Source organism: Elephantulus edwardii, unplaced genomic scaffold, assembly GCF_000299155.1.
Source record: "Elephantulus edwardii isolate Elephantulus edwardi_28Jun2011 unplaced genomic scaffold, EleEdw1.0 scaffold00328, whole genome shotgun sequence".
Lineage (NCBI taxonomy): Eukaryota > Metazoa > Chordata > Mammalia > Macroscelidea > Macroscelididae > Elephantulus > Elephantulus edwardii.
This window is the reverse complement of record NW_006400078.1, coordinates 1,269,278-1,338,511: the sequence shown is the minus strand read 5'-3', so window position 1 is coordinate 1,338,511 and position 69,234 is coordinate 1,269,278. Positions and strand designations below refer to the sequence as shown.

Genomic DNA, 69,234 nt, shown 5'->3' with positions numbered 1-69,234 from the left:
CAGTCACTGAATCAATCCATCTCATCAAGGATCTTCCCCTCCTGTGCTGTCGCCCCAGCCTCCCAAGCATGACATCCTTCTCCAAGGGCTTGTCTCGCCTTGCAACATGTCCAAAGTATGTCAAAGAAAGTTTCAGAATCCTTGCCTCCAAGGAGCAGCCTGGTCTCACCCTCTCTAGGATGAACCTGTTTGTTCTCCTAGCAGTCCATGGTATATTCAATGCTCTTCTCCAGCACCACAGCTCAAAGGCATCAATTCTCCTTCTATCATCCTTAGTCATTGTCCAGCTTTCTGATACATAGCAAGTAATTGCAAAGACTATGGCTTGGATCAGGCATGCCTTAGTCTCCATACTGACATCTTTGCTCGTTAGTACTTTGGAGAGGTCTCTGACAGCAGACTTTCCCAATGCAATTTGCCTTTTAATTTCCTGGCTGCTGGTCCCAAGAGTGTTGACTGTGGAACAAAGCAAACGAAAGCTGTTTCTTCACCATCTATCATGATGCTACAGTGGTGAGAATCTGTTTTCTTGGTATTGAGCTTCAATCCATATTTGGGTGACTGGAATGTAAAAGTTGGGAACAGAGAAGAAGGATCAGTAGTTGGAGAACATGGACCTGGTGACAGAAATGAAACTGGAGATAGAAGATGGAATTGTGCACAATCTTCTGGTGGTCCATGGTATATCCAATATTCTTTGCCAGCATTATGGTACAAAGTTATCGGTTCTTCTTTACTCTTCCTCATTCATTGTCATAGTGACCAGACCATGATAGCTTGGGTCAGGTGCACCTTGGCTGAAAAGGTCAAGGCAAATGGTTCTATAGAAATGAACAGATTGTATGGCCAACAAGCACATGAAGAAATGTTCAAAATCCCTAAGTCTAAGAGAGATGCCAATCAAAACAACTATGAGATATCATCTTGCTCCACTCAGAATAGCAAAATTTAACAGAACAGCAAGCAACAAATGCTGGTGAGGTTGTGGAGAAACTGGAACCCTTATTCACTGTTGGCGGAAGTGTAAAATGGTGCAACCACTGTGGAATGCGGTATGGTGCTTTCTCCAAAAGTGGCAAATAGAAATACTGTTTGACCCAACAATTCCACTACTGGGAATAAACCCCAAAGAGACAATAACTGACATCCAAGCAGATATATGCACACTTATGTTTATCATGGCTTTGTTCACAATAGCAAGGAGTTGGAAACAACCTAAGTGCCCATCAACAAATGAATGGATAGAGAAGCTGTGGTATATTCACACAATGGAATACTATGCTGCATTGAAAAACAAGGAACTCATGCAATATTATTCAAAATGGGTGACCCTGGAGGACATTATGCTAAGTGAAATATCTCAGTCACAAAAGGACAAATACTACATGGTTTCACTGTTGTAAAACAGGACTGACATGGGGTTGGGAGGAGACTGAGAAAGATGGGATAAATAATATATACTGCATTGAAACAAATAAGGGAGAAAACTGTTTAAAAGGGATATGTGATAAAAAAAAATGAACATATTGTAAAATGCTGCAGAGCCAGGGAGGTGTGGAACCATGTGTGTTTGTGTAGGCATGTGTACGTGTGTGTGCGTGAACCCACGCATGTGTGTGTGTGAGTCAGTGGTTCTCTGTAGGATGACACAGCAAATGGTAACAACGGCTGTCTCCGGGCAGGGGCTGGAGATGGGAGCGAAGCCTGGAGAGGCTTGATATTGTTTTTCCTACACTCTTAATGACCAAGGAAAATGGCCCACTGCCCACTCTATTCTCTAATAAACACCCCTCTGCCCCCAGGGAGCCCCAAAAGTCCCAGGGCTCAGAGGCAGTGGTTGGGGCCCCTCCCAGCTTCCTCAGGTCTGAGAAACCCGTGCAGCCAGGCTTGTCTGCAGGACGGATGTGAGAGCAATACTGACACGGTGCCTGCCTTGGGGGAGGAGGGTGACTCAGCTGTTGGGCAAGGCAGGGGCCCTTGGCCTTGGCCGTGAGGGCTTGCTCCTCAGGTTGGCCGTTGCCCCGGCCCACTTCCTGGGCTGGAATCCTTGGGGGCTACAAATTGGGAGTAGGAGTCGCTGTGGGTGAATGCTTGGAGGGCCCTTGATGGTGTTAATGCTGATGTTAATCACCCCACTGGGGATGGGTTAATGAGCGCGTCCAGGTGCCCGCTCTCGGGCTCCTTGCTGAGGTTCTCTCGGGAGCCTCCCATTTCCAGAGGAGCCCCCAAACCAAAACTGAACCCTGGCTGTCAAGTCAGTTCTCAGGGTCCACAGGATGGAGGGCGGCCCTATTGGGCTTCCACGGCTGAACTCTCTGTGGAAACAGGCTGCCTCATCTTTGTTCTACAAAGTGACTGGTGGGTTTGAACTGTCAACCTTTTGGTTCACTGCAATTCCAGGCCTCCTCAGATGAGTCTCAGGAGGGTTAATAACCAGGTGTGCTTCTCTGCTGCCAGTCCCTCCCAACCCTCCTTAGCTGGTCTGGTCCAGCTCACCTTGACCTGACCGATACGCCCTCCAGCCTGTCCACTTGACCTTCCTTCAGTGGCCTCTACCACTTCATAGTTGTGTGACTGTGCAAATGATTTAACCTCTCTGGACCAGGTTTCCTCTCTGTAAACGGAGATAATCTGTAATCTTTGCATCATTTTTGGTTGCTGTTAAGTGCCATCGAATCAACTATGACTTCATAGCGACCCTATGAACAACTGATCTGAACCCTGCCCCACGCTGTCCCATCGCATCTCTCCTGTTCTCAGAGCCCGTTGTTACAATCACCCTGTTGAGGGCTTTCCTCTCTTTCCCTGGCCTTTCAAAGCATGCTCTCTTCTTCCAAGGGCTGGTCCCTCCTGACAACATGTGAGAGGCAGTTTCACCATCCTTGCCTGTAAGGAACATCCGGGTTGCATTTTCCCTAAGACACGTGTTTGTCCTTTTGGCGGTCCATGGGATAGTCAGCACGCGTCTCCAACACCACGGCTCAAAGGCATGGACACTTCTGCCATCCTTGGTCTCTGTCCAGTTTTCAGAGGCGGCTGAGACCTAATATCATAGCTGCTTTTACGAGACGCTGTCAGAGCTGCCTCTCACTCCTGCCGACCTGACGTGCAACAGACCCAGGTGCTGCCTGTTTGTTCTTCATCTTTGATGCGTCAGGACCCACTGCTGGGGCTCCTGTGTCAACCCATCCCACAGAGGGTTCCCCTTGTTTACGGTGGCCTCAACTTGACCCAACACGACGATATTTTCTAATGACTGATCTTGGACTAGTCCAGAGTAAACAAGTTCATAATTACAAAGTACTTACAGCCACGCCTGGGTCAGGGCAAGCCTGTATTTGCTATGATTGTTATGATTTTTATTACCGTGTGTCACTGAATTGTGTGCCCTCCAGAATACTTGTATTTTGTGGTGCAAATCTAAGCGTTAAGTCACACCAAGCTCTTTCCAGAGGCAAAGCTCTTTCCAGCTCAGAGGTCTGGGGCCGTGTCTGTGGGGAGTTGCACTGCGGACCCAAAGGCAGCGCCTCTGGGGGTTTGAAAGCACCAGTTGCTTCTCTGGAGAAAGCTGGGCAGTCTCCTCTTGTGCAGTTTACAGCCTCAGAAACCCCCCAGGAGGGTGAGCTGAGTGGTTCCACTGAAACAGGAATGAGGATGAGAAAGTTTGAATGTCTGCCACCATTCCCCCTAATCTGATAACCCAAACAGCTGGAGGATTAAGGGTGGAACACACACACCTTATTCCCAACCCAGGCCTAATTAGACATAAAGGGAGTTTTCCTAGGGTGTGGCCTGTGATGCCTTTCATTTCATTAGTGATGAAAGTGGAGAGAAGTGACCTCATTCCCCACAAGAACTAGTGTCCAGGAATGCAGTGTGTCTTTTGGGACCTGGGCCCCTGTGAGGAGGAAGCTCCCTGACACTGGGAAGACCAAGAGGCACGAGTATCTCCAAAGAGCTGATGCCCTGGGTTTGGGCCTCTAGTCTCTTAAATTGTAAGAGAAGAAATTTCCATTTGCTAAAGCCACTTACTTGTGGTGTCTTGGTTACAGCAGCACTAGGTAATGAAGCCATATTTCATAAAACCTCAGATGTCATAAATTGGCAAACTGCCTTGAAGAGAAAAAGACAGACTGCCTGGTCGCCATGCCTCATGGCTCCTTCACTGATTGTTATCATGGTGTTTTCAGGTGTCCTTGAGTCCAGTATGAATCAAAGTGACCCTGACAAACAGGAGACTTGACCCCTGTCCTATCCGGGTCCATAACTGCAGCCACTGTGTCTCTCCACCTGGTTGAAGGGCTTCCTCTCTTTCCCTGACCCTCCGCCCTTCCCAGCATCATGTCCCTTTCCCAGGAATAGCCTCTCCTAATGACAGAGAGCTATGCTACCAAGCCCAAGGTGGGTGATTTTAATCTGTGGTCCGCAAACCGGATTCAAACTGTTTTTTTGGTCAAGCATTCTTCTACATGGTATAGCCCTGGTCTGTGCATTGCTGTGCAGAGGTGACTCGTGGTTGCTGTGATGCTGAACACTGTGACACTGACGTGTCAAATGTGAGAATGGTCACCCATGGCGGACAGTGTTTGGTGGAGCTCCCTGATTAAAACAAGCTTGGAAGCAGAAGTGGCATCCACTTCCGAAATAGCTTGACTCTATGAACAGTGCTCAGGTCTTTCATTCATAGGGTTGCTATGAGTCGTCTACAACTAGATGGCAGTTAACAACAACAACAACATGCACGGAGTATGTGAGATGAAGCTTCACCATCCTTGCCTCCAAGGAGCACTCTGGCTGCACTTTCTTCAGGATGGGTATGTTGGTTCTTTGGCAGTCTGCGGGACACTCAGCATTCTCTGCTGCCAGAAGGAGCTATATTTGGTGCAGACATTAAGTGTTCATCATCTGTAGTTCCAATGTTGTCAGATGCTGTCAACTCACAGCATCTCCACAGACCGCAGAACAAAGCTCCAGCTTGTCTGGTGCCTTTGTCACAGTCACTGTTAGGTGTGAGCCCATTGCGGCTGTCCCCGCATCCTGGAGGATGTGTGTCAGGCCGTCTCACTGGCTCTTCTTCCTTTTTGCTCATCCTCTTCTTCACCAAGTGTGACGGCCTTCTCTAGTGGCTGCTGTGTCCCGACCACATGTCCAAAACCATATAGATGTCGCCTCTCCATCTTTGCTTTGAAGGGGCACAATGGATGTGGTTCATCTGAGACAGATTTGTTCGTGCTGCCAGTCCCTGTTATGTTCGATATTCTTCAACAACATCATAATTCAGTTCGCTGACATCAATTCTTCTTTGTTCTTCCTTATTCATCTTATCAATGAATAATTCTGATACAGGCATAAAAAGGACATTATAAGCGAAATGAATGAGTCCAAAGACGCCTTCGCATTTAACAGGCCAGCACCCATGAATGCCACTTCATTCCTGGGAGCTGCGCTGCGAAGCCTGTGTGTCCCTGTCCCCTCCTCTGGAGACACCCACGGCCCTTGTGAGTGACAGGGCAGCCCCAGGAACACCGGCGGAGCCTCAGGCAGCTCTGTGTTTGCTCAGGGCCAGCCAGGTTTTGACTTTTACTTTGACAGCATTTCTAAGGGGTCTGCCTGGTGTGCTCTGTGGGGCCTTCTGCCTTTGGGGGACCCAGGCTTAAAGGAAGCTGCACTCTCACCTCTGGGATTGTGTTCCTGACCACTGGCATCCTTTCTATAGGGTTTGAGGCCGGGACTTGGAAGTGTGCGACTATGCAGAACACGACAACTATCTTAGGATCACAGACTGGCAGCAGGAGAGTGATGGGAGCTGATCTGGGAGGGGCTGACGTGGAGAAGAGAGTGTCTTGGAATCAATGAAGCATCAACAATTCCTGACTTTGTACCTGCCATGCAGCCACCTGCTGCTTAGCACATTCTGTTCCCACTGCCTAGAAGGTCCCCTCCTGCCCTGTCCCTTTGCGCCATTCCCTAGTCATGTCCATCTCAATTCTATGTGCACGCCTCCTCTGAGGTGTCTTCCCTGACCCACCGATGAAGGTCAGCTCCCTCCACTTTAGTTTCTTCTTGTTGTTGTTAGATGCCACTGTCTGACCCATAGTAACCCTGTGAACAACAGATCTGACCCCTGCCCTCTCCTGTGACCCCTCTCCTGTGACATCCTCATCGTCTCTGACACACGTGGGTCCACTGCTGCAGTCACTGTCAATCTACCTGGTTGAGGATCTTTCTCTCTTTTCACTGACCCTCCACCTTCCCAGCCAAGATGTCCCTCTCCAAGGAATAGCCTCTCCTAGCAACATGCCGCAAGTATATGAGACGAAGCTTTGTCATCTTTGCCTCCACCGATCACTGCAGCCGCACTTTCTGTGAGACGTATCCATCTGTTCTTTTGACAGTTCATGAGTGATTCAGTACTCTTCTCCAACACCACAACTCAAAGGCATCAATTCTTCTGTCATCCTTAGTTTCTTGGGAACCCTAGTAGTATAAGGTTTCAGCATTCAGCTGTTAATTAGAAGGTTGGCTGTTCAAACCCACCAGGGCTCCATTGGAGAAAGAGAATACAGTTAGCTTTCAGAACAATTTATAGCTGTAGAAATTTGGGAGGGGGGGCAGTTCTACTCTGAGCTGCTACATTCTGAAAGGCGATGCATCTGAGTTGGTCTTGTGGACATTTTAGTGCCTAGTGGCAAGACTTATGTTATGCAGATGACACAACCCTGCTTGCTGAAACTGAGGAGGACATGAAGCGCTTGCTGCAGAAGGTCAAGGACTGCAACCTTCAATACAAGAAGCTCAACATCAAGAAAACAAAGATTCTCACCACTGGGCCAATTGGCAGCCTCAGTTTGAATGGTGAAGAGACTGAGATAACAGTTTTTGTTTACTTGGCTCCACAGTCAACACTCTTGGAAACAGCAGCCAGGAAATCAAGAGACGAATTTCATTGGGAAAGTCAGCTGTGAGGGACCTCTCAAGAGTACTGAAGAGCAAAGATGTCAAACTGGAGACTAAGGTGCGCCTGATCCGGGCTACAATCTTCTCAATTGCATGCTATGCATTGGAGAGCTGGATAGTGACTAGGAATGAGAGAAGGAGAATTGATGCCTTTGAGCTGTGGTGCTGGAGAAGAGTGTTCAATATACCATGGACTGCTAGGAGAACAAACAGGTTTGTCCTGGAGAGGGTGAAGCCAGAATGCTCCTTGGAGTCAAGGATTCTGAAGCTTTGTCTGAAATACTTTGGGCATGTTGCAAGGAGGGACCAGTCCTTGGAAAGGAACATCACATTTGGGAGAGGGGAGGGACAGCACAGGAGAGGAAGACCCTCAATGAGATGGACTGCTGTGATTGGGGTAATGGAGGTAGGTGTGTCAGAGACAATAAGATTAGCACAGGATAGAGCAGGGTTTAAGGCTGTTGTACATAGGGTCCCTCATCACAGGCAACTCAAAGGCACATAACAATAACAACAACAACATTGGCAAGAAGCTGTGCTGCAATCCCGAAGGCCCGTGGTTTGAGGCCACCAGCTGCTCCGCAGAAGAATGGGCAGTCTCCCCCCATGTGATGAACTGACTCTGAAAACCTACCAGAGGGTCAGCTATGGGTTAGTTCCAACTCAAAGGTACACAGCAAGGACAGCAGCTGCTATAACAGAAATACCCCAAGTGGGTGGCTTTAATGAGTCCAGTGTGATTTTCTCACAGTTGAGGCTAGAAGTCTGTGCTCAGGGTGTGGTTGGGGCAGGCTGTCTGTGGACTCTGAGGATAACCCTTGTCTGGGCCTCTCTAGCCCCGGGCTCCTTGTCAATCTCCTCGTCTCTTTTCTTCTTGCACTAGCTTGTGTGTGTGTGTGTGTGTGTGTGTGTGCAAGCTGTTCTTTTTATATCTCAGCTGTGATTAGCTTCTGATATACCCTCACCCATAAGGCTCATTAACATGACAAAGAAAGCACTGGTCCCAAATGAGATGACATCTCAAGTCTAACTCATTTTGGAAGATGCTGTTCAATGCATAAATTATCATAGTACTTGGCGTGGCCACGAGGGCCTGCCCTGGGTGGGGGGGGTCCTGGTAGCTGTCTCCCCAGGGGTACTGTGAATAGAGACAGGGGGGTGTGAGTCTTCATCTTATCCCAGACCCGGCATAGTGTATAAGGGAGTGTCCCCCACCTTCCTGAGGCTTGGCAGGGAGCAGTGGGGGATCTGGGGGTCCTCCAGCCTCTATCTTCCAGCCTCATGCTGCCGCTGTACCATGATGGAGTCCATCTGCTTGTCCTGTCGAGGGAAGTCAAGGTCCACTCAGTGTGTTTACACCCTGGAGGTGTTCTCACTTTGGGTTCGGATTCAAAGGAATCTTGTTGGGGAGGTGGCATCTAAATAGGGGTGGCCTTCTGAGTGAAGGGGGGAGTTAGACAAGTTTAACCCCGAGGGAAAGGAGAGCCTGGTGTACCCAAGGATGCTGGGTGTTCCTTCCTGGCTGCCACACTCATCATGCAAAGGTCCCTTTAGGGGCTCTGGAGTACTGGGACAAGTTTACCTCAACTTTGAGCAGGAGAGCAGGAGACTGAAGAACTCACCCTCCTTGTGCACAGAGTTGGGGAGCTGTAGGCCTTGCTCTTGGCCCTACCCCGTCTTCTATGACTCTGCCTGGCCCCATGGAGATGGAGGGTGCAGTGCTGGACCGGGCTTTCCTACGGGGAGAGCAGAGACAATCCGGGGTGATCAGGGCAGGCCTTGCCTGACTCGGGTAAGGATGTGGGGGCCGAGAAAGGACTCCAGGGTGCAGAGGCCCGCCTGCCCCGGAAGGAGGAAGCTGCACAGGGTGTCTGTGGCCTGGCTGGGATCCCCCATCCGGGGACTTCCTCTTCCTCTCAGGGCAGGTGTAGCTGCCACAGCTGCCGACACCCTGAGTCTGGCATGGAGGGGGGCTCGGGGTCCAGACTTACTGATTTCCTGAGTGGAAGCCTGGCCACCTGGGTGAGGGGCAGGTGTGAGCCGAGCTGGAAGGGAAGTGAGCCTTGGCCGGGGCTGGTGGGCTGGGCTGGGGGGAGTCAGGGGGGAGTGGTGGGCTATGTAGGAGTGGAGAGGGGGCCTGGAGGGCTATAGTGAATAGAAAGATGCCCAGAGTAGGGTGGGGGAAAGCACTAGGAACTGGTGGGGACTTAAGGGGCTCATCGAAGCAGGTTAGAGTGGTAGGGACTTACTTGCTGCTGGGGGGTTCCCCACCTGGTTCAGCTGAATCCACTCTGCTCCCCACAGGCCTTGGGGCTAGCTGGACTGGTGGGGGAGTCTGAGGGACCACAGAACCAAGAGGATGAGGAGGAAGAAGAGGAGGAGGGGTTCTCTACCCCAGAGAAGAGGTTCCTGCATCTCAGCGATGGGGCCCTGCTTCTCCGTGTGCTGGGAATCATGTACGGGGGGGTCAGGGGCACGTGAGGGATGGTGGGGCATAGGTGGACGGTGGGCAGGGCTTGGTGGACAGGGACAGGTCTTGACCAACCTTTCCCTGTGCCAACAGTGCCCCCAGTTCTAGAGGGGGACCTTGGACGGTTGGGGGCCCTAAGGGTCTTGCAGCCAGGCGAGTCCGGAACTTGAGCCAACTGTGGGGTCGACTCAGGGACTTTTACCAGGTGAGCCGGCGGGGGAAGGCTATGAAGGGGCACCTGCAGTGGACAGACGGGACCCCTCATATCTGCCTTTCCACCACCAGGAGGAGCTCCAGCTGCTGGTCCTGTCACCACCCCCAGACCTCCAGACGCTGGGGTTTGACCCTCTCTCAGGTATTCTCCCTAGTACCCCTACTCCCCATACCTGGCCCCCCCCCTTTAACCTTGTGGCTTATATCTGCAGAGGAGGCAGTGGAGGAGCTGGAGGGGGTCCTGAAACTGATGCTGGGGGCATCTGTGCAGGTAAGCAGGGGGAGGGCAGGGGTCCGGCTGGGTGGGCCTCAGGAGATGGGACACTCCTGAACCATGTTCTCTGGTCTCCTGCAGTGTGAGCACAGGGAACTCTTCATCCGACACATCCAGGGCTTCAGCCTTGAGGTCCAGAGCGAGCTGGCCGCCACTATCCAGGAGGTACTGGGTGTGAGGAAAGCCTGGGACGGGACACCCAGGCTCCACCTTCTCCTGCTGAGCTACATTCTCCCCCTCACGCCAGGTGACCCAGCCCGGGGCAGGTGTGGTGCTGGCCCTAGCCAGGCCTGAATCTGGGGAGCTGACGCCCCCTGAACTGGAGCTGCTGTCCTGGAGTCTGATGGGGATGTTGTCGAGGCTGGCCCGGGAGCGGGACTTGGGTGCACAGGTAGAGGGTGGCAGACTTGTGAAGGAACAGGAAGAGGACTGGAGACCCAGATTTGAAGCCCAGACGTGGGGAGGTCTGGCATCTTGGGGTGTGTTAGCTATGTTCATCCCATGGAGGCTGGGAAAGGTATGGGGGTTTCTCTCCTGACTTTGACCATTCATTGTACAGCGGCTGGCTGAAGTGCTGCTGGAAAGGGAGCCAGCCCCTGCCCTGCAGGTAACTCCCACCCAGGCTCTCACGGAGGGGCCCTCGCACCACCTGGCCCTCCAGCTGGCCAATGCTAAGGCCCAGCTGCGGAGGCTGCGGCAGGAGCTGTGAGTGTTACCCATTTAAGCCAGGATGGGGACCTGCGTCAGGGGCCAATTAGTCCAGATGGGGGTCGAGCCTGGGTGGCTGCCGGCAGGGTTAGGCCTAGGAAGGTGGACAAGGGTGGGCTGCCGCCTCTACACTCCTCCAGCTCCCCTTTCCTCCAGGGAGGAGAAGGCTGAGTTGCTGCTGGACTCCCAGGCCGAGGTGCAGGGCCTCGAGACTGAGATTAGAAGGCTCCGTCAGGAGGTGCCCTCTCTGCTCCCTCCCTGCCATTGTCCCTTTCCTCCCCATGCCCGCCCGCCCCATAGCCGTCCTTGTGCTCTGCTCATGGCCGGCAGTTCCCAGCCCCGCACTGTCTGTCCAGACCCAGGCGCTGTCCGGGCAGGCCAAGCGGGCCGAGTTGTACCGCGAGGAGGCTGAGGTGATGCGGGAGCGGGCTGGCCGCCTACCCCGCCTGCAGGAGGAGCTGCGGCGCTGCCGGGAGCGTCTGCAGGCGGCGGAGACCTGCAAAGGCCAGCTGGAGGTGAGGGGCGGGGCACGGCAGGGGTGTGGCCGGGGCGGAGCCAGAGGGAGGGGGCGGGTCCTGAGAAGGGAGCTTGCGGGCAGAGGAGAGGGTCTCATCAGGCCTTATGGAACAGGTGGGCCTGGTGGAGTAATGGTGAGGGCGAAGTGGGAGGTGGGAATCTAGGGAAGGGTCTTGGGGGGGTAATTAGGAGAGGTGGGGGTGGAGGAGGGCAGGGGTGGGATAGGAAAGCATATGGGGTCGTGTGCCCTGGGAGGGGCCTTGAAAAGTGGTCCTGGTGTACAGAGGAATAAAGGGGAGAGCATGTAGAGAAAAAGGATGGGCCTTTAGAGGAAAAGGGCAGGGCCTGTGTAGGAAGAGGGTGGGGCATATGTAGGAAGAAGGCGGGGCATATGGGGAAGAGGGAGGCGCTTGTTTAGGTAAAGGGCGGGGCCTGTGTGGGAAGGGGCGGGGCTTGTGAAGAAAAAGGCGGGGCATGTGGGAAGAGGGAGGGGTCTATGGGGAAGAGGGAGAGGTCTATGGGAAGAGGGAGGAGCTTGTGGGGAAAGGGCAGGGTCTGTGCAGGAAGAGGGTGGTGTATGTGGGGAAGAGGGTGGAGCTTGTGTAAGAAAAGGGTGGGGCCTGCATAGGAAGAGGGCGGGGCATGTGGAGGAAGAAGGCAGTGCATGTGTGGGATAGAGGGAGGGGTCTGTGGGGAGAGGGAGGAGCTTGTATAGGAAAGGGGCGGGGCCTGTGGAGTAAGAGGGCGGGACTAGTGATTGGAAAGTGGGGTTGATGGATAAAGGAGGAAGCAGAGAGAATGAAAGGAGATGTACCAAAGGAGTTAGAGGGATCTGAGTCAAATGGAGGAGTGGAGCCCCAGGGAATTGATATGGGACCCTGGACTTAGGAACCGTGGGGCCTCCTTGCACCTGACCCGTCAGCTCTCCCCGCAGGAGGAGCGGGCACTCTCGGGGACCCTAGAAGCCTCCAAGGCGCTGCTAGAGGGGCAGCTGGAGGCCGCCCGCGAGCGCTGTGCTCGGCTGCATGAGAGCCAGCGTGAGAACCTGCTGCTGCGGACCCGGCTGGGCGAGGCCCATGCGGTGAGGTGGTTTTGGTGACCCACGATCGTGGGGCACCACCCCCCAGCTCTGGGTCCACACACTTGCCTGGCCAGGAGGGGAGGACAGGCTGATATTGAACCCCTGCCCCCAGGAGCTGGAGTCCCTTCGGCAGCAGGTGGACCAGCTGTCAGAGGAGAACGTGGAGCTAGAGTTGGAGCTTCGTCGCAGCCTGGAGCCAGCCCCCTGCTCTCCTGAGGAGGGTGAGGGCCCCCAGGGCGCAGGCTGGGTGCTGTGTTCTCCTGTGACAGATGGAGGGCTCTGACTTCACCCCCTTCCTACTTCTTGGGATGGGAATATGTGAGAGAGAGGTTAAGGAGTGACCTAATTTTCATACCCTGGCCCCCAGCACCCCTGCCAGGAGCAGCCCCTTCCCTGCACGAGGAGGTAAGGGAGGCCGAGGTTGGGCGGCTCCAGACACTGGAGCTGGAGAATCGGGAGCTTCGCAGCCTGCTTCAGGTGCTGCAGGGGCCCTCAGGGCAACAGGTGAGCTCCCAACCTACTGTCTGCTGAGGTCCCGCCCCCTCTCACTCGCCCTCAAGCCTGACTGTCTTTTGTGTGTCCCCAGCCCCCCCTACTGGAGGACCGCAGTGAGGACTTCTTAGTTCCTGGGCTCAGGGAGCCTCCACAGTCATCCCAGTCATCCGTAACAGAAGACCAGGTCTCCCAAACCTGGGAACACCAGGCAAGGGGTGAAGACCCCCAGGATTTGGGCCTCACCACTTGTACACCAGACTCAGCGCTGCAGAGCTCAGATGAGCAGCCCCAAGCCTCTGAGATGGGCCCCCCGGCCATGGAGAGGCCCCTCTGCACAGCAGCCACAGCCCTTGGGACCTCAGACTCCACCTCTCAGGATTCAGGCCCTTTGGTGGAGATACACGGGCCCCTGGAAAAGGCTGGCCATGACACCTCTCTCCAGACCCCTGCCCCTGTGGGGGCCCCACCCCAGAGTCCAGAGATCAAAATCCAGGTCCCTGTGTTGCTGGAAGGGGAGACTGAGGAAAGGGTGGCCTCTCTGGGGCAGTGGACGCCTGAGCCCCAGCGGCTGACACAGGAGGACCCTGGTCTCAAGCCAGAACTTTTGAATGTCAGCCCGAGTGTAGATTTGGGGGAGCAGGAGACCCCAGGCCAGAAGCTGGACCTGCTCAGAAAGACAGTGGCCAGAGACCTCAGGCAGAGAGTGGAGGAGGCAGTCGGGGAACCAGCCCAACCCAAACCACTGCAAAGGCTGGAAGGGGCTCCTGACCCTCAAGCCCAGGAGGGGCCCATCCCAGAGGGGAGCCTGGCGAGTGGTGACCAAGAGCAGGTGATCCTGAGGGATGAGGTGGCCCGGCTGAAGAGAGAGGCTGAGATGCTCAGAGCTGAGCTGGAGGCCCAGGCCCGGAGGCTGGAGGCCCGGGTCATGGAGGTTGCTCGCCTGGCCGAGGAGCTGGCCGAGGTGCGCCAGGCGGAGGCCGAGGCCCATCGGGAGGTCGAGGCCCAGGCCCAGGAGCAGGCCCGGCTGCGGGAAGCCGTGCAGGTGGCCAACCGGGAGCTGGAGGCTGCGGCACGGGAGCGAGAGGCGCTGACCGAGGCTCTGGGGGCAGCTGGCCGGGAGCGGAGACAGTGGGAGCGCGAGGGACCCCGGCTGCGGGCACGGGCCGAGGCGGCAGAGGAGCGGCTCCAGGCAATGGAGAGCGAGGGCCGGGGACACCTGGAGCTGGCCGAGAGGGAGCAGCGGGAGAAGCTGGCCCTCAAGGAGGTACGGTGGGTGTCCAGGGCGGAGCCAGGAGGTTCCACCTCATAGTGTCCTTGTGTGGAGACTAGAACTGCCCCGTGAGGTTTCCAAGACATCAAGTCTTTACAGAAGCAAACTGCCTCATCTTACTCCCACAGGGTGACTGTCAATCTGCTCACCTTTCGGTTAGCAACAAAATGATTTTAACCGTGACACCCCGAGGGCTCCTTTGAAGTCCACCAGCGATCACTAAATGCCAGAGCTGTGTTGGGACTGGGGGTACAAACCCACCTCTGCCCTCTAAGTGTGTGTCTGGCCTGGGTCACAGAGTGCATGGTCCCTGTGTCTGATTTCACATGTGGCTTGGAGGGGTTGAGAACTGGGGCTCTGAGCCAGGCCACCAGGCTGTGACTGAGGGCAGTTACCCTCACCTCACTTCCTCTTCCGATCAGGCAGGGGTGACTCTCTGTTGCTTCCTTGGTGGGTTTGGGAAGGCCAGGGTTGTAGTGGCATCGAGTGCCAGCAGAGGCGGGCTGGTAGTGCTCAGGAAGTGTCAGGTCTTGGGCTGTTACCTAATGAGCCGGTGGTGAAAACCATGTGAAATGTGTACAAGAGATCAGTCGATAAGCACAAATAAGCCCGAGTTTTCCCCGCTTACTGAGGGCTCTGCCCCTGTTGGGGATGGTAGCTTCAGAAAGAAGTCTAGGGTGGGGATGGGACAGTGCAGAGAGCCCAGGAGGCTTGCCAGAGAAGGCTTCCTGGAGGAGGTGGCTTTTTCCCCCCAGGGAGAGGCCTGAGTGAATCTTGTGATGAGTCAGGTGGGGTATGAGAAAGGGGAGGCTGAGAATTGAGTTGGGTCTCTGTCAGCTTCCTTCCAAACTAAGGAGACATTTGAGACATTTCTATGAGGAGGCCGAGAGCAGACACTGAAGGTCTAAAAGTCGACCAGGCCTGGCTGTGTGTGGAGAGGGGAGGTGGAGGAGACTCAGGCTTCACTCCATTTCACTGTTGGGTTGACCCAGGGTTTGAATCTGTCTGCAGAGCAAGCCTGGGGTTTAGGGAAGGGGAACGTGAGAACTTGAAGGTGCTGCTGGGAGGACAAGGTCAAGAACTTGACTCTGGGGTCCACCCTGTAGGGCATGACCAGAGATGCTGTCAGGGTGAGCTGAGTTACTAGAACCCTTGTGTGACTGGGGGCAAGTTAGTTAACCTCTCTGAGTCTCAGATTCCTCACCTGTAAAACTGGTCTAAAAATAGTCCATGCTTCACAGGATCCCATAAGATGATAAATGGTGGGAGCTTGGGACACCCCTGGGACCCTCTCAGCACAGGCTGACTTCCTCTGGGAGAAGGGAGAGGACTGGCCGGGGTAGGGAGGCAGCGCCAGCAGGTGGCGGTGCTGGGTCCTGGGTAGGGCTGGCTGTTGGCTCTGAGCACCTGGAGGGTGGGAGAGGTTGGGGATCACAGGACATTTTGTGAAACTTCCTGGTGAGGTTGGAGTGGAGGAGGCGGTGGATGAGGGCTTGGGGGCCCTGGGCGGGGGGTGTCCAGGTGAGCACTGAAGCCTGGGGCTGGGTAGAGGACAGGTAGTGCCGTAGAGGGGGTGTGAGGGTCGTGGCCAGGCTGGTGGAGGCAGGCAGGGCCCAGTCTTCATCTGCGCTGTCCTGTCCCCAACTCCTGTCTGGTGTCACGCTCTGAGTAGCGGTGACTCATGGGACTTGTACGTAGGCTTTCCCAGAGGGCTGCGGCTGAGGGTGTTGGGATGTTTGAGGCCTCATGAGGCCTAGAGGTGGGATTGCGAAAGCAGGTTGGGTTTTCAGCGGGACATTTGTGGGCCTAGTTTCCTGGGTTGGGAGGGGCTGATGACAGGTCAGAGTCTGCACCTCCTAAGGCTTCCTCTATTGGCTCGGCTCCCCCACTTCAGAATGGTCTGGCCCACCTCCTCAGGCCCCCAGAGGAGTGTGTCCCCCTCTTCCAAGATGGTGTGACCCAACCGCCACTGCCTTGGTCCTCATCCTCCTGAGTGTCCAGAACTGACATCCCAGGTCCCCACCCCACAGCTCTCCGTGGCCAACGTGTCTGGTCTCCCTGGGCCCCTTCTGCCCTCATGGCCTCACGTCGCAGCACACACCCACCCGTCTCCGTGCGTCCAAGGAACCATAGGCTCAGACAGGTGGAGATGCTTGCCATCAAGGGCTCTGAATCCCACCGAAGGGCCCCTGCACCATCCTCAGCGTTTTTATGCTGCTTTGTGAGGTCATCCGCTGGGCTTCACTCCCATTTTACAGATAGGAGAGTAGAGGCTCAGGGATAAAAGCATTTGGCCAGATAACAAATCCGAGACTCCCGACTCTCAGCCCCTGTCTGCCCCTATCCTTTGGGTGCTGAGTGGCCCTTCTGGCCCTGAGCCTGCTCTGCCTGCCCCAGGAGCTGGACAAGGCCGTGGCACGGGGTCAGGAGCTGGGGGCCCGGCTGGAGAACCTGCAGCGGGAGCTGGACCAGGCAGCCCTGGAGCGGCAGGAGTGGCTTCGGGAGCAGGAGTGCCAACACCAGAGGTGCGGGGATCAGCAGGAGGCAGGGCAGGCAGGGACTGGGGTGGGCTTTTAGCGGGGATGTTGGTACCAAGGCTGCCCCTGGCAGGTACCAGGGCCTGGAGCAGCGGCTGGAAGCAGAGCTGCAGGCAGCAGCCACCAGCAAGGAGGAGGCGCTGCTGGAACTCAAGGCCAAGGCCCAGCAGCTGGAGGAGGAGCTGTTCCAGGTGAGGCTGGCCCATCGGGGCCATGTGTGGGCCTGTGCCCTGCCCCTGCCCCTGCCCCTGGATCCCTGGCCAGCTGCTTGCCTCCTGCCCCGTTCAGGGCTTGCTGGCGGGAGCACGATGCTGGGCATCCAGACGCTGCCCCCAGGGCTGCCCACATCTGTGCAGTATGACCTTGCTCCTCCCACTCCTATTCATGAAACACACGGAACCCTGAGGGCTCTTTGGGGACTCTCTGCTTCTCTTACTTGGCCCCACGTTTGTTAGTGGCTCAGCCGCTGTCACCAGAAGTCGGGACGCATCTGTGGATCACCTGTGTGTGCTGAACCCGGGGCTGAGGTGCTGGTGGTGCAGCCTAGACAGGCCGTCGGTGCAGGGCTCAGGTGGAGTTAGGGTCCCGCTGATGTGGCGTTGGTTCTGAGGCTGGGCGTCTCACTGCGAGCAGATGGCCTCATCTTTACACCTTTTGAGTAGTTGGTAGGTCCGAGAGGCTGAGCTTTCACTTAGCACTTAACACAGTTGAGTTAGGACAGAGGCAAGAAAGGAGGCTGGGAGAACACCGGCTGCTGAGTGCTGTGACGGCCGGTGAGGCTTGGGGGACGCATCGGAGGGGCTCCTAGTGTGGGCGGCTTGGCTGGGGAAGGTGGTGTCTACACAAGTTTGCTAGGGGAACAGGAGGGTGGGAGCTACGTTCTCCACAGTGGAGACAGCCTGGGTCAAGACAAGTGGCCAGCAGAACCTGGAGAAGTTGGAAAGTAGGGGGACCCCTGGGGTCAGGTGTAAGGCATCTGTCACTGAGGAGGGCCACGTGGTGCAGTCAGGAGAGCAGTGCCCAGTGCTTCCGGGTCAGGGGTCCCTTGGCTTCGGTCCCTGCACCATTCCTGCCACCACTTCTCCTGGTGAGCCCCCAGGCCTCTCCTTGCAGCTTCGTCAGAGCTCCAAGGGGCTGAGGCCAGAGGAGCAAGCTGAGCCTCGGACCCTGGACACCCAGAGCAGCCGGCTCATTGAGGTGGAGCGCAGTGTGAGTGTGAACCGGGTGGGCTTGTGGAGGGGGGTGTTGGCCAGCTGCCTGGCCACTGGCCCCCTGACCCTGCCCTCCCGGCAGAACGCGGCGCTGACAGCCGAGAAGGAGGCTCTGCGGGGGCAGCTGCAGCATCTGGAGGGGCAGCTGGGGAACATGCAGGGGCGGGCCCAGGAGCTGCTGCAGCAGAGTCAGCGGGCACAGGAGCACAGCAGCCGCCTGCAGGTGGGTGGCCGAGGTCCTGCAGGGCCCGTCCCCGCACAGGTCCTGCACAGTTATTGCCGTTGTTATTATTTTATGCCTTTCCCTGATCGTGGCCAGCAGTATCTCAGTTACTCTGTTCTATTATCTTTCTCCCTGCCACCTCCTTTCTGCCCTGCCCCACGTCTGTACCCCCGCTTTGTCACTCTTGTTGTTGTGTACCATCAAGTCAGAGTTGACCCATAGTTGATCCTCCAGCAGGTTGTCAGAGGCGGTAAATCGCATGGGAGGAGATTGCCCATCTTTCTCCCATGGAACAGCTGGTGGATTTGAACTGTATACCTTTGAGTTGGCAGTGCAGTTCCTTACCACTAAGTCACCAGAGCGCCCTCTTTGTCTTAGGCCCATCCTTTCCCTGCCCAGTACCCCCAGCCCAGCTCCAAACTCCATTCCGCATGCTCGGCCTTGCCCTCTTGCTTTCTGCCCCTGGCCCAGTCCTTCTGGCCCCAGCGGGGGTTTCTTTCCTTGTGCCCCAGGCTGAGAAGGCCATGCTGGAGCGGCAGGGCCAGGAGCTGCACCAGAGGCTAGGAGTTCTGGAGGAGGAGGTGCAGGCAGCGCGGCGCTTCCAGGAGGAGACTCGAGGGCAGCAGCAGGCCCTGCTGAGGGACCACGAGGCCCTGGCCCAGCTGCAGCGGCGGCAGGAGGCCGAGCTCGAGGGGCTGCTGGTCCGGCACCGTGACCTCAAGGCTAACATGCGGGCGCTGGAGCTGGCGCACCGGGAGCTGCAGGGCCGGTGAGCTGACGGCTCTCTCCTGGGGCTGCAGAGGACCTGGCCTGTACTTCCTGTCCTGGGTGTGAGGTTCTCACCCCCAGGCCCCACAAGCAGCCCTCCTTCCAGCTGACCTGCCCCCTAGTTTAATTTTACCCAAACCAGGAAAACCATGGCCCTCAAGTCTACTCTGACACTCAGTAGTTTACCAAAACCCAAACCAAACTTTGCTTCTACTTCTGTTCTGGCCCGCTTATGGGGACCCTCAGCACAGAGGAGCAGTGCCCCGTGGGGCTTCCAAGACCACAGATATTTTTTTTTCTTTTAAAGGTTATTATTTTGTGTGTGTGTACTGTCAAATCAGATCTGACTGGTATAGGAGGAGATGGTCCCTCCTTCTCCAGCAGAGCATCTGGTGGATTCAAACCATGTACCTCTGGGATTGCAATGCAGCTTCTTGCCACTAGGCCACCAGAGCTCGCCAAAGCCACAGATCTTTACAGAAGCCAGCTGCCACTTCTTTCTTCCTGTGGTTTTGAACTACTGCCCTTTCAGTTACCAGCTGAGAGTTTTAACCGTTATACCACTTCATCACCAAGGCTCTTCATACTTAAGTTAGAATGAATTTATCCAGAGAAACTACAGATCACTTTTTATTCTTGAAATAGTAATAATAAAATTAGTAACAGAGAAAAGGGTCGTACCCTCTAGCTCTCTCCTGCAGGGTGAGCTCCCCCTAGCTGTTCTCCAGTGCACCCCAGACTCTCTCAGATTCCCCCCATTGGGAGGGCACACAGTAGATTCTCTTCCACTTTGGGATGAGGTGGCCGCTGCTGCTGGTACTCTGGGCATCTTTGGCTTTGCCTGGTGAGGGGGGTTCCCATGCACAGTAGGTGGCAGCCTCAGCCCCAGCCCCAGCCCCTGCCCCAGGGGTCCAGCGTGTGCTTGCTGGGCGCCAGGGCCCTAGCAACCCCCTCAGCCCGTCACTTATCTTAGGCATGAGCAGCTGCAGGCCCAGCGGGCTAGCTTGGAGGCCCAAGAGACTGCCCTGCTGGCGGAGCGGCAGCGCCTGATGCAGGATGGACATCGGCAGCGGGACTTGGAGGAAGAGCTGCGGCGGCTGCAGAGTGAGCATGACAGGTACCCGCAGGGCCTTGGGGTTCCCTTCTGTGAAATGGGCTGGTGGGGGTCCTTGTCCCTTCCGGGTCCTGTTTTGCCACTTCTCCCCAGAGAGGGTCCTTTGGCTCTTAAGAGAGCCCAGGGGCTGCCCCCTCAGAGAGCAGCTCCTGATCTTCACAGAGCGCAGCTGCTGCTGGCTGAGGTGTCCCGGGAACGCGGGGAGCTGCAGGGTGAGCGCGGGGAGCTGCGGGGGCGTCTGGCGCGGCTGGAGCTGGAGCGGGCGCAGCTGGAGGCACAGAGCCAGCGGCTGCGGGAGTCCAACCAGCAGCTGGACCTCAACGCCTGCCGGCTGACCACACAGTGCGAAGTGCGTCTGAGCAGAGGTGGCCAGGGCTGAGTGGGAGGGAAAGCTGGCTGGAGGGAGCAGTGCCCGCTGACCAGTCCTGCTGCCTGTCCCCTGATCCCAGCTGCTGACACAGCTTCGGGGGGCCCAAGAGGAGGAGAACCGGCAGCTGCTGGCAGAAGTGCAGGCTCTGAGCCGGGAGAACAGGGGGCTCCTGGAACGCAGCCTGGAGAGCCGGGACCACCTGCATCGCGAGCAGCGGGAGTACCTGTGAGGGCCGGGGCGCCCTGGGGGCAGTCCCAGGAAGAGGGCTGGGGCTGCAGAGGTGCCCTGGGGAGCGGGCAGTGCTGACTTGTCACCCTTCAGCCCCCCAGCTTCACCTCCTGTCCCTGTCCCCCCAGGGCCCAGCTGAATGCACTGCGTCGAGAGAAACAGAAGCTGGTGGAGAAGATCATGGACCAGTACCGTGTACTCGAGCCTGGGCCCCTGCCCCGGACCAAGTGAGCTGCCCTCCTGTCCCCAGGCCTGGTCCTCCACGCCCCACCCACCCCGTGTCTACTGGGCCTCGCCTCCAGCTCAGGGAAGCCTCAGGGTTTGCCATCCCCCACATGGCCCTCCTGTCCCTCCTCTCTTCCCGTCCTTACCCCCTTTTGTGCCCTCTTGCCCCTAGGAAGGGCAGCTGGCTGGCAGACAAGGTGAAGAGGCTGATGCGGCCCCGGCGGGAGGGGGGCCCCCCTGGGGGGCCACGCCCACTGGCTGAAGGGGCTGGTAGCACCCTGAGCCTGGGGGGCCCCCTGGAGGCCCAGCTCCCCGAGGGCAGGGAGGCAGATGGGACAGGTGGGTCTCGGGGCTTGGTGACCAACACCTTGTCCCCGCTTTGACTCCGCCTGTACTCTGGCCGCTCCCTGTCTGCTGGCCTTTCCTGCTGCCCACTGCTGTCTGCTTGGATGCTCTCAGCCCCCTTTGTCCTGGGCCCTGCTGGGTAGCCCCTGCCTGCACAGCCCATCTGCCCTGTCCACCTTTATCTCCCGTGGGGCCCGAGACCTGACCAGCAGGGGATGTTAGTGAGAGGCCATCTATTCCTATCAGCAGATGAGGAAACTGTGGCCCAGAGAGGGGGAGCGCCTTGTCCAGGGTCACAGTGAGTTAGTGTTAGAGCCAGCACAGGGCCCAGCTCGTGGAGGGTGACTGGGCCACCACACTCACTACAGTGAAGCTACAGCCACTTCACCCCACCCCTGCAGCCCAGTGGTGGCCCTCAGCTGACCAGACCTCACATGTGCGTCTCTGACCCCACTGGGTGTGCCAGGCCCTGTGTGTGCATCTCTGACCCCGCTGGGTGTGCCAGGCCCTGCGTGTGCATCTCTGACCCCGCTGGGTGTCCCAGGCCCTGCGTGTGCATCTCTGACCCCGCTGGGTGTGCCAGGGCCTGCGTGTGCATCTCTGACCCCGCTGGGTGTGCCAGGCCCTGCGCGTGCATCTCTGAGCCCGCTGGATGTGCTAGGCCCTGCCCGTGCATCTCTGACCCCGCTGGCTGTGCCAGGCCCTGTGTGTGCATCTCTGAGCCCACTGGGTGTGCCAGGCCCTGTGTGTGCATCTTTGAGCCCCGCTGGGTGTGCCAGGCCCTGCGTGTGCATCTCTGAGCCCTGCTGGGTGTGCCAGGGCCTGCATGTGCATCTCTGAGCCCCGCTGGGTGTGCCAGGCCCTGCGCGTGCGTCTCTGAGCCCCGCTTCGTGTGCCAGGCCCTGCGCATGCATCTCTGAGCCCCACTGGGTGTGACAGGCCCCAATTGTGCGTTTCTGAGCCCATCTGCTGTCTGCTTCTGCAGGACTCCCCTCACCAGCACCCATGCGCCGGGCCCAGAGCTCCCTGTGTCTACAAGATGAAACCTTGGCAGCTGGGCAACGGCGAAAACTCAGCTCAAGGTTCCCAGTGGGTCGAAGCTCAGAGTCATTCAGCCCCGGGGACACCCCCCGGCAGCGATTCCGACAGCGGCGCCCAGGGCCCCTGGGGGCACCCAGCTCCCATGGCAAAGGTGAGGGATGTGGGGTCCCTGTCCCTGCTAGTCCCCTCCCCCTGTGAACCCACCCTCTCCTCTGGTCCTGTGTCCCCCACAAACCCCATCTATCCACTTTTGCCTCAGTCCTTGTGATCCAGCGGTCCCCTGTGTCTCTCCCCTCTTAGGACCGGGCATGGGATGGGACGGCTCCGTTGAGACCCTGGCGGAACATGAAACAGACGTCAGCAGAGAGGGTGAGGGGGGCTGCAGGGGGCAGGGCGGATTCACTCCACTCGGGGCCCCCAACAGCGTCATCGGTCTGGTTTGCTCATTTGGTAGATGGTCACTGAGTCCTTACTAAGTGCTGGTCCCTGTGCTGGCTGGGGATGTGACAGGGACATGCCGGGAGGAGACACAGAGAGCAGGCAGTGTGCCCTGTCAAGAAATAGTGATGCTGTCCACATGTGTCATTTCCAATTTCATTGTACCCTCATCCCAAAATGGGAGTCCTGGGGGCCTGGTTGCACAGGGAGTTTACTGTGAACCCAAAGGGCACACTTCTCTGGTGGTTCAAATCCACGAGAGACTCTTGGGGACAAAGATGGGCGATCTCCTCCCACACAAATCAGTCTCAAAAACCTGCTGGAAAAGAAAAAAAAAAAAAGAAGGAAAAAACCCAAACCCCCCCCAACAAAACAAAGAAAGAAAGAAACAAACAAAAAATCTGCTAGAGGCTCAGCTGTGAGGTACTTCCCCCGCAGTCTCATCCAGAAAGGGCAGCAGGAAGCAGATGAAACACATTTCAGTGATAGTTTTTTGAACTCTCTGTGCCTAGAATGTCATGTCAATGTGTAGTTAAGTAAGTTCACAGTTTTTCATCCTCAATCTTGAACGTTGAGCGGTTGCTCTCCAACCTGAGGCCCGCTCGGTTCAGACGGCGGTGGCTTGCCCATTCAGTGGCCACATGTGGTCCCAGGTCCCTGGACTGGGTGCCAGAGCCCTGGGACGTGGTTGTTAGGTGCCACGGTGTCCAGTTTTAATCTTAGCAACCCCACGTGAAAGAGGAGAAAAGCCATCCCAGATCTTCTAGGCTGTAACCTTTATGGGGAAGAAGCTGTGGTGATGCAGCGGTTAAGTACTTGGTTCCAACACGAAGGTTGGTGGTTTGAAGCCATGCGCAGCTGCACTGGAGGAGGAAGCCTTGGCAGTCAGCTTCCGGAGAAGTCAGTCTTAGGAATGGTTGAGGGCAGTTCTGTCCTGCCCTGCAGGGTCACTGGGATTTAGGAATTGGCTTGACCTCAGCCAGGGGTTTGGTGACTGCAGAAGGACAAGCTGCTTGGCAGAGGAGAGGGTCGGTGGGAGGGAGGAAGACCCTCAATGTGTTGGATTGCCACAGGCACTGCAGCAGGGCTCGCCCAGCTTGTGAAGATGGTGCGGGTGGGGCAGGGATTCAGTCTGTTCTACAGACTCAATGGCATGCAACACACGACTTTTTTTTTTTAAATTATCTTTTTGTGTGTGTACTGTCAAATCAGATCTGACTGGTACAGGAGGAGATTGCCCCTTCTTCTCCACCGGAGCATCTGGTGGATTTGAACCGCAACCTATGGGATTGCAGTGCAGCTTCTTGCCACTAGGCTACCAGAGCTCCCTAACACAGGACTCTTTATGGGACTTGATTGCCAGGCCTTTTCTCCAAGGAGCTCTGTGTGGGGGTTCCAAGTGCGAAGCTTTCAGTCAGCAGCTGAGTGCTTAACTGATGTGCCACCAGGGTACTCTCTAGAATATTCCACCCAAGTCAAAGCCATCCCGCTGCCACTGCCGCTGAGCGATCTGCCCCCCCCCCCAGTGATCCTCCACTGTGTTTCTGAGGCTGTAAACCCTAACCGGAGCCCAGATTTCTCTCTCAGAGTGGCACGTGGGTGGGAACCAGCGACCTTTTGGCTAGCAGCCTGACATGTAACACAGTATGCCACCAGGGTTTCTTTCCTAGAAATTGTTAAGTGTCGGTTGAGTCATTTGCGACTCATAGCAACCCTAAGTATAGCAGCTCTGAACCCTGCTCTATCCCGAGCCGACCTCATCATCTCCGACACACGCATTATCCCATTACCCCAGTCACTGAGTCAAACCTAGAAAATTAGGTATAATGTTCCGAAGAGCTCTGGTGGCTCTAGAGGTTAGGAGCTGAGCTGCCAACCCAAAGACAGGTGGTTTGGATCCACCAGCTGCTCCATAGAAGAAAGAGATGGCCAGTCTCCTCCTGTGCTGCTACAGCCTCTGTTACCTGCCAGAGGGGCAGCCAGCGCATAACAGTAACAACTATGGGGGGAGGTGGAGAGTGAAGGACTAGGGGTGCTGGCGAGAGGCCTTGCTCTTTCATTTGGAGTGCTGAGAAGTTGACCTCATGGAGGAAGTGGGATGGGAGTAGGCTGGGAGTTGAATCCGTCTGGGATTCGTGTTTCAGGTCAGGGGAGCAGCTGAAGCAAAGACCAGCGAGGAGGGCGATGTGCTTGGTGGGGCTGGTGCTCGAGGGCGGGGTGGGGGGGTTTCTCCAGAGTGAGGGACCTGAACTGAACCTCTTCTTCCAGGCCCCGAGGTGGAGGAACCAGAGAAACGCCCCCTCGCCTCGTCCCTCAGCCAGTGACCCTGCGTGTACAGCCATGATAATGCCCTCTCGCCGCTGGGGGGGCCTCAACGGGGCTTCTCGACCGCCCAGCAGCTGGAGGAACCAGAGCACCCGAGGGGAGACCTTGGACAAGGGGGTTTTGGCGTGGAGCAGGGATGAGCCAGAGGACAGTGGGCATGGCCACCCCCTGAGAGCCGCTCCTGGCCAGGCCCTGGGCTTTGCCACGAGGCCCCCTCCAAGGCGGCGGTCACTGGGGGATCATCATGCAGAGGGAGGATGTCGGGAGTGGACAAGAGAGTCCCTGGCTCGGTCCCGGTGGGGAACCGAGGACCGCCGCTGGGGTGTCGTGACCTGGGCCCATCCTGCAGCACGCAGGATGTAGAAATAAAGCAGGAAGCAGCCACCGGGGTGGCTTGCCAAAGCCTGATGTTCACGTTGTGTGCGTATGTGTTGTAGCTGATGCCTGCTCCAGCACTGAGCAGGGCCTGAGCCCTTGACTCTGACCTTCCTCCTAAAGGCTCCCCACCCTCTTCTCTCCTTCAATGCCTCCCCATCTTCTCCTGTCCTCTCCTCCACCCCTTTTTGGGGTCCTGTGTTTCCCCAGGGAGCTCACAGCTGATGAGGGGGGCCATCTAGTACCACAGTCTGCCACGGTCTCCCAGAAGTTGGATGTGAAGGAGTCCTGGTGGTACAGTGGTTAAAGAGCATGTGTGCTAAGGACAAGGTCAGTGGCTTGAACCCATCAGCTTCTCAGCAACAGCAGTTGATTTCTGTGACAATTTAGTTTTGGAAACGCTCCAAGGCAGTCAGTCCTGCTGTGCCCTGCACGGTTGCGAGGAGTTGATGGCAGAGCGCTGGGTACGGGTTTTGGTGCCCAGGTGTGGGTCAGGGGACCTGGGCTGCTTAGGATGGCATGGGCCACTGGGGCTGAGCTGAAGCAGCACCTCATCCTGGAGGTGGGCAGAGCCAGGGCTGGCCACCTGGCTTTCCCAGGGTGACCAACAGCACCCCCTGCCTGGGGGTTAAGTCCCACCTCTGATTTCTTCTCAGGCGGCATTGGGAATACACAGGCACCCCCCCCTCAGTTCCTAGGAAAGTGGAGGCTTGGGGTTGCCTGATTCCGTGAGGCTGCAGGAGGGGAGGGTGCGGCTCTGGGGGCAGGTCAACGAGAGGCTCTGATGAGAGAACCCCAGCGTGGCTCTGACACCTGTTGGTAACTCAACCTCTGGAAGCAGCCTGGTTGTATAGCATGCACTGTATTGGGGTGCTAACCAAAAAAGATTGGCAGTTTGAACCCACCATCCGCTCAGCGTGATGGAGGTGAGCAGTCTTTCCCCCACAAAGATTTACAGCTTCCAAAACAACTATGAGATATCATCTCACCCCAGTCAGAATAGCAAAATTTAACAGTACAGCAAGCAACAAATGCTGGCGAGGTTGTGGAGAAACTGGAACCCTTATTCACTGTTGGTGGGAGTGTAAAATGGTGAAATCACTATGGAAGGCAGTATGGTAAGGAAAAAAGTGCAACAATGAATGAATGAAAATCCAAAATCTCTGTAAATATTCATTAAAATTAATAAAATTTAAAAAAAGTTGTAAATAGAAATACCATTTGACCCAACAATTCTACTACTGGGAATATACCCCAAAGAAACCAAAACTGCCACCCAAGCAGATATATGCACACCCATGATTATTGCTGCTTTGTTCACAAAAGCAAGGAGTTGGAAATAATCCATCAACAAATGAATGGAGAATCTCTGGTATATTCACACAATGGAATACTATGCGGCATTGAAAAACAAGAAACTCATACAAAATGGGCGATCCTGGAAGACGTTGTTGTTGTTATATGCCATTGAGTTGTAGACGACTCATAGTGACCCTATGAACGAAAGGCCTGAGCACTGTTCGTACATAGAGTTTCTGGAGGCAAGCCATTTTGGAAGTGGATGCCGCTCCTGCTTCCAGGCTTGATTTAGTTGGGAAACTCTAGCCAACACTGTCCGCCATGGGTACCCATTACCACGTTTGGCACATCAGTGTCCAGTGGTCAGCATCACAGCAACCACGAGTTAGCTCTGTACAGCAATGCACAGACCAGGCCTATACCACTTAGAAGAATGTTTGACAGGAAAACAATTTGAACACGGCCTGAGTGCCTCAGATTTAAATCACCCTGAGTGAAATATCTCAATCGCAAAAGGACAAATATCGTGTAATGCCACTGTTGTAAAAGGGGACTGACATCGGGATTGGGGGGAAACTAAGAAAAGAAGGGATAAATAATGTACATGGCAAAAAAAAAATAATGTACATGGCATTGAACAGATGAGGGAGAGAACTGTTTAAAAGGGGTGTATGATTAGGAATTATTTTCATGACAAGTCCAGAATAAGAGTTGCATAGTAAAGTGGCTGGAAGGAGGGGGGATTGTATAACAAGAAAAGATTTTTTTTTTCTTTTCAAAGAACTGGGGAGGAGAGGTGGGCAGGGAGGAAAATGTGCAATAATAAATGGAAATCCAAAGTATAAACTTTCATTAAAATCTAAAAAAGAAAAAGAAAAAAAGATTTACAGCCTCAGAAACAGGATTGGAAGTCAGTACAGGTGGGAATTGTATTTATGGCCGGGAGTTCTGGGCTCTAGGCTGTACCAGATGCAAGGACACCAGGGGCCAGGGCCGCATGAGCGGTGTGCATCACGGGGTGGGCAGCACTGGGTGGGTTTCTGTCCCGGGAGAAAGAGCCAGGCGGACACCTGCCCTCCCATCCTCTGGCGTCCCCTGTAGGCACTAAGAAGTCCTGGTGGCCAGAGTCCAGGGACCAGGCTGGGTCCTTACTCTCCTCCATACTTCCTCTGCAGAAGTGAACCCTCAAGAGAAAGGGGTTTCCTGGCCACCTGGGGGTGCAAGCAGGAAGCTGGAGATGACAGACTAGGGCCACATTGGTCCCACTGACTGTGGGCTGGGTGGCTTCCAGGACCCTGACAACCTCTTTGCCTTCCCAGCACCCCAGCCACCCTGAGTGGTACTGGGTGAGGGGTGCTGTGTGCCCTGGAGCTGCTCCCCCCTCAGGGGACCCAGGGAGCCCATCCCTTCTGGGGGGATCAGCGTGATCACAGTGGGGGTCAGTGGGCTGTGGTTTTCATGGAAGTCCTGGCTTTCTGTGGTGGCTGAGGACGCAAGGGGAAGATGCGCTCCTGCCCTCGCTGTCCCCAGGAGGCGAGCTCTGCGGTGCCGGTTGTGGCCCTCCCCCCACCTCCTAGTGTCCTGGACCTTGGCTTCAGCCAGCATCCGAGGCCATGACCTGCCTGGGTGCGCACCCAGGAGACTGAAGCTCATCGGGGCCCAGGCACCGGGTCCCAGATCCCGGGGAGTGCAGCATGGAGCCCCCAAGTGCCTGGCCCCTGCAGGGCTGTCCCCCGCCTGCCTCCCACTGTCACGTTCCAGCCGCCTGACTCAGGCTGCACAGGGCGGGGACGGAGAGGCGGTGCCTCCTCGGCCCGGAGGCGGCACCAGGAAGCGCCCGCCCCGGCCAGAGCCGCCATGTAACCGGCGCCGCCTGGAGCCAAGCAGCGCGGGCCCCGCGACCCGCCCGCCATGGGCGACGAGGACGAGGACGAGGGCTGCGCGGTGGAGCTGCGGATCACCGAAGGTGGGGCCAGGGCGGTGGGGAGCCGGTGTGCCTGTGGCCTGGGGCTGGGAGGGTCACAGGCGGCTGGGCTGATATGCCCCCGGTGCCCACAGCCAACCTGACCGGGCACGAGGAGAAGGTGAGCGTGGAGAACTTCGAGCTGCTCAAGGTGCTGGGCACGGGAGGTGAGGACCCCCGGCCCCTGGGCAGGTGTCCCGGGCTCGGTGCCCTGGGCCTCCACGCCCCAAACCAGCCTGGACCCGGGCCAGGCCACCGGGAAGGCCCCCCACCCTTTCCTGGCATAACTGCCCTGCCCATCCCGCCCCACCCTGCCTGGGTCTGCATGCTCTGTCCCCGGGCTGTTCCACAGGGACTCGATTCCTCCTTTGAGCTCCTGGGGGTGCATATCCCTTCCCCAGGTCCCCCACTGGCTCTAGGGCCACCACCCCTCCCAGTGATCTGCACAGCTCACCTCCTTCCTCCTCCTCCGCTTTGCAAACTCCCCTGCCCTGCCCCGCACAGCTTTCCCGCACCTCTGAGAGCTGCGTTCACAGGTTTGCACACCCCCAGCCCCCACCCTGCGCTGCAGGCCTCCTGGGGTTGCACTTTTATCCAGCCTGATTTGCACACCTCTGCCCTGGCTTTGCAGAGGACCCTCCTGGGCTTTGCACACCTTTCCCTACACCTCTTCCAGCTCTTTGCACACCTGCCTGGCACCCCTAGCTCCCAGGCTAGATTTGCACACCCTCCCGGGTTGGTATCACCCTCGCCCCCGCCAGTCTGCACCACCCTCCTGCTCACGGCCCCCCCCTCCACCCACTCGCTGCTCCCCACAGCCTACGGGAAGGTGTTCCTGGTGCGGAAGGCGGGCGGGCACGACGCGGGGAAGCTGTATGCCATGAAGGTGCTGCGCAAGGCGGCGCTGGTGCAGCGCGCCAAGACACAGGAGCACACGCGCACGGAGCGGTCGGTGCTGGAGCTGGTGCGCCAGGCGCCCTTCCTGGTTACCCTGCACTACGCCTTCCAGACTGACGCCAAGCTGCACCTCATCCTGGGTAAGGACAGCTGCACCTCGACTCCCGCTGGGAGGCTGGATGCAGGTGTGGCCATCCCACAGGTGCTCTCTGACCCTCACTCCATCCATCCCCCAGACTATGTGAGCGGTGGGGAGATGTTCACCCACCTCTACCAGCGCCAGCACTTCAAGGAGGCCGAGGTGCGTGTGTACGGGGGCGAGATCACGCTGGCCCTGGAGCACCTGCACAAGGTGGGCGAGGAGGCCCTGGCCACAAGGCTGTTGCCATGGGGACAGGTCTGGGCTTTGTAAGGGGCTTCCTGAAAAGGTGGCCTTGGGACTCTTCCTGGGCCTCATGGGAGCTTAGTGGCTTCGGTGGGCGCTTCACAGGCCTCCTGGGAGGAAGCCTTGTGTGGAAGAAAGGGGCGTCCTCCCCTGGTGTCCCTGTTAGGGGCTTTCCTTGCTCAGGAGCTGGGGGCTGCCTCTCACAGAACTTCCTCAAACACAGACCTCAAGCTTCGCCTGCAAGGGCTCCTTTGGGCTCGTCACTAGACTCTCCTCCTGTGGGCCCTGGGCTGCTCCCATGGGGAGCCCTCCTGGGGCCCGCTTTCCCACCCTCATTCCTTAGAATGCATCCGCTCTTGGTGGGGCCCCTCCGCATGCTGAGTCACCTCCTCTCGGAGGGTCTTCTTGTCCTGAGCAGGGACCTGGCTGGAGGGGGTCAGCTTTGGGGGGCCTTAAGGAGGATGGCAGCCTCTGGAGGCTGGATCTGGGGAATGTCTGAGGAGGAAGCTCAGTGTCCCTCTTGTCCTGCCAGCTGGGCATCATCTACCGGGACCTGAAGCTGGAGAATGTGCTGTTGGATTCCGAAGGCCACATTGTCCTCACGGACTTTGGGCTGAGCAAAGAATTCCTGACGGAGGAGGTGAGGCAGGCCCACCTGGTCCCCATTCACCCTCTCCTTTCGTTCTTCCTACTCCCCCCGGCTCTGCGAGTCCGGGTGCAGAGGTGAATGGACCCAGACCCTGCCTTCTGGATGCGCTGCTTCCCCTCTCCAAGTCCTCACTCTGGATGCTGGGCCATGGGCAAGGCCGTGGTTGTTTAAATGTGTCTCTCCCTTCTCAGAAAGAACGGACCTTTTCGTTCTGTGGCACCATCGAGTACATGGCCCCCGAGATCATCCGCAGCAAGTCGGGGCATGGCAAGGTGGGCCGGCAGTGGAGCGGGTGGTGGGCATGCTGGGGGCAGCGCAGATGCTCATCGGCTCCTCCCCGGCAGGCCGTGGACTGGTGGAGCCTGGGCATCCTGCTCTTCGAGCTGCTGACGGGGGCCTCGCCCTTCACCCTGGAGGGCGAGAGGAACACGCAGGCTGAGGTGTCTCGGTGAGGAAGGCTGGACGTGGAGGCGGCTGAGGGCCAGGGGCCTGCCTGGGCAGGGCTTGGGGGGGGGCTCGCGGCCCCTGACGCCCCCCCAATCCTCTCAGACGGATCCTGAAGTGCTCCCCTCCCTTCCCTCCCCGGATCGGGCCTGTGGCGCAGGACCTGCTGCGGAGGCTGCTCTGTAAAGACCCCAAGAAACGATTGGGCGCGGGGCCACAGGGGGCGCAGGAAGTCAAGAACCACCCCTTCTTCCAGGTGAGGCTCCAGATTTACGCTCCCATACCTCCCTGCTCTGGCCATCTAGGCCCAGCTGCTGCTCTGGCTTGGGGGGGGGGCTCTTAGAAGTAGGTCTGAGCTTGGTCCATGTCCCTTCACCCAGACCACCTCCCGGAGAGCAAGTGTGTGTAAGTTGGGGCTTCTCCCAAATGTTAGGATGCAGTGTGACGGGTCAGTGTGTGAGGACAGTGCAGAGTGGGTTGTGCCTCCTGGGAGGTTAAAGAGGAGCCTTGGTGATGGAGCAGTTAAAGGATCTGGCTGCTAACTAAAAGCGTGCCGGTTGGAACCCAGCAGCTGCTTGTGTGCATAAAGACTGGTAGCCATGGAAACCCTTTGGACAGTTCTACTCTGCCCCCCAGGCTGAAGCTGGAGTTGACTCTGGGAGAACGGCGGGTCAGCGAGACCATACTTTCCTGTGTGTTGTATGCAGCCAGCACCATTCCCGCTGACCTGTGGGGCAGGGAGCTCTTGTGAACCACCTTGACCCTCCCCACCCTTACAGCTAAGGAAGCTGAGGTTCAGAGAGGTTATGTAATTGGCCCAAACTCCCTCAGCGAGGAAGTGATGGAGATCGGATTCAGGTCTCAGGGCTGGAAGACCTGCATTCTTAACTATGGCATTCTTCTGTCTGCCACTTGTTTGATAGGGTCACAAAGGCACCCAGTTATGGTCATTGATTAGGTCCCCGGGTGGAGGGGCAATCTTCCTTCCATAAAGGTCACAGCTCAGGGCACTCTGTGAAACAGCTCGCTCTAACACAAGGGCAGCTGTAGTCCAAATCGACTGGATGGAAGTGGGTTTGGATTTTTTTTTAAATTTTTTTATTTTTTATTTTTGTGTGAGTGTACCGTCAAATCAGATCTGACTGGTACAGGAGGAGATTGTCCCTCCTTTCCCGGCAGAGCATCTGGTGGATTCGAACCGTGTTCCTCTGGGATTGTAGTTGCAGCTCTTTGCCACTAGGCCACCAGAGCTCCCCTGGATTGGATTTTCTTAATGGGCCACTATGCCACTTGGACTTGAGTGTGTCGGAGATTGTGAGGCTGGCACAGGATAGGGCAGGGTTCAGATCTGTTGTTCCTAGGGTCGCTGTGAGTCATACTCGACTCATCAGTATCTAATCTAACAGCACGTCACTTTGAAGGGCGCTCTGTTGGCCTACTGCTAAGGTGCTGCAATCCCAAAGGCTCATGGTTTGAATCCACCAGCTGCTCCATGGGAGAAGGATGAGCAAGCTCCTCCCCTGTGATTTACCGCCTCTGAAAACCTGCTGGAGGGTCAGCTATGAGTAGATTCTGATTCAACGGCACACGACAACGGTGTCACTTTGAAGACTAAGGTGTGCCTGACTGAAGGCATCACATATATGCATGTGAACACTGGACAACGAATAAGGAAAGCTGGGGCAGAAGTAATGCCTTTGAATTGTGATGCTGCCAGAAAGATGAAAAAAAATCTGTCTTGGAAGAAGTTCGCTTTGGGCGTGTTGTGAGGAGGGGTCATTCCCTGGAGAAGGCTGTCATGCTTGGAAAAGGAGTGAGCCAGTGAGAGAGAGAGATCCTTGATGAGATAGAGGGGCACAGTACAGAGATGTGAGGCTGGGGCAGGATCGAGCAGCTTTATTCTGCTGAGTATGGGGTCAAGAGGAGTCAGGATGGACCTACCAACAGGCATCCTGACCTGCTGTCTAAACTCGGCTTCCTTGAGTCTCCCCAGCAAGTACCACTCAGAAGGACTGCGGGACATTTGTTTTCTGACAGAAATCTAAATCTGTGTGGTGAAAATGTCCCTTTGCAGGGGGGAAGTGGTTGAGAAATGTCATTTTCCTTCCATGAGTTCCTCAAATCCAGCCCGAGTGCGTGCCAGGCGCTGGGCTGAGTGCTGGGAGCAGGTGGACCTGCCCATGAGAGAGGCCTTCACAGCCTCCTACTGGAAAGGGCTGCTCCCTTATTTTCTTTGGAGATGCTGTTGTTAGGTGCCATGGTTAATAATGACTCATAGCGACCCTGTGAACAACAGAGCTGAACTTTGCCCTATCCTGTGCCATTGTCACCGTCTCTGACAGGCACAAACCCATTGTTACAGTTGCTGTGTCAGTCTGTCTTGTTGAGACAGGGATGCTGAGATCCCTGGAGGAAGCACTGGGATCTTTCAGCTGGGCTCAGTCTTCGTGACTTTAAGTGACAGAATGCCTAAGTAAAAACCATGAGATCTGTGGGACTATATTTTAATGGAGGCTGGAATGAACAGAGGCCTAAACAAAAGAGGTTTTTGGTTCCCCCTTTTCATGTAAAGTATGGAGGTTGGTGGCTAGGGCTGCTGTACTGTCAGGAATCCACAATCTTTTTTCCTTGTGCTTCTTCATTCTTAGTATGGAAGCTACCTCCCCAGGGTTGCCTCATGGCGCACAACAGCTGCTGAAGCTCTTGCCATCTAGGCTGCTTTCCAGACAGGAAAGAAGAAGGATTTAGAAGGGCAAGAAAAGTGCTTGCTGTCTCCCTTTTGAGGGTCTGGTAGTTTACCTCACAATTTTTGTTTATAAGTTATTGTTAACTCTTATTGCAAGGAAGTTTATAAAATATGCCTTTAGTTGTGTGTATTGCTGCTTGGAATGAAATTAGGGCATGCTGGTGGTTAGTCCACAGAGTGTTGTGCTGCCAAAGGCTGTGCTTCTGAGTCCATCAATGGTTTCAGGAAGGAAAGATGGGCAATCTCCTCCTGTGTGATTTATAGCTGCTGAAAACTTGCTGGAGGCTCTGCTCTATGTCGGTTCTGACTCCACAGCAGTGAGTTTGAGGTTTTGGAATGAAATTGGGATTACAGCACAAATGAAGACGAGGATGGATGGATACTGGACTCGCAGTGAACAGGCCCTGCCATGATGACTTAAACATAAAAGGGCATAAAAGTCCAAGGAACGGGCCTGACCTCAGGCAAGGCTGTATCAAGGTGCTCAAATTGTGTCCGTAGTGATCTTTTTTTCTCTTGGTTCTGCTTTTCTTTACAGGCCTCATCATGATCCCCTGAGGGTCCCCCTGCAGTTCCAGGCTCACATCTCCCAGTTTTAAGTCATATGGGAAAGAGAAATTTATTTTTCACACTAATTCTGTTTAAAGTTCTAGAGTTGATTGGGAAGTGATTCTCCAAGGGAAGCAGGGATTCTGCTCCTAGGAAGAGCTCTGGTGGCCTAGTCCAGAGGGACCTGTCCTACCAACCCAAAGATGGTGCATCTCTGTCAGTTCAAATCCACTAGTGGTTCTGTAGAAAAAAGGGCAGTCTCCTCCCATATGACTTACAGCCTCTGAAAACCTGCTGGAGGGTCAACTAGGAGTTGGTTTCAACTTGAAGGCAATGAGTTAGAGTTTTTTCAAGAAAGAGGGGAATGGGTGCTGGGGAGGCTGAAGAGCCCAGACAGACCCTTCCCCAGGTGAGGGCAGCTTGAGCCCAGTTCCTTTAACCCCGATCTCTGACTCTTTTTTTCCAGGGTCTGGACTGGGCTGCTCTGGCTGCCAGGAAGATTCCAGCCCCATTCCGGCCCCAGATCCGCTCGGAGCTGGATGTGGGCAACTTTGCAGAGGAATTTACCCGGCTGGAGCCTGTCTACTCGCCTTCTGGCAGCCCTCCACCCGGGGACCCTCGCGTCTTCCAGGTGAGTGGGAGTGCATGGAGCCAGGTGCAGGGGAGACTCTGGCTGGACCTGTGACCACTGTACAGGCCCCGTGCCTGGACGGGGTCTCAGTGTCTCCCCGCCTCCTTGTTAGCTCCACGTTTGGCTCAGGATCACATTGCTCAAGTAACTCGCTGCTGTTGACCGATTCTGACTCATAAAGGCCCCAGAGGGCAGAACAGACTGCCCTGTTGAGTTTCCATTGTGGTAGTATTTATGGGAACCTAGTGCCATATTTTTCTCTTGTGGAATAGCTGGTGGGTTTGAACCTGGTTAGAAAGCAACCAAGCACTTAACCACTTTGGCACCAAGGTTTCCTTATTATTCTTCTTTTTTAAAAAAAAATATAAAGACCCCTCTTTATGCTTGTTATTATCTTTGAATACCATTGAGTGAAGTAGCTTCTAATTAATAGCAACCCCATGTGACAACGCAGAACTGCCCCAGGGGGTTGCCAAGACTATAATCTTAACAGACGTAGATGCCACATCTTACTCCCACAGAACAGCTGGTGGATTCGAACTGCTGAGCACTTAACTACAACCCCACGAGGGCACATCCTAATCCTGTTTCTTCCTGATGTCCACATAGCAAACCTTTTTGCAGCCCTGGCCCCTTCTGCCTCCATCCTCTCCCGTCTCCCCTCGACAGCTGAGTGACTCTAGTTGGGGTGGCTGCAGCCAGCAACTCTGCCGCCCGGCTCTGCCTCCCAAGCTTTCCCATAGAGACTTTGGCAGCACAGTGATGGTATAGTCTGTGGCAAGTTGCACTGTGAGTCTGTTGTTAATGCCATTGAGTTGAGTACGACCCTATGAACAAAAGTTCTGAACACTGTTACAGAACTATCGATGTTTCCCTCTGTGAGTCGAGGGCAGTTCGAATTCACCAGTAGCTCTGAGAGAAAGTCTCCTCTCCTTGGGATTTATGATCTCTGAACCCTGCTGGAAAGTCAGAATGAGTCAGACCTGAGTTGGAGGCAGTGAGTTTGCATTTTGACTTGCTTAAGCAGATAATTAAGAGGAGCCAGGTTTGCACCGTGACTTTGAACACCTGGCGGCACACCCTCTCACATTTCCTCCTCTGGGGGGAGAAGCCCAGGCCTGCTGGACAAGTTCTTTGCTCAGCATTCGAGACCCTGCATGAGGTAATCCTTGCTCAGAGCTGTAGTCTGGGTGCTCAACAATATCTCACTGGATGCTGCAGCAGCGCTGAAGTTCCTCTGTGCCTTTGCACATGCTGTTCCTGCCACCTGCAGTTCTGGCTCACCTTTCAGGCCTGGTGTCCAGAGCTGCTGCCTGTAGGAAGCCTTCCATGATTAACCTGGCCCACGGGGTGCCCCTTCTCTCATGCTTCAGACCTTTGCAGAAGGCACCTCCTTCCCAGCATTTAGCACACTGAACCCTGACAGGCTGACTGAGTCAGGAAGTTCCTAGGTGGGGACTTTGTGTTTAATGTTCAGGGTATGGCCCCGCCTGTAGGAAATGCTCCGTGAGTATTAAACAAGGGTAGACCAATATCCAGAATGGATTTGTCTGTTCCCTTTATGAAGTTCCCAGAAGTGACAGCTCGCTGGGTGGCTTTCATTTCTAGCATCACAGTCTTTTTTTTCCCCCCTCTTTTTTTTTTAAGATCCTTTGCCTAAGTTTATTGGAAGACTAGAGGATAGCCATAATTGACAAGACTGAAAGCTTTGGTAACATTGGCTTAACATGGGAGGCTTAAGGTTGAAGTTCCTATGAGCACATCTCTTTGGAAACTGTTTTGACTGAGTGATTGTTATCTTGCTGCCAACCTTTTAAAATTTTTTTATTATTAAATTTTATTAATTTTAATGAACAATTTTCAGAGATTTTGGGTTTTTATTCATTCATCGTTGCACTAAGCATCACAGTCTTAATGAGAAAGTGTTCTTTTTCTCTCTTTCTGACTTTTTATTATAGTTTAAGTGAAGGTTTACAGAACAATTTGGATTCATGAGCTTATGTGCATTTTGTATTATGAGGTCAGTTCAATTCCCTCAAGGTAACAAGACTGTCCACACACCTTCTCTGGGTTCCATGTTTCCACTTGACCTTCTTTCCTGCCACTTCCTGCATTTGTTTGTTTATTTTTGTCCTGCCGGATGAGTTTTGTCTGCGGGGCCCCTGCTGCCCTTGGCCTCTTATGGTTAACTACATAGAGGAGTACCTTCCTCTTGGTGTGATCTTCATTTTCTAAGCCTGTCTGTTGGCTGAAGGCTGACCTCCTGGGGTGGATTCCCCAGCCTGAAGGGTGTCGAGGGCCACATTCTTTATCAGGGCAGGAAGTCTGGTCTTTTTAAAAAAATGTTATGATTTTGACTTTTATTCTCTATTCCCGCAGTTCAGGATCTTCTATAGTAGTTGTGATCAGAGATGGTGTGGAGGCCAGGCACCATCTAGTGCTTCTGGCCTCAGGGGAGTGGAGTTGGTGGTTCGAGTCATCAGTCAAGTAGTTCTTTGGTGAAAGTCCTTGAGGAGAAAGTTCTTTCTTGTGAACTCATGGTTACTTAGGTTATGTCTCTTAATGATTAAAATCGGTGTATTGAGGGCCTGTAGTATGCCAGGTGAATGAACCAACCAAACAAAATTTTGCTTCCATGGAGCTCACATCCTGGTGCTCACATGCTCGTTGAGAAAACAACACATAATTAAAGTAACCCTTGCAAGTCTCTGAAGTGGCCAGGACATGGGTCCTCAGGAAGGGGTCCTCAGAAGGCTCGCTCTCTCTGCAGTTCCTCAACAATCCTTCTTACAGCTGATGTGAAGGCAAGGCAGGGGTTTTGTCTTCTCCACAGCAGGTGGGGGCAGATTTTGTAAGAGAAGCTAGCTGGTCTTAGATTCCCACACATCCAGTCCCTGTTCCCTGGGCTTCCAAGCTGGTCCAGATGCAGCCCTTGGTGTTTGCAGGGTGCTGTGTTGAGAAAAGTGGGAGGGCAGTCCGGTGGGAAGCTGCCATGGGGCTACGTTCTTGAAAAATCAGGTAGAGTAAAATGTGCTCAACATTCCTGTGTGACCCTACCTGCACCCCAGTCCCCAGCTCTCCACCCACGCTGCCCCCTCTCCTCCAGGGATACTCCTTTGTGGCACCATCTATCCTGTTTGACCACAACAACGCTGTGATGACCGACGTGCTGGAAGCTCCTGGCTCAGGAGACAGGCCAGGCCGGGCGGCTGTGGCCAGGAGCGCCATGATGCAGGTGGGCTGGGCTGCGGTGGGGGTGGGGGTGGGGCTGGGCTCCGGGGGAATCTGGCCTGGCTCCAGTAGGTGCCTGCAGCGTGGCCTCGGTGAACATAAACCCTTTGCCTCCAGGACTCGCCCTTCTTCCAGCAGTACGAACTGGACTTGCGGGAGCCTGCACTGGGCCAGGGGAGCTTCTCTGTGTGTCGCCGCTGCCGCCAGCGCCAGAGTGGCCAGGAGTTCGCAGTCAAGATCCTCAGCCGAAGGTGGGCTGGGTGGCAGGGATCTTGAATGGGGTCCTGGAGGGCGGGTCAGGGGCCTGGGCCCTGACAGTCCTCTGTTCTACCCTCTAGGCTGGAGGCGAACACGCAGCGCGAAGTGACTGCCCTGCGGCTGTGCCAGTCGCACCCTAATGTGGTGAAGCTGCACGAGGTGCATCAGGACCAGGTGACGCCTCACTGGGGCTGCGTGCAAGTGGGGAAAAAGAGGCGGTACGTGGGGGGGGGGGCGGGCCAGGCAGGCAGGAGGCTGGGCTTGAGGATTGATTGGTAAGTGGAGTCAGAGGGAGTGGGAGGCAGAGGAGATAAGATAGGGGGGGAAGAAAGGGGGGGCTGAGGATTGGAAGATGGGGCTGAGGAAGGATGTTGGGTAGCATTTGATAGGAGTGAGGCTTGAATTTGATTAAAGGGGCGAGGCTTGGAAAACTTACCTGCGGTCTCAGGTGTGGCTCAAGAATGGTCTTTGACGTGGAATTAGGGACAGGGGGCGGGGCCGACCAGAAGGGAGGGCCTGATTGGTGGGTGGGGCCTGATTAGTAGGCGGAGTCTAGATGAATGCTAATAAGGATGTCGTGGCGTGGCCTAGCTGTTTCTCCCCCTGATTGGCCGGTAGGACTTGGCCGGTGATCGGATTTTGGGTAGTGGGTGGGGCTCAGCCTGGATCCTTGCATGGTGACGGTGGTCACGGCACCTCCCGCAGCTGCACACCTACCTGGTCCTGGAGCTGTTGCGGGGCGGGGAGCTGCTGGAGCACATCCGTAAGAAGAGGCACTTCAGCGAGTCGGAGGCGAGCCAGATCCTGCGCAGCCTCGTGTCGGCTGTGAGCTTCATGCACGAGGAGGCGGGTGTGGTGCACCGCGACCTGAAGCCTGAGGTGGGCGGGGCGAGGGTGGAGACTAGGGGCGTGTCCTACGGTGGAGGCGGGGCTTTGAGGGATTAGTCCTGCAGTGGGGTGGAGCTTCCGGGGCACGTCCTTGCGGCGGGGGCGTGGGGCTTAAGGGACGTGCTAGTTTGGGGGCGGGGCTTCGGGATAGGTCTGTTGACCTAGTCTCAGGGGCGTGTCCTGGGGGCGGGGACGGGGCTTAAAGTAATAGGCGTGGTTTCGTGTCACGCCCTGGGGGTATGGGGCGGGGCTTCGGGGCTCATCCTCGGGGCAGTCCCTGCACACCTGACTGCGCGCCCTGCCATACAGAACATCCTGTACGCGGATGAGACGCTGGGCGCTCAGGTGAAGATCATCGACTTCGGCTTCGCGCGGCTTCGGCCGCAGAGCCCCACCAGGCCCATGCAGACGCCCTGCTTCACGCTGCAGTACGCCGCCCCCGAGCTTCTAGCACAGCAGGGCTACGACGAGTCCTGTGATCTCTGGAGCCTCGGCGTCATTTTGGTATGTGGTGGGGCGGTGTGTGTGTGTGTGGGGGGGGGCTAAGTGAGTGCAGGGTCACCAGACACTGGTCAAGAGTCTCTTTGATGCAAGGGCCGGGCATCTCGGTGCAGGGTGGTCCGAGGCAGGGAGTATGTTGGTCGAGGTGCCAGGCTTAATTGTCAAGGCTCATCCTAAACCAGAGGCAGGGTGCCTTTTGGTGGTGGGATGTGGGGCCTCCCTGTGTGCGGGAGTTAGAGGCCAGGCGTAATCACGCGTGGACATCAGAAATCACTTTAACCGCGAGGGTAGGCCGAAGGGTCAGCTTGCTGTCCTGCCTCGCCCTTCTGCCTGGCATTCACACTTTCCCCACATCTCTTGTAGTACATGATGCTGTCAGGACAAGTCCCCTTCCAGGGGACCTCAGGCCAGGGCGGGCAGAGCCAGGCGGCTGAGATCATGTGCAAGATCCGCGAGGGCCGCTTCTCCCTGGATGGGGAGGCCTGGCAGGGGGTGTCGGAGGAAGCCAAGGAGCTGGTTCGAGGTGCGGAGCTGGAGGGCTTGGGCCGCGTGGTTGGGAAGGGAGAGGCCGTGGAATTCAGCCTGAGCTCCGCAAGGCCATGCGTCCTGGTTTCTTGGCTGTGGATTGGGTTGGGCAGCAGTGTGCGGGGTTGTTGGAGCCTCTCAGGGGCACCTCCTTAACCTCTCCCGGCCCTACTCCAGGGCTCCTGACCGTGGACCCTGCCAAGCGGCTGAAGCTCGAGGAGCTGCGGGCCAGCTCGTGGCTGCAGGACGGCAGCGCGCGCTCCTCGCCCCCACTGCGGACACCCGATGTGTTGGAGTCCTCGGGACCCGCTGTGCGCTCCGGGCTCAATGCCACCTTCATGGTGAGGGCGAGCCTTGGCCGGGTGGACGTGGGGCCGGGGACAGAGCTCGGAGGCGGCGCCTCTGGCGGGCCTGGGCCCCAAACTTGGGAGTCGAAGATGAATTGGCCTTGACTTGATGAGACAAAGGGGGTGCCAGGATCTGAGGCCCAGCCAGGATGTGGGAGCCGGTCAGGCCCCAGGGACTTATCCTCTGCCTTCTGCTAGGCATTCAACCGCGGCAAGCGCGAGGGCTTCTTCCTGAAGAGCGTGGAGAACGCGCCCCTGGCCAAGCGGCGCAAGCAGAAGCTGCGGAGCGCGACCGCCTCCCGCCGGGGCTCCCCTGCGCCCACAGCCCCTGGACGGGCCCCCGCCAGCAAGGGGCCGCAGCGCCGCACCAATGGCCCCCTGCCTCCCTCCTAGCCCTCGCCACTGTGACCCCCTTTCCTTCTAGGATCTGTGGCCTGGGAGCCCGGCTCCCCGGCTCCAGGTCTAAACTAGCGGCTCTGCCGTGGTCCCCAGGCGCTGTCCTGGCCTCTCCTTTGCCCTTGCTCCCTGACAGAGCAGAAGTATTTTTATAAGCAGAGAATTTTTTATGTCTTACAATGTAGATAGAGATGCAGGGAAGGAGGGGTCCTGGCAGGGAGTGGGCACGTCTGTGAGCCCTCCCCTATAGGCCTGCAGGGAAGGGTCCCTCCCGCATTTCTAAGCACTGAACTGCCACGAGGAGTAATGGGGCTCCTTCCCTGTGACTCTACTCCTGGGGGGGGTCCCCCAAGCTGTCACTTTACGGACTGTTTGTGCAATGCCATCCACCAAAGACCTGTGTTGAGGGATTGAAGGAGAGACCCTGGGGACCCGAAGCACTTGTGCTTCGCTTTAGGTCACCTGCTTCTTCCCTGCTGGGGCTAAGGCAAGAGGCAGGGACCCCCTAAAAGGGAGGCTCCCTTCTCACCCATCCTTCCCCTCAGGCACAGCTGCCCATGGCTGAGGGGCAGAGCCTCGGGGGTCTGGGCTGGGCCTTCGTGTCTGTCTCTGCTTCAGCCTCTCCAGGCTGTGCCTTTGACTTTAAAATAAAAGTCCACCCAGTGCCGTGAGGTGCCCGTGTCCATGTGTGACTTTGTGGGTGGGGGTGTGTGCAGAGCCCCAGAGGGGAGGACTAGGGAGACCACTTCCAGGATGAGGTCGTGGTCCAACTTTCATCTTGGCAGTGTTTTAACAGCTGTGTCATGGATCACAGAAGGAATTCCCTGGTTGTAAGTGACAGAAAATCCAGCCCAGACTTCCTTAAACAGAATAAGAGGCTCATGAACAAACAGCCGAGAAGTGGCTTCAGGCAAGGGCTAATCCGTGTTCAGATTAGACGTCAGTTTGCTCATCTCCAGCTTTGTGGTAATTCACTGGTGGTTTAGCCTGAAGGGCTTTCCTTTTGGCCCCTGGATGAGTGTCAGGTGGAAGCTGGTTCCCTGGTCCCTGCTTTAGCATCCCTCCAGAGATTTTAGATGTACTCTGACTTGGTCCACTTAGGTATGTGCCCACTCTGAACCAAGCATGGTGGCCAGAGGTTACAGTGTGCTGATTGGTTTAGATTGGGGTCATGGACGTCCCTTCTGGAAGATCATTAGATGGAGAGTAGGAGAAGGGTGGACGAGAGGTCCCCTGGCCAGCACTATGTGATTGAGCCTGTGAGGGACAGGAGTGATCCACTTTGAGCTCTTGGAGCTGAAAGTGCGTTGCCACCGAAAATCTGACTTAGTCAGAGAGTTCAAGGTCAGCAGGAGCTAGATGTGTGCTCTATTGCTGGATGTTTGGATTGTTTAGCAACATAAATGATGCTGAAACAAACAAGCTTTATATAAACTTGGGTACTTAAACAGTTTTACTGAGTTGTAGCTCATCCACTATCTAATCTACAGAGTATGAGTTAGTGGATTTTTGTATATTCACAGAGTTGTGCAACCACCCCACAGTCTCATTCCAGAGCATTTTCATCACCCCCAAAAGAAATCCAAACTTATTGGCTCATTTCTTCCCCACCCCTAAGCCTGATTATGCAGATGACACAGTCTTGCTTGCATGAAGAAGCCTTGAAGCATTTGCCGGAGAAGATTAAAGACTACAGCCTTCAGTACGGATTACATCTCAACATCAAAATAACAAAAATGTTCATCCTTGGATAAACAGGCAACATAATAATAGAAGGAGAAAAGTGTGAAGTTGTCAAAGATTTCATGTTACTTGAATCCACAGTCAGCAGCCATGGTAGCAGCAGTCAAGAAATCAAAAGACGAGAGACCCTTTCTACGAAGATGGTGCACTGGAAGCGAAGAAGGAAGCCCCTGCCCCTCCCAAAACTGAAGCCAAAGCAAAGGTGTTAGAGGCAAAGAAGACCATCCTAAAGGGCATCCACAATCACCAAAAAAGAAGATACACATGTCACCAACCTTCCGGCAGCCTAAGATGTTGAGACCACAAAGGCAGCCCAAATACCCCTGGAAGAGCACCCCCAGGAGAAACAAGCTTGACCACTATGCCATCATCAAGCTTCCCCTGACCACTGAGTCAGTCATGAAGAAGGTAGATGATAACTCACTTGTGTTCATTGTGGATGTCAAGGCCAACAAGCACCAAATCAAACAAACTGTAAAGAAGCTCTGTGACATTGATGTGTCCAAGGTCAACATCTTGATTAGGCCTGATGGAGAGAAGAAGGCCTATGTTCAGCTTGCTATGATGCTTTGGATGTTGCCAATGAAATTGGGATAATTTAAACTGAGTCCAGTGGGTAACTCAATATAAATTTTTGTCACTAAAGAAAAATAAAAAAGACTTGTTGCATTGGGCAAATCTGTTGTCAAGGACATCTTTAAAGTGCTAAAAAGCAAGGATGTCAATTTAAATAAAGACAGGCCATGGTCTTTGCAATCACTTGTTATGTATCAGAGCTGGACAATGACGAGGGATGATAGAAGGAGAATTGATGCCTTTGAAAATATGGTGTTGGAGAAGAGTATTGAATATACCATGTACTGCTAGAAGAACAAACAAGTTTGTCCTGGAGAGGGTGAAGCCAGGCTGGTTCTTGGAGGCAAGGATTCTGAAGCTTCGTCTGACATACAATGGACGTGCTCCAAGGCGGGACCAATCCTCGGAGAGGGACGTCATGCTTGAGAGGGTGGAGGGACAGCTCAGGAGAGGACCCTGAATGAGATGGATTGATTCAGTGACTAGGGTAATGAGGGTAGGTGTGTCAGAATTAGTGAGATTGGCACAGCATAGAACAGGGTTTAGGGCTGTTGTACATAGGGCCGCTATGAGTCTCAGGTGACTTGACAGCACATAACAACAAGTTGCAGCTGACCCATCTCATTGTCGTTAGGTATAATTGACTCATCCCTGACCTGCAAGTTTCCAAGGTGATAATTCACACAGGAGGAGATTGCCATCTTTCTTCCAGGAGCTGCTGATGGATTTGGATCTCAGAGATGCACTCTTCGAGTTAGCAGCACAGCTTCCTAGGGATTATGCCACCAGAGAGCTCCACCATGGTATTTTCAATTGCTTCATAGGCCTGTTAAAGTGGGACAGTGAACAGGGAAGACTGAAGAACTGATGCCTTTGAATTGGGTTTGCGAAGAGTATTGAATATACTCTATACACAAAGTGTTGAATACAGTCTTCACAAAGAGTACTGAGTCAGCTGCCAAAAGAACCAACAGATCCGTTTTGGGAGAAGTGCTCCTTAGGAGCGAGGGTGATGCAGCTTGGCCTCACGTCCTTTGGACATGTTGTCAGGAGGGGCCGGTCCTTGGAAAAGTGGTGATGGGAGAAGTGGAGGGTCAATGGAAACAATGGACTTGAGCCTGGCAGAAATTGTTAGGATGGCACAGACAGGGCAAGGTTGCAATCTGTTGTTCATACATAGTTGTTATAAGTTATAGCTGACTTGAAGACACCTAACAACAATAATAACCCTTCCAGCCCTAAACCCCATATGTGTCAACTTAGAATTGCGCTCCAAAGAGCTTGTGATGCTGATTTTTTAAAATTTTTATTGTATTATTTTTACGTGTACCGTCAGATCAGATCTGACTGGTACAGGAGGAGATTGCCCCCTCCTTCTCCAGCAGAGCATCTGGTGAATTTGAACCGCATACCTCTGGGATTGCAGTGCAGTGTCTTGCCACTAGGCCACCAGAGCTCCCGTGATGCTGATTTTTTAAAAATCAATCACCAACCCTTTCTGCCAAGGTGTGTCTGAATGGACTTGAACTTCCAAACCTTTTGGTTAGTAAGTGAATACACTCACTAACCATTTGTACCACTTAGGACTCCTCCAAGCCCTGGACAGCCTCTAATTTGAGTGCTGTCTACATAGATTTGCCTACACATTTTATGCATACTTTTAAAAAATTATATTTTATTATTTTTTGTGCATGTACCATTAAATTGGATCTGACTGGCACAGGAGGAGACTGCCCCTGCTTCTCCAGCAGAACATCTGGTGGATTTGAACTGCGTACCTCTGGGTTTGCAGTGCAAGTTGATGCATACTTTTAAATGACCTCCTCACCCCCATAAATATTTTACTCCCAGTAGTTTATCAGGATGTGAAAATGGTCCATTTCATTATTTGCTCACAAGCACTGAGTATTATTTAAAAGAATCTTTTCTAATCTGATGCATAAAAATGGGCTCTCTCACCTTGTTTCCTCACCCCACATCTCATGGGATCCACAACCACCCTACGAAAATGAGGTACCCAGGGCCCCATTTCACAAATGAAGGGATCACCCCATGGGAGGCATTTGCTGGAGTGGGAAGAGCTAGACCTTCATGGAACGAGGCAGACTACTTCTGCCCCAGGGAGCCTGCGACCAGGTGACAAATGTAATCCAGGGCTGAGGCTAGGATAGGCTGTCAATCAGCAGGGTGGACCAGGAGATGGGGAAAAGGTGGGGAGGACAGGGGGCCAGAAGTGAGTGATTGGGGTCAATGAGTCTGTAAAAGAAGCAAATGCGATGTGGGGAGGCCCAAGTCTGATCACAGTTAACAAAGGAGAACTGTCCCCATCAATAACATCCAGTCTAGAAACCAATCCTCTGGTAAGACATGGTCCTCCATGCTGCCGCATCTACTTCTACAAGTCACCTGGTCCAGAACTGTTTGCAAAAGTTGTGGTGTTTTGAGAAAATTAGCACTGAGGCACAAATAGAGATTTGTACAGCAGTGTTATTCACCATCGCAAGAACATGGAAACAGCCCAAATGTCCAACTACAATCAAATGGATTGAGAAGTTGTGGTATACTTCACACGATGGAATACTATGTAGCATGCAGGAGCAATGACTTTGAAAATCACTACCTAACTTGGGATCAGAGAGCATTATGCTGAGTGAACTAACTCAGTCCCATAAGAACAAATATTGTATAAGACCATTATTGTAGAAATAGAAAGATAACTAGTAAACTGTGTATGAAGATCCAAGGTGGGGGATGGTGGGAGCAGAGGGGTGAGGATGGGTGGCGGGCAGGGGAGTAATCACAGGGTCGCACAGTTTGATGGGTGGAGGGAGGGGTGGGTAAAGGAAAGGGGAAAGATCCGGTGTGAAAAACAATGTATGCTAACTTTGTAAGTAAACCAGTATAAAAATAAAAGTTTATTTATTTACTTTAAATTTACGTTTATTACAGAAGCAAGTTGTGGGGGTGGGGCAGGGGGTCGTGTGGGGGAAGGCAGAGGATACCACCTGGTGAAAGTCCAGGTTCAGTCCAGCAAGAAGCCTCTGGTTTCCTCAATCATCCAGCAAGCTTCGCCCGTTCAGAAGCAAAACTTTTAACTCTGGTTCCATCTCCAGGGCTCCATCAGGCTATGCCACAGTCTCTCTACAATCTGGCCAGCTCTCCCTCTTATTTTGGCCTCACAGATGTTGATGATGTGGAAGATGCTGGTCAACAGTGGTTGACAATAGTTAAGTGTCTGCAGTTGGAGACCATGCCCCCAGAGGGACCAAGGCAGGGGATATAAAAGCCGTTTTCAAAAGTCATAACAGCACAGAGTCTGGTGACCTGTTCTTACACTACGCTGTAACTTTTTGGCTCTGACCAGCCCAAACTTACCTGCAAGCTGTCTCTTTCAGTGGGAGGTCCTGCCTTTTTCTCTGGGTCCCTGGTTTCCTCTGAGACCTTCTCAGACCCCCTGCTCTGTTAAAATGCTGATGCTTCACAGAGCATCCACATCCCTGTGACCCTCCAGATTCTTCCAGGCCACACTGTAAATGCTAGAATGGAAGTTGAGATGCCCATTGTGTGACTCCAGGCAAATCCCCTTACAGTCCCCTAGGACTCTAACCAAGAATATTCTACAATGAAGTTGTGATTGCAAACTGGCAGCCTGTCGTTTAGATGCTGTTGACTCTGTTTAGACTCAGATGGCAGAAAGCAACAATTCACGTGCCTTCACAATCACTGGTGTGCTTGACCTCATCCTTGCAGCCACTGTCTCAGACCACCGTGATTCTCAAGACTTCTTTGTAGAGGACTAGAATGTGTTTTAAAGAGAAATTTGTTTTAAGAGAAAACACAGAGGGAAATCTATATGCTTACTTTGTATAAAAAATCTGGAGGGAATGGCAGCTCTGAGTGAGCCTTTTCTCACGGCATAGCTAACTGGAGCCATATCAGGACCAAACCTAGCTTTCCTAGTTTGTCGCAGTCCTCACCACTCCCTATTGTCTCTCACCTTGTTTACTCTCTAGGTATTTGACTTTATGACTAGTATAAAGTCTTTCCACATTTACTGTTGCACATGCGTTAAGGTTTATGAAATGCCAACACGCATATTGGTTTTAAAATTTTAATTTGTATTTGCGTAAAGGTAATAAGTTCCCATGACTCAAAGTTCAAAGGCCACCAAAAATCAATAAGACAGCTGGTTTAATTATCATTGAAAAATGCTTGTCATTTTCCTATAGCATCTGGTCCCCACTGGATCCTTTTCATTTCCTTCACCTGCTCCCCCCACCAACCAATTTCTGCAGCTCTGCAACTGCATCCCCGCCCATCCTCACCCTTCTGCCCCAACCCTCACCTCCTTGTATCCCCAATATGTTTTTTCCCAATTTAAAAAAAAAAAAAGATACCAGATGCTCTGCTGGAGAAGGAGGGGGCAATCTCCTCCTGTACCAGTCAGATCTGATTTGATGGTACACATAAAAATAATACAATAAAAATAAAAAAAAAGAGTAAAAAAAACCAAAAAAACCCAACAAAGGCCACCAAAGAGAACATAGTGAAATATCTCCTTCCAGATACCCTGACCCTCAGCCACCAACCTCCTCTTTCAGATGGAGCCTATGCCACTAGTTCTTGTATAGTCTTCTGAGGTATTTGATGTGCAACCAAACATTTATATGTATGTATGTATGTATATATATATATCTGCAGATAGCCACAGGGTTAACATTTTGAAGTACTCCGGATATTTACATCTTGACATTGGTTTTAATTGAAATGACATAGATCCAGAAGTAGGTTGTGAGAGACTGCTTTTGACGCAGGTGTGTACTGTGAGCATCTTTCTCTGCTGTTGTTAGGTGCCAAAGTCCACTGTGACTCATAGCAACCTTAAGAACAACAGCTCTGAGCCCTGCCCTACCCTGCGCCATCCTCACCGTCTCTAATCTGCTTGAGTTTATTGTTACAGTCACTGTGTCAGTTGATGTTGTTGAGGGTCTTCCTCCTTTTCACAGACTCTCCACCTTTCCTTTCCATGGACTGGCCTCTCCTGACAAGATGCCCACAGTACGTGAGATGAAGTTTCACCGTCCCTGCCTCTGAGGAGCACCCTGGTCTCACTTCCTCTGAGACAGATTAGTTTATTCTTCTGGCAGTCCGTGGGCTATTCAATACTTTTTACCAACACAACAATTCAAAGGAATAAGTTATTTTTTTATAATAACAAATTTATTTTCTAGAACCTTTCTCTAGAGATTGAATCACTAGGTGAGACTGGAATAAGTTATTTTTTTTTAAAAACTATTATTTTTTTTGTACCATCAAATCAGATCTGACCGGTATAGGATGAGATGGCCCCTCCTTCTCCAGCAGAGCATCTGGTGGATTTGAATCATGCATTGTTTTTGCTCAAACATTCTTCTAGGTCGTACAGCCCTGGCGTGTCCACTTTCTGTACAGAGGCAAGTTGTGGTCGCTGTGAAGCTGAACACTGTGACACTGACGTGTCAAATGTGATAGCAGTTACCCACAGTGGACAGTGTGTGGTGGCGCTCTCTGGTTGAAACAAGCTTGGAAGCAGGAGTGGCATCCACGTCCATAAATAGTTTGCCTCCGGAAACCCTATGAATGTGGAGAAAGGATGAAAGTCATGCACGCAAGTTTCGAGGACTTTCATTCATAGGGTCGCTGTGAGTCGCCTACGACTCGACGGCACTTAACAACAATCACCTGTGGGACTGCAGTGCAGCTTCTTGCCACTAGGCCACAAGAGCTCCCATGGAATATGCTTTTTTTTCTTTTTCTTCATATATTACTTATTCATCATCCAACTTTCAGATGTGTATGAATTAACTGAAAATATCATGGCTTGGAGTAGGTAGTCTTTTTTTTTTTACATATTTTTAATTGGCTTGCACACAATCATTCATATTCATTGTATTTCATTCAGGTACATTGTGTTTTATACAGTCATTCATGTTGTTGTTAGGTGCTGTTGAGTAGGGCTCATAGTGACCCTGTGAACAACATATCTGAACCCTGTCCTATCCTGTGCCATCCTCACAATCTTTGACACACTTGAGCACACTGCTGCAGTCACTGTGTCAACCCACCTAGTTGAGAGTCTTCCTCTCCTTCACCATCTCTCCACCTTTTCAAGCATTATATCCTTCTCCAAGAATTAGCCTCTCAAAATGCCCAAAGTGTGTGGGACAAATCTTCCAACTCTCTTTCAACAATAAAACTCAAAGGAGTCAACTCTTCTTCTGTCATCCTTATTCATTGTCCAGCTCTCAGCAGCATAGCAAGTGCTTGAAAGACCATGACCTGAGTCAGGTGCACCTTAGTCCTCAGACTGACATCATTGCTCCTCAGTAATTTAGAGAGGCCCTGATTAAAGACTTTCCCGGTGTAATACGTCTCCTGATCTCTTGACTGTTGGTACCAAGGGTGTTGATTGTGGATCTGAGTAAGATGACATCATTGACAGTTTCAGTCTTTTCTCCATTTATCATGATATTGCCTATCCTTTCAGTGGTGAGAATTTTCATTTTCCTGATGTTGAGGTGCAGTCTATACTGAAGGCTGCAATGTCTGATCTTCTGCAGCAAGTGTTTCAAGTCCTCTTCACTTTCAGCAAACAGGGTTGTGCCATCTGCATACCGAAGACTTTCTCTGATCATTCATATATGTTGTAGTTTATAGAATGAATTACTGTTGATCTATACCTATTATCATCCCATCTTTTCTAGTCCCCATTGAATCGTTCCTATTCCTTCACCAGTCATCTGCCCACTAACCTCTGCTATTCTAGTGATTTCCCTTCCCCTTTTCACCCCTTCTCTTTTCCCCCTTCTTCTTTTGCACATTTATACATATCTTGCTCAATTATCCTCTTATTTTCATAATTATCATCTTATGTAGTATTTTTCTTTATGTTGTTGCTTTTAGGTACTGTCAAATCTAATATGACCCATAGTGACCCTGTGACCAACAGATCTGAACCCTGTCCTATCCTGTGCTATCCTCACACTTCCTGACACACAATAGCCTATTGTGGTAGTCACCATGTCAGTCCACCTGGTTGGTGGCCTCTCTCAGCTCTTTATGTGTCATCTCTGATAAGAGAGCAGTATATAGATTGGGAACTGCCAGAAGTTCAAGCAGGATTTAGAAGAGACCATCTAATTGTTTATGCTGATTGATGTCTTTATGAGACTGAGTTATTTTAACACTTTCGTCTGTAAACTGACATCTACTAAAATATTATAATATGACACTGTGGGATGTATACTTTATATAGTCTGTCCATATTTTAGGGAGCTATGGTGGCTTGCTGTAGAAGGTCAAGGACTGCAGCCTTCAATATGGATTGAAGCTCAACACCAAGAAAACAAAGATTCTCACCACTGGGCTGATTGGCAGCATCATAATAGATGGTGAAGAGATTGAGATTGTTAACAGCTTTAGTTTGCCTGGCGCCACAATCAACACTTTTGGTACCAGGATCCAGGAAATTAAAAGGTGCATTGCCATGGGAAAGTCTGACATCACAGACTTCTCCAAAGTACTGAAGAGCAACAATGTCAGTTTGGAGACCAAGGTATGGCTGGTCCAAGCCATAGTCTTTGCAATTACTTGCTAAGCATCAAAGAGCTGGACAAGGACTAGGGAGGATAGAAGGAGAATTGATGCCTTTGAGTTGTAGTGCTGGAGAAGAGTATTGAATATACCATGGACTGCTAAGAGAACAAACAAGTTTGTCCTAAAGAGAGTGAAACTAGGCTGCTCCTTGGAGGTAAGGATTCTGAAGCTTCGTCTGACATACTTTGGACATGTTGCAAGGAGAGACCAGTCCTTGGAGAGGGCTGTCATGCTTGGGAGGGTGGAGGGACAGTGCAGGAGAGGAAGACCCTCGGTTAGAGAGATTGATTCAGTGACTGGGGTAATGGGGTAGGTATGTCAGAAACAATAGGATTGGCACAGGATAGAGCAGGGTATAGGGCTGTTGTGCATAGGATTGCTATGAATTGCAGGTGACTTGATGGCACATAACAACAACTGGCGGTGTGTTCTCTATGGAGTTACACTGTTAACCCAAAGGCCACACTTCTTTGGTGGTTCAAATTACCAGTATCTGTGAGGCAGGAAAATGAGCAATCTCTTATAGGCATGAAATCCACTGGAGAGTCAGCTATGAGTCAGTCCTGATTCAATGGCAATGAATTTGAATTTTTGAATCATTGTTTTGGGTTACTCAGGTTGATTTGAGTTACTTGCATTTTTTTTTTTGGTGAGAAAAATTTGTGTTTAGAATTAGCCAGCTGGACTCAGTTTAGATGATCCCGATTTTGTTGGCAACATCCAAAGCATCATAGTCAGGAGCAAGTCGAACATAGGCCTTCTCTCCATCAGGCCTAATCAAGGTGCTGATCTTGGCCACATCAGTGTCACAGAGTTTCTTTATAGTTTGATTTGGTGCTTGTTGGCCTTGACATCCACAGTGAACACAGTGTGTTGTTATCTTCTGTCTTCTTCATGACTGACTCAGTGGTCAGAGGAAGCTTGATGATGACATAGTGGTCAAGCTTGTTTCTCCTGGGGGCGCTCTTCCGGGGGTCTGCCTTCAGGGTCTCAGCATCTTAGCCACCTGAAGGTAGGTGACACGTGGATCTTCTTTTGTCTGTGGCTGTGGATGCCCTTCAGGATGGCCTTCTTGGCCTGTAACACCTTTGCTTTGGCTTCAGCGTTGGGAGGGGCAGGGGCTTTCTTTTTCACTTTCAGCACCATCTTTGTAGAAAAAGTGTTACTTACACTTTAAACAGTGCTGCGGTCAGCATCCCTGAGCTGCTATCTTTGCTCACCTGTGCAGTAGGTTTACTGTTCAAAATGCCTTTCCTCAGCCATTGCCTTTGACTTTAGACACACGGTTGGATGAGAACATGCAAATAGGGTGTGCAGACTATAAGGGGTTTGACTATCCTCTCATGCTGAAATTGAGCAAGTTCATACATAGAAGATGGTAATCTTGCTACCACAGGAAAGAGGCAGAGCATGAGGCACGTGTCCTTTGCACCGCGGCACGTGTCCTTTGGGACCAGCGATTTCCGCACCAGATAGAAACAGACAGCGACTGAGATACTGTGGCAGTGGCGGAGAACCAGTGACAAGTGAGATATAGTGCTGACCTGAGACAGCTGCCTCGTGGAACCAGAATCAGGGCCTTCAGCCAAGGAAGGACTAGCTGGAGGACTGGGAGGAGACACCATAACCGGTAGGTCTAAGAGGCTTTGCTGGGAGCTCTGGTGACCTAGCAATGAGATGCTGTGCTGCAATTCCAAAGGCACATGGTTCAAATCCACCAGCTGTTCCTCTAGAGAAGGCTGGGCAGTCTCCTCCTGTGTAATTTATTGCCTCCGAAAACCTGCTGGAGGGTCAGCTATGGATCAGTTCCGATTGGATGGCAAACAGGAACAATAACAACTTTGTAACACTGACCTATAGCTTAAAGATGGTTAGAGAGCCTGTAGACATGCATGAAGAACTGTCCTAACTGAAGAATTGCATCCTTTTTCCAAACTGAATTATAACCCATTAACTTCCCTAATAAACCCATCACCTAGAGTACGGTTCTTTGAGTTCTGTGTAGCCATTGCAAGGGATTGGCTGAGGGTGGGAGCCGTCAGAGGGACAGTTGGTGTTAGAATTGGTAGAAGTAAGTTTGAGAGGTGTGGGGACTTGTTTGACCTCATGACAATCGATTTTGTGCTGTGGATGTGTGAGTGTGTGGATTTGTGAAGTTGGTAGAGGTCAGACTCAGCAGCCCCCAAGCTGACCATACTCTTTTTTTTTTTACACCTATCCAAATATTTCTGTAGACTACATTTGCTAGAAGCAGGATTAACGAGCTAAAGCATATATCCATGCATACACATTTTAAAGGCTTTTGATATAGATGATTAAACTGCCCTTCAGAAAAAGCCCATCATTTTATCTGGCTCGAAGCAGCATGGGCCACTTCCAAGACGTTGTCTGCTGTAAAATGAGATGACGTGTCTCGTCGGCTGAGTGTGTCCTTGTCCGCCAGTCCCACTTTCGTTTTTCTTGGCAGGGCTCCTGGAGACGGCGGATGCTGCCTGGGGCCTGGCTGGTCCACAGCGGGGGCGGGGCTGTGGAACTGCGCGGGGGCTGATGGGAAACTCCTCCCTCTTACCGGGTCGTGGATCTGGCCCTGCCTCCCGGTGTCCAGCTGGGAGGGATGTCTGAGGAGGGTGGATGTGCATTGAGTTGACCTTGGGGGTGCAAATGGCTAAGCATGTAGGAAGACAGGCCTGGCAATCAGCTTCCCAAAGCTCACCACAATGTCACAGTTTTACCCCGCGTCTGTGGGGCCGCTGTGAGTCATCACAACTTGACACTACATGTAGACCGCTGGCTGAGATTTGAACTGGAGGATACGTGTGAAAGAAAGGACAGCCCACTGAACCTTAGAGCTTCACAGAACTGTGTGCGGCCCCTGCCCTGCTCAGCCCCTTCTACTATGTGAGAAGTCCCACTGCCTCTGTGTTAAAGTAGGGAGGGGGCAATTTCACCTCCCCTGGGGAGCTGGAGAGGGTGGCTGAAGAGTCCTCTACCCACCACAGCTTAGACAAACTCACAACATTTACTAAGAGCCCAGGGAAATCCGAGTGGCTCAGGTTTGCTCATGACCATGAATTAGTATTGTTGTTAAGTGCCGTCAAGTCGTGGACTACTTGTAGTGACCCTATGAATGAAAGACCTGAACACTTAGTATGTACTGTACTTAGTATGGGCCCTTCTAAACAAGACTTTCTTGGCAGAAGCGAAGCCAGAGTGATCCTCGAATGAAGGTTAATGAGACTTGGTCTCCCATGTTATCTGAGGGGGATGGTCCCTGGAGAAGGACAGCATGCTTGGAAAAAGAAAAGATCAGGGGGGGAAACAAGACCTTCAACAAGTCGGGTTGACACAGTGACCACAAAATGGACTTAGCCCGGTGCAGCATTGGGCGGGGCTCAGTTCTGCTGTAAAGAAGGTCCCTGGGAATCAGAGCTCACTTGGTCGCACCTAACAGCAGCATAGTATTTTTTTTTATTATTTATACTAGCTTATTTACAAAATTTGAATACATTGTTTTCCAGACCCGATTCTTTCAATTTCCCTTACGCTCCCATCAAATTGTACAACCCCAGGATTAATGCCCCACCCCCGCACATCCTCATCCTTCTGCTTCCACTTCCCACCCCCTCCCTTGGATCTTCATACTCATGAAACAATAATGGTTTTATACAGTATTTGTCCTTGCGGGACTGAATTAGTTCATTCTACATAGTGCTCTCTAGTCTCTTCCAAGTTAGGGAATAATTTACAAAATCATTGCTCCAGCGTGCTGCATAGTATTCCATTATGTGAATGTACCATAATTTCTCAATCCATTCGATCGCGGTTGGACATCTGGGCTGTTTCTATGTTCTTGCAATAGTGCATAACACTGCTATGAACGTTGGAATAGCTGGGTCATATGGAATGTCTATGTTCAACTTTTTGAGGAAGTGCCAAACTGCCTTCTAGAGTGGCTGTACCATTTTATAATCCCTCCAATAACGTATAAGAGTTCCTATCTCACCACATTCTCTCCAATATTTATTATTTGCTGTCCTGTTAAACTTTGCCACTGATACTGGAGTGAGATGGTATCTCATTGTGGTTTTGATTTGCATCTCTCTTGTTGCCAGTGATTTGGAGCATAGCAGACATCGTTTTGGAAGGCCCACCAAATGGTGGGTTGGGCTCTGCAGGTAAGGTGTATGGAACCCCACGGAAACAAAATATATGGAGTCCTCCTGAGGAGATTGGTTAGTTTGTCATGCTGCTAGGCTAGGCCATTCCAGAGGTGGCAAGAAGAAGAGGTGGGAGTGAAGTGGATCCTCTGGACCTGGGATCCCTGCTTCAGGGACTCCATAGACTGAGTAGACAGTGAAATATCAGAGCTGGCTGGAGACGGAACAGAGAAATGGAGGCAACAGGGCTGAGAGAGCAGCAGACAGTGGCTTCCTGGCCGAGTGAAAGAGCTCTGAGCACATTGGGGCAGGAGGCTTGCTGGCAATGAGCACTCGATGGAGCTAAGTGTTGTTAACCCACAGAGCTAGAGCTGAGCGCATCTGAGCCAAGGCACGCGGGCAGAGAGGGCCCTCTGGGCATTTCAGCGATGCTGAAGAGGGACAATGTCAGGTTAAAAACTAGGGTGCAATAGTGAAGAGTTGGAAACAACTCGGGCGCCCATCAACAAACGAATGGATAGAGAAGCTGTGATATATTCACACAATGGAATACTACACTGCATTGAAAAACAAGAAACTAATGAGATATTATTCAAACTGGGTGACCCTGGAGGACATTATGGTGAGTGAAATATCTCAGTCACAAAAGGACAAATACTGCATAGTGCCACTGTTGTAGAATGGGACTGACATCAGGGTTGGGGGGAGACTGAGAAAAATTGTATATATTATGTATACTGCATTGAAATAGATGAGGGAGAGAACAGTTTAAAAGCAATGTGGTCATGATAAGAGTCCAGAATGAAGGTTGCATAGTGGAGTGTACTTGGGGGGGGATTGTATACCAATGAAAGAATTTTACTTTTCAAAGAGAGGAGTGAACTGGGGGGAGGGGTGGGCAGAGAGAAAAGTGCAATAATGAATGGAAATGCAAAATCTCTGTAAACGTTCATTAAAACTAAGAAAAGAAAACAGCAACAACAACAAAACAAAAAACTTAACCTAGGGTGCAACTGAGCCAAGCCATGGACTGGCTATGCACTTGAAGGGGGAATTAGAGTAATGGGACAGAAGAATTGATGCTTTTGAATTGTGGTGTCGCAAAGAGCACTGAATATTCCACGGATTACCAAGAGAACAAAAACTATCTTGGAGAAAGTGAAACCACTATGCTCGTTGGAAGCAAAGACAGTGAAACCTTGTCTCACGTGCTTCGGGCATGTTGTTAGGGGAGGTCACTCCTTGAAGAAGGACATCACGTTTGCAGGGGCAGAGGGTCCGCATGAGAGAGGAAGACCCTCAGCAAGCTGAACCGCCACAGTGACCATCACAGTGGACTTGAGCACGTCAGAGACGACGCGGACAGCTCAGTGTAGGGCTGGGTCCGATGTGTTGTTCATAGAGTTGACATGAGCCACAGTCATCAGCAGAACCTAACAACAACAACAGCCTGGAACCACTCGCTAGAGTGGTGAGTAGAGCAGAGTCTGCACAGGAGGGTGGAGGGGCCGAGGGCCAGAGAAAGGCCACCAGCAGGGACTGCTGTGAAGAAGCCATCCTGCTCAGAGACTTGTACCGTCAGTTTTTTCTGATCCTGACCAGTAATCTCCTACTTCCGTAGCAAACCCCACAGTCAGTGAGTATTGTCTGTGAGTTCTGTGTGGCCATTACACTGAATTATCAAACCCATCAGAGAAGCAGGGAGTGCCAGGGCAAGGATGACTGGTGTGGGAACTGCAAAGAGACTGGAGCGAGGCCTGCACATCGGAGGGATCAGCTTCGTGCTGTTGAACTTGATCTTCCTTCTCTGCTGTGAAGCCGGGATGGTTTTACACTGCTGGCATGCTCTCCTCCATCCTGGACGGCACCGAGGGTTCTCCCTCCAGAGTTTCCAGACAAACTCCTGCCTGTCCTGAGCAAGTTCCAGCCCCCCACCCAGCATGGAGGGACCCCCAGCATCCTCCCTGCTGCTGCCCGTGGCTGGAGAGCAAAACAACCCCCTGGGAGTCAGGGCTGGGGCAAACACCGCTGTGTGCTTGTGACTACACACATGTGTGAGAGAGTTTGAGGGTGTGAGGATGTGAGAAGTGTGAGTGTGCATGAGTGTGTCTGTTGTAGGCATGGTCATGCATGTGAGTGTGTCTAAGCCTGTGCGGTGGGAGAGCATACATGAATGTGTGAGTGTGTATATTTGAGCGTGTGCCTGTGGGTGTGTATGAGAATATGTGAGTGCAGATGAGTGTGTGAGTGTGAACACGCATACGAGCGTGTGCTTGACTATACGTATTTGACTAAGTGCGTGTGTGACAACACAGAGGTGAGTACGTGGAGGTGTGTGCACCTGAGTACATGCAAGTGTGTGGGGCTGAGCACGTTTCCTCAGAGAAGGACATGATGCTCGAAGGTGGAGGGTCAGGGCAGGAGAGGAAGACCCCGGAGGAGATGGTTCGACACAATGACTAACTGGCAATGACAGTGGCAAGGGGACCAGGTGTGTCAGAGATGGTGAGATTGGCTCAGGATAAGGCAGGGTTCAGAGCTCTTGTTCATAGGGTTGCTATGAGTCACAGTTGACTTGACGGCACCTAACAACAACAACAACAACAACAACAACATATGAGCATGAGAATATGGGTGTAAACATGTGAGTGAAGCTAGATGGCTGTGACTGTGGGATGTGCAAATATGTGAAAGTCCGAGTCTATACATGGGAGTGTGTCTGAGTGTGTATAGGCATACGTGAGCATGTGAGTGTGTATTTGAACCTGTGAGTGTGTGTGTATATGTGTATGTGTGTGTGTGCACTCAAGGGAGCCACGGAGCAGCAGGGTAGAAGCTTTCTTTGGGGCTCTTGTTTTAGTCTCGTTTCTCCTGGTGAGGCCCAGGGCCCAACAGCTGTTGTTGTTAGGTGCCATTGAGCCTATTATGACCCATAGTGACCCTGTGAACAACACATCTGAACCCTGCGACATCCTCCCCATCTCTGAAACACTTGAGCCCATTGCTGCAGTTACTGTGTCAATCTGTCTTGTTGAGCCTCTTCCTCTCTTTCACTGACCCTCCACTTTTCCAAGCATGATGTCCCTTTCCAAGGAATAGCCTCTCCTAGCAACATATCCAAGGTTTAAGAGATAAAGCTTCACCATCCCTGCCTCCAAGGAGCACTCTGGCTGCACCTTCTCCAAGACATATCTCTTTGTTCTCTTGGCGGTTCATGGGCTATTCAGCACTCTTCCCCAACACCACAACTGAAAGACATCAATTCTTCTTCTATCATCCTTATTCACTGTCCAGCTTTCAGATGCATAGCAAGTAAATGAAATGACCATGGCCTGAATCAGGTGCACCTTAGTCTTCAGACTGACATTATTGCTCTTCAGTATTTTGGAGAGGTCCCTGACAGCAGACTTGCCCAAAGCAATATGTCTCCTTCCCCCTGACTGCTGGTACCAAGGGTGTTGATTGTGGATCCAAACAAGACAAAATAATTGTCAGTTTCAGTCCTTTCTCCATTTAGCATGAAGTTGCCCACTGGCCCAGTGGTAAGGATCTTTGTCTTCTTGATGTAAAGATGCAATCCATATTGAAGATTGTAGTCTTAGATCTTCTGCAGCAACCCTTCAGGTCCCCCTTGCTTTCAGCCAGTCCGTCCCTTGGGATGGGTGGACTTTCTGCTCTGGGTCTGGCCGGGCTTGTGGCTGCAGACCTCAGTAGTGGGAGGCATTCACACTGGCAGCTGCCGTGCGGTGGTGCTGGCCTTGGATGGCGGGATACTGGGCTGCAGTGATAGAGGAGACCCAGGTGGGCACTGAGCCCCTTTTCGGGGACTCCTGGTTTGCCTGTGAGTAGGAGAGGCTTCCTTCCTGAACTAACCCCTCAGCCTGGCACAGACTCTCACAGAATCCCCCAGGAGGAAGATCCTGCCCTCTGGTGTCACCAGGTACTGTCACAAACATGCCCAGTGTAAGGGTCTCAAGGCACAGGTTCAAGTGTGTAAGGAAAACCTTTTACCGTTTTAATCACTTTTTTATGTGTCTGACATCAAGCCCTCATTTGGCTGAACTGGTCGAGGAAAATTTGCCTCTGTCTTTCCTGGGTCCCCTCCTGCCCTCACTAGGGTGGGGTCACAGAGGCAGTGGGTAGGTGCGGGGGCACCCGCAAGGGTGCACAAGGGCTCTGCTCAAGATCCCAGTCCGCCCTCAAAGGCCACCTCTTTTGTCAATCGAATGCATGGGGCTGAGGACACTGAAGTGAGCCACCCATTGTCCCACTTCTGACAGACACCAGGCATCTGTCCTTCCAGGCCTTGGAGCCTCTGGGCCACTGTGTGCTCAGCTTTTTCTTTCTCTGCCTTCTCCATTTCCTCAGGGACTGAGGCTTCTGGAAAACAGACACCACGATGGCCCACAGTGTTTGCTCCTTCGCAGGTTCGAGGCAGGTACGACCTGCATGAGTCGGAGGTGGGTCAGCGAAAGGGGAGCACTGAAGGAGAAAAAACTACCAGATGAGAGAGGCTGAGGGAATCCTCGGACACGGATGTGCGATGGGTGAGCGTGGCAACGTGGGAGTGCGGAGAGAGGTGTCTTCCCCAGCCTGCTCCCCTCTCCTCCACCCAAGAGAACCCCAGGCCGGCCTGTGTGACCCCGGACTGTGGAGGGCATGAGAAGCAGCTCTGGGCTGGGTGTGGGGAAGGTAGGTGAATTGAGGAAGGGATGTCTCAATGTAGCTTCAGAGTGGAGGGGCAATTGTGGGTCCCTCCTGTTGTGGTGGGTCTCAGTGTCCCCCATTAAGGGGCTCGGCCGTCTATACCATGAGGTTCCCTATCACCCAGGCATTGCCGTCTGGGGAGTGGTGGGGGATGGTTATCTGCTCATGGACCGACCAGTAACTTGAAATTTGGCTCTAAGATGCAGAGAGGTGAGAGCAGAAAGCTGGAAAATACAGGACGGTCGTGTGGGAGCTTATGAAGAGATTCCTTCCTGAGGTGATACCATGATCAGTGGGAAAGCCACACCCAAGTCCCTGTCCCCCCTGTCCCCAGAGGGAGGGAGGAGCTTTCACAGCTTTGGCAAACAAAGATGACAGACGTGGTGCTGGACCCTTGGTCTTCAAGGCTGCCTAGCATTTATTATGTTAGAGGGATGTAGCCTGTGGGTGCGAGCCAGTAGCAAGCAGAGTGTAAGTGTAGCCAGACTCAGCATTGCAAAATCCTGCTCACCTGTGGTGGGAACGTTCTGGAGAGCTGAGGGTAGGCCTGGATGTGGCGTCCACTGCGGCAGACCATGTCCTCAGTCGGAGTCCTCACAGAGCCCCCAGACGGCAGAGAAGGCTGGGAGATGGACGTAGGAGGAAACCGGGAAAGAGCGACACAGATATTGGTGCACTGGTCCCTCCCCTCCCTCCTTCCCATATCAAGCGTCCTCAGCCCTTTCCTGGATGCCATAAAGCGTTATGCTGTCAATGCAAAGGTAAACTGTTTGAATCCACCTAGCTGCTCTGCTGAAGAAAGATGGGAAGTCTCCTCCTGTGCAATTTCCTGCTTCTGAAAAACCCACTGGAGGGTCAGCTGCGGGTCAGTTTTGACTAGATGGTACACAACCACCACCACAGGGAAGCCAGGGACATTAGAACAAGAGCAGCTGAATGGGACCATCTGAGTCTGCAGGACGAAGCGCAGACCCCTTGCCACAGCACATGGCCCCACCCTGTGTGTGCATGGTGTGAGGTCTCACACAGCTGGTGCTCAGAGAGCATGCAGAGCCCAGGGCCTTCAGATTCTCAAATGCCTCCCACATGAAAACCTTGCAGAAGGAAGCAAAGATGCTGGTTTCCCTGACGGCACAGTCAAAGGTGCTCCTGCGTGTCAGGTGGGCTGGCATGGAAGGTGGAAGCACCTTGTGAGCTTGGAGCTCAGAGGCCCCTCCTTCCTGCTGCTCCCCACTTTGAAAATTATAGATTGGATAAGCCCGTGAGAACAGGCTTGAGAGACCCTTTCTATGAAGATGGCGCCAAAAGCAAAGAAGTAAGCCCCTGGCCCTCCCAAAACTGAAGCCAAAGCAAAGGCATTAAAGGCCAAGAAGGTGTCCTGAAGGGTATCCACCGCCAAAAAAAAGATCCACATGTCACCTACCTTCCTGCGGCCTAAGATACTGGGACTCCGAAGGCAGCCCAAATACCCCCGGAAGAGCGACCCCAGGAGAAACAAGCTTGACCACTATGCCATCATCAAATTTCCCCTGACCACTGGCTCAGCCATGAAGAAGATAGAAGATAGCAACACACTTGTGTTCACTGTGGATGTCAAGGCCAACAAGCACCAAATTAAACAAGCTGTAAAGAAGCTCTGTGACATTGATGTGGCCAAGGTCAACACTTCGATTAGGCCTGATGGAGAGAAGAAGGCATATGTTCAACTTGCTCCTGACTATGATGCTTTGGATGTTGCCAACAAAATTGGGATCATCTAAACCGAGTCCAGCTGGCTAATTCTAAATACAAATTTTTCTCACCATAAACAAAATTATAGATTGGGTGAAAATTTACAAAGACAATTAGTTTCTCATTCTGCACTTTATACACATTTATTTTATGATGTTGGTAGCAATGTAGCAGCACTCTTCCCTCTTCCTCCCTGGGTATCCCATTTCCATTTATCCATTTCCCCCACCCCTTCCTGCCTTCTGAACTTTGCTTTTGGGTGAATGTAGCCCTTTTGGTCATGTGTGGTTGATTGCTTTGAGGAACACATTCTTCATGAGTGTTTTTCACTTACATAATCACGAACTGTTCCAAATAATATCAGCGTCGGATTGATTAGTCATCAGATTATGTGGGTAAAAATGCCCCCAGTGTTTAACTTATCAAACAAGCCCATCATTCTAACAATATACTGGCTCTCTAATTCCTCCCGGTCCTGAACCTCTGGTTGTTTTTTGGGCTCAGAAATCCAGAAGGTCCTAAGAAGCTCAGGCAGCTGTAGCTGCCCAGATGAGTCAAAGAAAAAGGCCAAAGCACTCTCCAGCCAAGCTTCTTTTATGGAGTGCTGGGGCATCGGCCATGCCCTGCAGGAAGTGTAAGGGTGGTCATTGGGCCAGGTCTTTCTAGGAGGGCCTGGGGTATTTAAAGCAGCTGGATCAGTTTAAAGACAGTGGCCTCCAGGAGCCAAAATTGTCAGCAAGTCCTACCACAACGTAGGCCTGTCTGTTTTTTGGCTGAAGGAGCGTCCCTCGAGATGATATTAGTTCCAGGTTTGAAGGATGTCTGAGGGCCACAGTCTCAGGGTCCCACTTTTTCTATCGGATCGTAAGTCGGGTCCTTTTAAGAGTTTGAACTTTGTCCTGCTTTCCTCTCTCCCTCTGTCCAGCACTTTCTGTGGAGATCTGATCAGAGCAGTTCGTTGTGGTGGCCGGGCACCAGTTCTTATCTCAGGAGCGGAGGCTGTGGTACCCCCCGCCCCAGCTCCTCCTTTGAGACCCTACTCCCTCCAGCTTTCCTGGGGCCTGGGAGGAAGTTATAGTTTTAGGGGACAATCTCCTGGGTTCCTGAAACCCTGTTAAGAGGCAGCCAAGCCACCTCAGGCCCTGGGCAGTGATACCTGACGGGGAACACTAGCCTTCGGCTTGCACACCTGCTAAAAAGGCCAGGGGCTGCCCGTCCTGGGTGTGCAGGGGTCTCTGTACAATCTAGGAGGCTCTGTCAGGTGAATGGCCTGGAGGGGCTCCCCACCTGCCGGCAGGGTCCTCAGGGGTCTCCCTCCTCTCTGGCAGGCTCCCGGTCCGGCTGCAGCTCCCAGCAGATTCAGGTTACTTCTGCTTCCCTATCTGTCAGAGGACAGGTAGAGCAGGGCTTCTATAATCCACACCTGACTGCCTGTCCCTGGGAACCACCTGGGAGTTTATAACAAGGTAAGTTTGTGGGTCCCCCGGCATCAGCTGACTCAGAGTTTCTAGGGGTAGGTGTGAGTTTTGGGTTTTAAATTCCCTTTCGCCGTATCTGTTTTGCTGTCTACCGTATATCCACTTGCATATTAGTATTTGTTGCTACTGCTCTGGTGGTGTAGTCTGTAGGGAGTTGTGGTGCTAGCACAAAATAAAAGGCAGTGCCTCTCAGGAGGTTCAAATCCACCAGCTGCCTCTGGGAGAAAGATGGGCAGTCTCCTCCCACGTGATTTACCTGGGGAACCTGCCGGGGGGGCGGGTGTCAGCCGGGAGTCCGTGCTGACTCCTTGGCAGTTTGAGTTTGCATTTTGCCCTGTAGTGCAGGGTTGTGTGTATAACGGTTACCTCTGCTGTGGGAGTGTGTTGTAATGAGCTTCTCTGGGGCCCATTTAGGATCTCTTCAGTCCTCTGTGTTTTCCTGATAGGGCGGCAGAGGCCCACAAAGGAGAAGGGACTTGTCTCGAGTCCCAAGCTCCATAGTGGCCACAGGGCATCCTCATCAAACAGTGCTTCCTGTAATGTGAAGCTTTCCAGAGGGACATGGATTCAGGTTCATAATAGGAGTTCTCAGATCAGATCTTAGAAACCTTTACAGAGAGGTTGGCAGTTTGAATCCAGACGAGGTAGTTTGCCTCCATAAAGATTTAACAGCCTTGAAAACCCCACAGGAATGGGAACAACCTCAGGGCCCATCAATGAACAAATGGATAGAAAAACTATGGTACATCCACACAACAGAATACTATGCAACTTTGAAAAACAATGAAACAGTAAAACATTACACAACATTTATTTAACACCAAAAAAAAAGTAAGTTGAAATAAACTTAAAAAACAAACAAAAAAAATACCCCATCTTACACAACATGGGGAAGCCTTGAGGACAAAAAGGTAAGCGAACTATCTCAGCCACAAAAGGATAAATACAGCATAACACCGCTGTTATAAAATAGAACAGACATGGGGAGGTTGGAGAGGGAATGGGGAAAGAGTGGATACATAAAGAGCACTGCATCAGAACACATGAGGGGAAGAACTGTCTGAAAGGAATATGTGATTAGGTATTATATATATGAGAACAATCTGGAACGAGGGGTGCATTGTGGGATGGGCTAGGTGAGGGAGAGGGAGGGAGGGAGAAAATGTGCAACAATGAATAAGTAAAACAGTTATTGTTGTTGTTATGTGCTGTTGAGTCACCTGCAACTCATAGCGATCCCATGTAGAACAGCCATAAATCCTGCCCTATCCTGTGCCAATCTCATCGTCTCTGACACATCTACCTCCATTACCCCAGTCACTGAATCAATCCACCTCATAGAGGGTCTTCCCCTCCTGCGTTGTCCCTCCACCCCCCGAAGCATGACATCCTTCTCGAAGGTCTGGTCCCTTCCTGTAACATGTTGAAAGTATGTCAGATGAAGCTTCAGAATCCTTGCCTCCAAGGAGCAGCCTGGTTTAACCCTCTCCAGGGTGAACTTGTTCGTCCTCTTAGTAGTCCATGGTATATTCAATACTCTTCTCCAACACCACAGCTCAAAGACATCAATTCTCCTTCCATCCTCCCTAGTTATTGTCCAACTCTCTGATGCATAGCATGTGATTTCAAAGACCGTGGCCTGTATCAGGCACACCTTAGTCTCCAGGGTCACACAATTGCTCTTCAGTACTTTGGAGAGGTCCCTAACAGCTGACTTTGCCATCGCAATATGTCTTTTAATTTCCTGGCTGCTGGTGCCAAGAATGTTGACTGTGGAATCAAGCAAACAAAAGAGAGAGAGAGAAAAAAAAGAACACCCCCAACCAATAAACCCCACAGGCAGGTGTGTAGTTCTGTTTTGGCCTATAAGGTCACTATGGGTTGGAATGAACTCAGTGGCCATGGGTTCAGCATGGTGGTTTACTGATTAGGGAAGCAGATTGCCACATCCTTTTCCTGCTAGTGGATTTGAACCATTGGCCTTTTGGATAGCGGCTAAGCATGTAACCACTGCAGCATCAGGGCTCCTTCTTGTAAAGATCAGTTTGAAAACCTCACAGGTCAGTTCTACTCTGTCCTACCAGGTTGACACTGAGTCTGCGCCAGCCTGATGACACAGACAATAAAAACAGCTAGCTCTAGACACCGAGCTTGGGCCAGGGGTCGGGCCTGGGCCACGTTCTGTCCTCAGAAAATGTCTTTTTTTTCCTTTTCCTTAGATTCCAGAATATTTTATTTGTTTTATTATCTGCTATTGCTCTCATTTTACAGATGAGGAAAATGAGGCACAAAGTAACTTGTCTAGAGTCATGCAGTGGTGTTCAGGGATGCTGACCCTGGAGCCCAGGTCTCTCTTTGCAGACCCCAAGCTCTTCACCCCAGTCCTATGCTGGCTCTCAATGTCCTCCCCTACTTTTCCCATGTTTCTCCCCATCGCATTGCTTCCTTCCGTGTTGTGGCTTTCTTTGCGCCCTGCAGGCTGGCTCTCCTCCTGACCCTGGAGAGCTTGAAGCCCCACAGAGGCCAGCACCAGGGGGCTGTCTTTGTTGGACGCCTGTTGTGATTCGCTGCTTGGGGAAACAAATCATGTCAGCAGTCACATGACCTTGCGGGGTCCCTCATGTTAGCTCAGCTTTCCATTCTAATCAACAACTCTCACCGCAACGTGCAGACTGTGGTCTGGAGAGACTAGAAGCAAGTTTCCAGAATAAATGGATTCAAGGGGAAAAGCAGAGAACACAAACCAAAAAGATGGCCGAGGAGGAGCAGACTTTGTGAAAACTCAGGAGACAAAGACCGTGAGGTCCCAGCGGACCACTAACTGAGCTCAAATGAGCTGCTATTTTAAACCCCAATTAGCAATGGACTAGGAGTGTGGACTTGTTAAGGTGAGCAACAGAAACAGTGCTGTGTCTCAGGGAAAGAACAGACCTGTATCATTGTCACCAAGGAACTGAGTGAAAAACTGGTCTGAGGCTCAAGAATCGAAGTGTGGCCAAGGCTGCTATTTAGCCAAGACCCACACTCTGTCCCAGCAGCAGAAAGCCTCTGAAGCCTTGTCTGGTGCTGGGCTGTTCCTGCCAGCGCGCCTGTGTTGCTGCAGTCACTTTGCTGCATCTCAGTGAAGCTCTTTCTCCCTCTGCTGACTCTTCGTTTTTCCAGGCACGATGGCCCTCTCTGAGCACTAGCCTCTCCTGATCACAGGCCCGAGGTATTTGAGACAAAGTGTCACCCTTTTTGTTTCTATAACACCATCTTTGATTCTTATGACGCTGCGTTTGGAATAACACGCAGGTGTTCGTAGGTGCAGTTTCTGGTGAAGCTCTTCAAAGGGAACTGATTTAGTTGGGGATTTGGCCTTTTTCCTCAGCGCTTGTTTCCTCTCTACTGATTGGAATGTGTATGTGATATCCGGAACTGCAGCAGCTGTTTTGGGGCCAGAGAAAAGTAACTTAAAGGAGAGGAGTTTCATGTTAAGAATGGCAGAGGGCAAGACAAAAGGGACCCAGATCCCTGACGACTGTGGAGCAGCTGTTTCAACCCTGAGCTGACTACCTTAAGACGTTTTATATGAGAGAAAACTAACCTCTAGCTTATTCTAGGCACTGTCATGCAAGTTTTCCTGTCACAAATCACTAGTTTCATGTGCAAGTAAAATCCTGCTGAAGATTATTCAAAAACAACTGGAGTAGTACATTGCAGAGAATTACCAGATATACTAGCTGGTATAAATAGATAAGTAGATATAAATAGCTGGGTTTAGAAGAGGCTGGGGCACTAGAGACATCACAGCCAATGTCAGATGGATCTTGGCTGAGAGCAGAGAGTACCATAAGAATGTCTATTTATATTTCATTGACTAGACAAAAGCATTTGACTGTGTGGATCACAACAAATTGTGGCTAATATTGAGAAGAATAGGAATTCCAGAACAACTAATTGTGCTCATGTAAAACCTATACTTGGGCCCGAAGTCAGTCATCAGAACAGAGCAAGGAAACACAGTATAGTTCAAAATCAGGAAGGGAGTGCGTCAGGGATGTGTCTTGTCTCCGTACCTTTTCAATCTATATGCAAAACAGACCATTCGGGAGGCTGAGCTTTATGAAGAGGAATGTGGTATCAGAATCAGAGGAAGACTCATTAACAGCCTGCATTATGCAGATGACACAATCTTGCTTGCAAAAAAAAAAGGGGACTGAAGCATTCATTGTAGAAGGTCAAGGACTGCAGTCTTCAATATAAATTGAAGCTCAGTATCAAGAAAACAAAGATTCTCACCACTGGGCCAATTGACAGCACCATGGTAGATGGAGTAGAGATTGAGATTGTCAACAATTTCAGCTTGCTTGGTTCCACAATCAACACTCTTGGCATCAGCATTCAGGATATCAAAAGGCAAATTACGTGGGAAAAATCTGCTGTCAAGAACCTCTTCATCAGTCCCACAAAGATAAATACTGTATAAGACCATTACTGTAGAATGAGTATAAGGATACAGGAGGAGTGGGAGAGGTTGGAAGCAGAGGAATGTGGATGTACAGGGGGAAGAGGGGATTAATGATTGGGTTGTACAATTTGATGAGGGAAATGGAAAGAATTTGTTCAAATTTGTACTAGAATTTTGTAAATAAACTAGTGAAAAAAAGTCACCTCGGGGAGGGGTAAGGGAGGGAGAGGGGGGTAAAATGTGCAGCAATGAATGAATGAAAATCTAACTTTCCTGTAAACTTTTGTTAAAATTACAATTAAAATAAAAAATTTTATTTAAAAAAAAAAGAACCTCTCTAGAGTGCTAAAGAGCAACGTTGTCAGTCTGGAGACTAAGGTGCTTCTAATACAGGCCGTGGTCTTTGCAATTACTATGTGTCAAAGAGCTGGACAATGACTAAAGATGACAGAAGAAGGATCAATGCGTTTGAGTTGTGATGCTAGAAAAGAACATTGAACGTACCGTAGACTGCCAAGAGAACAAACAGGTCTATTCTAGAGAGGGTGAAACCAAGCTGCTCCTTGACGACAAGGATTTTGAAGCTCTGTCTCACATACTTTGGGCGTGTTCTCAGGAGGGACCAGTCCTTAGAGAGGGACATCATGCTTGGAAGGGTGGAGGGACAGCACAGGAGAGGAAGACGCTGGATGAGATGGATTGACACACTAACTGGGGTAGTAGGGGTAGGTGTGTCAGAGACAGTGAGACTGGCCCAGGATAGGACAACATTCAGAGCAATTGTACACAGGGTCGCAGTGAGTCACGGTCAACTCGATGTCACATGACAACAACAACCACAACCACAACATTCTAGGTCTCTCTGAGACAGACTGGCACTGTCACATGGGTTTTCTTGGCCAAAATCTTTAAAGATCTTTCTCTTAGCACCCAAACACTCATCCATTTTGCCACCAGGGATCCTTTTCCGTTCTCATTCAGAGGGAACTTACAGGACAGACTTGAGATGACCCGAGGGGTTTCCAGGACTGGACGTCTTTATGGAAGCAGCTTGTCTTATCTTTCTCCTAAGGGGCAGCTGGTGGGTTCAAACCAACAACCTTCTGGATTAGCAGACACACACTTTAACCACAGTGGTACCAGGGCGTCCATTCCTTGCAGCCAGGTGCCGTCCTCCCCTAATACGAAAGGCTGCACGTAACGCCTCACTCCCCACCTACACGGTGGGTAATGGGGAGTTTGATGTGGACACGGTGGGGTGACCATGGTGCCGGTCGAGCCCCTGCTTTCGGGACTAGAGGCCTATTGTTGGCTGGTCCTGTCGTGAGGGTGGACGTGCATGGCTGTTTCCCCTCTGGGAGTCAGAGGAGGGCCACGGAGGCGAGACCATTGATGGGCTGAGGATACTGCAGAGAAGGACTTGAGGCTGCAGGCTCTGGGATTACTCATCTTTTTTATTGTCGTTGTTGTCTCCTTTATTTTTTAATAAAAATTAATTTATATTTGCACTAAAGTTCACAAATCATATTTGGTTTTCATACAATCATCCTTCAGTTTTGTAACATGAATTGCCATTGATTAATGTAATGGATAAATTACAATGACCAGTCAAACCCTTTGTGCTATCACTCGGTTTTGATTTTTTTAAAAAATTCTTTTTTTCTTTTTCACCCCCACGGGGAAGGAAGCAGCTTCTTTAATTACAGGGAATCAATGATTGCTGTCATTGTTTAGTTCTTTTCTTTGCTTTCTAGTACATTGGGTCGATTTTCTGGATTTATACAAGATGCTAAGCCCTGATCAGAGAGGGAAGATCTTCAGGAGATTTTCTGTGTGAGCTGGTGGGCCTCAGGCATTGACAGCA

General features: G+C 52.4%; 2 protein-coding genes across 5 annotated transcripts; both read left to right on the top strand.

Moving 5' to 3' along the window:
• Positions 1–8,910: 8,910 nt before the first annotated feature.
• Positions 8,911–24,808, top strand: CCDC88B (coiled-coil domain containing 88B). Its single transcript, XM_006901483.1, has 27 exons — positions 8,911–8,979; positions 9,262–9,413; positions 9,521–9,632; positions 9,713–9,782; positions 9,853–9,911; positions 9,996–10,079; positions 10,162–10,305; positions 10,474–10,619; positions 10,779–10,860; positions 10,979–11,137; positions 12,073–12,219; positions 12,332–12,440; positions 12,587–12,723; positions 12,806–13,978; positions 16,382–16,509; positions 16,595–16,712; positions 17,635–17,730; positions 17,815–17,955; positions 18,468–18,724; positions 19,697–19,840; positions 20,000–20,186; positions 20,287–20,432; positions 20,564–20,662; positions 20,833–20,999; positions 21,991–22,197; positions 22,347–22,415; positions 24,753–24,808. Exons 1-27 carry the CDS (start codon positions 8,920–8,922, stop codon positions 24,806–24,808), a joined length of 4,449 nt encoding a protein of 1,482 aa, XP_006901545.1. The 5' UTR covers positions 8,911–8,919.
• A 3,500-nt stretch (positions 24,809–28,308) lies between these two features.
• RPS6KA4 (ribosomal protein S6 kinase, 90kDa, polypeptide 4) lies at positions 28,309–41,135 on the top strand. 4 transcript variants are annotated; one of them, XM_006901486.1, is made up of 17 exons: positions 28,309–28,449; positions 28,542–28,613; positions 29,265–29,483; positions 29,580–29,695; positions 30,261–30,368; positions 30,569–30,649; positions 30,722–30,825; positions 30,927–31,077; positions 34,583–34,747; positions 37,854–37,982; positions 38,117–38,229; positions 38,317–38,410; positions 38,942–39,115; positions 39,434–39,628; positions 39,989–40,148; positions 40,328–40,491; positions 40,696–41,135. In XM_006901486.1, the coding sequence occupies exons 1-17, from the start codon at positions 28,395–28,397 to the stop codon at positions 40,888–40,890; spliced, it is 2,295 nt and encodes a 764-aa protein (XP_006901548.1). In that variant the 5' UTR covers positions 28,309–28,394; the 3' UTR covers positions 40,891–41,135. The 4 variants fall into 4 exon arrangements, with proteins under 4 accessions (XP_006901548.1, XP_006901547.1, XP_006901546.1 ...); XM_006901485.1 differs by having other exon boundaries at positions 28,314–28,449; positions 38,114–38,229; XM_006901484.1 differs by having other exon boundaries at positions 28,314–28,449; positions 38,096–38,229.
• The last annotated feature ends 28,099 nt before the right edge of the window (positions 41,136–69,234 follow it).

Bases quoted from the DNA above. Each gene is read 5' to 3' on its own strand.
- CCDC88B (XM_006901483.1), top strand. From the start codon at position 8,920: ATGGAGGGGGGCTCGGGGTCCAGACTTACTGATTTCCTGAGTGGAAGC. The intron at 11,138-12,072 runs GTGAGGGGCGGG...CTCTCCCCGCAG, and splicing joins CCTGCAAAGGCCAGCTGGAG to GAGGAGCGGGCACTCTCGGG. The intron at 16,510-16,594 runs GTGCGGGGATCA...TGCCCCTGGCAG, and splicing joins CAGGAGTGCCAACACCAGAG to GTACCAGGGCCTGGAGCAGC.
- RPS6KA4 (XM_006901484.1), top strand. From the start codon at position 28,395: ATGGGCGACGAGGACGAGGACGAGGGCTGCGCGGTGGAGCTGCGGATC. The intron at 28,450-28,541 runs GTGGGGCCAGGG...CGGTGCCCACAG, and splicing joins GGAGCTGCGGATCACCGAAG to CCAACCTGACCGGGCACGAG. The intron at 39,629-39,988 runs GTATGTGGTGGG...CATCTCTTGTAG, and splicing joins GGAGCCTCGGCGTCATTTTG to TACATGATGCTGTCAGGACA.